The sequence below is a fragment of the Silene latifolia genome, chromosome 11 (assembly GCF_048544455.1).
Source record: "Silene latifolia isolate original U9 population chromosome 11, ASM4854445v1, whole genome shotgun sequence".
Classification (NCBI taxonomy): domain Eukaryota; kingdom Viridiplantae; phylum Streptophyta; class Magnoliopsida; order Caryophyllales; family Caryophyllaceae; genus Silene; species Silene latifolia.
The window spans coordinates 204,119,523-204,180,470 of NC_133536.1; the positions used below are offsets into that span (position 1 = coordinate 204,119,523).

General features: G+C 35.0%; 5 protein-coding genes and 1 long non-coding RNA gene across 8 annotated transcripts; 5 read left to right on the forward strand and 1 right to left on the reverse strand.

Moving 5' to 3' along the window:
- Nucleotides 1-5,417: 5,417 nt before the first annotated feature.
- On the forward strand, nucleotides 5,418-6,414 carry LOC141615360 (uncharacterized). 2 transcript variants are annotated; one of them, XM_074433747.1, is made up of 4 exons: nucleotides 5,418-5,528; nucleotides 5,629-5,745; nucleotides 6,016-6,087; nucleotides 6,196-6,414. In XM_074433747.1, the coding sequence occupies exons 1-4, from the start codon at nucleotides 5,450-5,452 to the stop codon at nucleotides 6,300-6,302; spliced, it is 375 nt and encodes a 124-aa protein (XP_074289848.1). In that variant the 5' UTR covers nucleotides 5,418-5,449; the 3' UTR covers nucleotides 6,303-6,414. The 2 variants fall into 2 exon arrangements, with proteins under 2 accessions (XP_074289848.1, XP_074289849.1); XM_074433748.1 differs by having other exon boundaries at nucleotides 6,191-6,408.
- A 20,433-nt stretch (nucleotides 6,415-26,847) lies between these two features.
- On the forward strand, nucleotides 26,848-28,637 carry LOC141615362 (uncharacterized). The gene is made up of 2 exons (XM_074433749.1): nucleotides 26,848-28,052; nucleotides 28,352-28,637. Exons 1-2 carry the CDS (start codon nucleotides 26,957-26,959, stop codon nucleotides 28,384-28,386), a joined length of 1,131 nt encoding a protein of 376 aa, XP_074289850.1. The 5' UTR covers nucleotides 26,848-26,956; the 3' UTR covers nucleotides 28,387-28,637.
- Nucleotides 28,638-39,114: 10,477 nt separating this feature from the next.
- On the forward strand, nucleotides 39,115-39,734 carry LOC141612392 (uncharacterized). The gene is made up of 3 exons (XR_012529079.1): nucleotides 39,115-39,216; nucleotides 39,335-39,410; nucleotides 39,529-39,734. It is a non-coding gene; the product is annotated as an uncharacterized LOC141612392 (long non-coding RNA).
- A 1,210-nt stretch (nucleotides 39,735-40,944) lies between these two features.
- On the forward strand, nucleotides 40,945-44,356 carry LOC141615363 (uncharacterized). Its single transcript, XM_074433750.1, has 5 exons — nucleotides 40,945-40,985; nucleotides 41,116-41,202; nucleotides 42,666-42,801; nucleotides 42,920-43,127; nucleotides 43,930-44,356. Exons 1-5 carry the CDS (start codon nucleotides 40,957-40,959, stop codon nucleotides 44,058-44,060), a joined length of 591 nt encoding a protein of 196 aa, XP_074289851.1. The 5' UTR covers nucleotides 40,945-40,956; the 3' UTR covers nucleotides 44,061-44,356.
- A 4,375-nt stretch (nucleotides 44,357-48,731) lies between these two features.
- Nucleotides 48,732-51,503, forward strand: LOC141612393 (uncharacterized). The gene is made up of 5 exons (XM_074431155.1): nucleotides 48,732-48,878; nucleotides 49,075-49,153; nucleotides 50,000-50,135; nucleotides 50,242-50,446; nucleotides 51,102-51,503. The coding sequence occupies exons 2-5, from the start codon at nucleotides 49,083-49,085 to the stop codon at nucleotides 51,227-51,229; spliced, it is 540 nt and encodes a 179-aa protein (XP_074287256.1). The 5' UTR covers nucleotides 48,732-48,878; nucleotides 49,075-49,082; the 3' UTR covers nucleotides 51,230-51,503.
- A 1,747-nt stretch (nucleotides 51,504-53,250) lies between these two features.
- On the reverse strand, nucleotides 53,251-59,074 carry LOC141615364 (uncharacterized). 2 transcript variants are annotated; one of them, XM_074433754.1, is made up of 4 exons: nucleotides 58,743-59,074; nucleotides 56,114-56,182; nucleotides 54,701-54,780; nucleotides 53,251-54,148 (listed from the first exon to the last, which is right to left on the reverse strand). In XM_074433754.1, exons 2-4 carry the CDS (start codon nucleotides 56,137-56,139, stop codon nucleotides 53,466-53,468), a joined length of 789 nt encoding a protein of 262 aa, XP_074289855.1. In that variant the 5' UTR covers nucleotides 56,140-56,182; nucleotides 58,743-59,074; the 3' UTR covers nucleotides 53,251-53,465. The 2 variants fall into 2 exon arrangements, with proteins under 2 accessions (XP_074289855.1, XP_074289854.1); XM_074433753.1 differs by having other exon boundaries at nucleotides 56,114-56,192; nucleotides 58,743-59,073.
- Nucleotides 59,075-60,948: the final 1,874 nt, after the last annotated feature.

Below are 60,948 nucleotides of genomic sequence, written 5' to 3' on the forward strand. Positions count from 1 at the left end.
GTAGCTGAACCGTTGTTGATGAACCAATTGACAACGGTTGTAGGTGAACCGTTGTTGATGAGTATTACGTAGCAGCAATGTGGATCTTGATTACTGACTGATCTATGGAGTTCAAAAAATGGAAGCAAATCAAACAAGCATAACTCAACACTTTCAAAATGATCATTTCATTTAATTTTAAACGAAATACGGCAATTATCAGAAATCAAAAGATGTATAATAAGCCGGAACAACCCCGGTTAAGCGTAAAAAGCGCATCTCAATCTGCCACCATTCACGCCACTCTGGTATACCACTAACTTCCGGGTCATTGGCTTCATATTTTGCAATAACAGATTGAATATATGTAAGGACACGACTTGTATGTGGATATAAGGTTGGAAGAGTACAACTCAACATATCTTTGACTGCAGCCAAGTTGCGAGTAACAGGCAAACGAGCGTATGAAGATGATGATGATGAGGCTTTGTTGACAAGCCGGACTGTTTCACGCCTCTTAATCCAATAATTCCGTTGATGTTCAAGGGATGCTTTGATTAATGGTGTTGATCGGCGGGAAGCCCGGCGAGAATCTTCCCATCATCTTCAATCGTTTGTGTAAACCATTCTTCGTTGTTGATAAAATTAGGGTTCATTGCCATGTTGTTTCAAATTTGTGTAATGGGGATGAAATATTGTGAATTGATTAATGAATGTTAGTAAAGGATGCTTTACCGTTTATAGTCACATTTATAAGTTTTTTCAAAATCTTCGTAATTAATTTAATGTAAAAGTTGACTTATTAACAAATATTTTAAACATACGTAACTTGCAATAAATAATTGAGAATAAAATACACTACCACGCATATATTATTCAAGAAAAACACATATATAACAAGAAATTAAAAGACGCGCGGTTTTAAAAATATTAATTAGAATAATAATAAAAATTAATTACATAATCATCTTGTAATTCCCCTGCGATTACGATAAATATTGGGAATTCAATATGTGGATTATTAAGAGGCACTTGTTCTGCCTCCCCTGAACGAGGCACAGTGTCAATATAGTGCCGATATGTTCTTAATAGACTAATGTCATAATCGGTTGCAATTCATAAATATTGCGCTTGTAACACATCACCCGTATAATAATTTTTCTTCCCAGCATCATGATCCTCGTATATTGCCTGGAGTTTTCTCGCTTGACGAAAAGATTTCAGCTTCTTCCCAAAACCTTCAAACTTGATCATTTCCTAACCAAGAAAACCATGAACTTTAGACCAAGCTGGGTGGACTTTTTAAACATTCGTATAACCACCTTGACGAAGCATATCTCTCATCCAAGTAAAACTTCTCGAAAAAGCCTTACCATTGTTATCATATTTGATTGGAAGGTTGTGTATAATACACGTAATATGATGGACATAGAGCGTATTTGATTGTGATTCGGCGGGTGTAGAAGACGACGACATGGTGATCGAAGTGTAATATTTTTAATTAAATTATAGGCTACGATTAATTGAACATTGAATTGGTGAATATGGTTAATTGATCACATTATAAGTGATATATTTATAGCAAAATATGTATGCATGTGTGGATATAATAATGGACGGATAGTAAATAATGGTCAAACAAAACAATGCATGCAACGGTTCATTATTTATCATACATGCATCGGTTGAATATTTTACATTAAAAAAAGTATATAACGGTTATTTTTCACCCGTAAATGATAAATGACAACGGGTACAGAGGAACCGTTATATCATAATAGCAAATGATAACGGTTACAAGAAACCCGTAGCTATAACATAACAACGGGTACCAAAAACCGTTGCTAGTGTTAATTTAGTAACAGTTTTCGAAACGCCGTTTTCTTAAACTGGTAACGGTTGTCTAACAACCGTTGATAAGGGTGATTATATAACGAGTTTATGGAAATCGTTAAAATGTTTTTGATAACGGTTTATGATACAACCGTTGTCACATGATAATAAGAACAATTTTCGACGGAAACCGTTATTCTTATTAGCGCGGTCTTGGTTTCTGCCAATATTTTGAAAACGGTAATCTAAGTGTCATTATTAAATGCATTAAACCGTTGTGATACGCTCCTTATTGATGGTCCAATTTGGCGTAGTGATAAGTTACTTTTTCAATTCTTACACAATTTTATTTTTTGTTATTGTCCATGATTTTAAGTCTTGATTGAGAGTTTGAGACACATTTTCTATTCTTGCAGTGTAGGGTAGAATGGTTCTATTTTGGGCGTGTTGGAGTGAAGGAAGCCAAAAGGAAAATGGTATAGTCCTAATTGTTCGGGAAAGCAGAAACGGCATAAAGGGAAATAGTTGTAGATTCTCTCAGGAGGGCGGAAAATAGATGCTATTGTATATGTTTTTGGCTCTGCTTTTTGGTAGTATTTAAACTTGATGTAGTTTCTAGATAACGTATCTTACAGCCTTTTGCTTACACTCTATCTTACCGTTTATTTTCCTTTGGCTTCCATTTTGTGGTGTTATACACTTGAAAGAGCAAATTTATATGGCACGGCACTCTGAGTTTTAGCCATTGAGGTTTTTTCATCACTATGATGATTCTTATTGTAACTCCTTGCGTTGTTTCTTAATTTTGGCACTTATTTCTTGTCGTATCCTGCTCGGTGGCTGATGCCACTTGCCAGTGGAACAATTTGTGTCTCAAGAAATAGACCCTCTCGCAAATTAATTAGGACAAGAACCAATTTACTTTAAGTTCAACCCACAGTAATTGAACAGGTAGCACGGAAATGGGACGGTCGCACAAAAATACTTGTGCGAGAGAGTCTGTTGTAAGTATTTGTGACAATGTACATTTTTGTATGCCCCTTTTAAGTTCAAAATTTTACTAGTTTGCGTCTTTTGCAGCCTCGATGTGGCGACTGCCTCTCTTAGCCAACCACCTTAGTTCCACCACCAAGTTTTTCCTTTGGTAAACGTGGAATCTGCAGGTGGGGTCTCTGACGGCTCGGTATGACAATGTTGGCTGTCCATTGTTGTAGTACGACACTTGCAACATAAGCCTCTTCGCAATAAGCTTTGAGTAGTAAGTTGTGTCTCACCTCGTTCAGGCCATTCAGTAAGAAGCTCTTATCTTTGTCACCATCAACATTTTGATAGATCCACAAGGTTTCAACGACTTCATTAGCATTGAACAAGGAATCATCCTTGTATTCTTTCACAATAACTATAACATTGTTTGAATAGTCACTAAGAATATCGAGACAACAAGAAGTGTGACAAAAATGACAAGAAGATTGTTGTAATAAAAGAGCGGTATTCTTAGAATCCTAGTTTTGAATTTTCATTATTTCAGCGCAACATTTATCTACTAGGAAACATATTTAAAGCAATAAATTTTTTTTTTGTTATATTAGAAACATAAAAAATGAGTAAAATGAAAACTTAACCTTCTTGCTTTCATTGTAGACAACATGATAAGTGTTTGAGTGAGAAATGATTGAATGTTAAATAAAAAAGTAGCTTAGAGAGTTACAGTGGTGTTATGAAATTGGTATACCAAGGGAGTATAAGATTTTGAACTTCATTTTTCCATTTTTAGTATTGCCCATTAATTCACATGCAAAATAATTCAGACGATAAAAAACCATGCACAGTACGCATTGGTCAAATTTCTGATTGTACTATGGTCTTCTGTATGACTATGAAATGGAGATTTGGATGACAAATGTCCATATTGTACATCTGTTGTCCTTTTCGATATGAAAAATGAAAAGGCGTTATTGGGTGACACTCAATTTGAGCGCTACCCTCTCACATGGATTGAGTGCGGACCCCTTTAATTAATTTTAGTGAGTTTTTGTCCTTTTTATTTTAAGAACTAGTTTTATTAACCGTGAAATTCACGGGAATAACTATGTTATCACGATGGTGATATTATAGCATAGATTTGCGACACTGGGTCCTAAAGACAAAAGGAACAAAATTATTAATCAATACGTATATTGTTATAATTTATCATCAAATATATTTATTGTTACGTATATGGTCACAATCTACTCAACTTTTGCCACGGTTTATTATTATTTTGTCACGAATATTGCTACATTTGTTAGTATTTTGCAAAGATTATTGTTATTATTGTTTTATTTTATTTTCCCCGTTTTTTTAATTATGCTACCTCCGTCTCGGTCATTTTATATCTTTTATTGTTATTTCAATAAAAACAATTGATCGATGTAATTAATTCATCATAAAAGAAATTTTTCAAAAAAAAAAATTATATATTTTTATTTGCGAGTTATAATTTAAGGTAGATTGAATGGTTTAACATTATTTTGAAAAAATATGGTGAGAACTATAAACGCTGAAAAAATAAATAATAATTTTGTTCGTAAAATTTATTTTAACAAAAAAATTCCAAATTTTATTTAGTATTGATTTTGATTTTTAATGATTGTTTAATTTACATTTAAAATGAAAAGCCAAATTTTGATGACTATGTTTAATGCTACAAAATAGCTTTCCCCAAAAAATGAAACAAAGCTAATATATCAAACTCAAATGGAATAGAAACACTTGAAATAAATGCTTTCAATAACCGTAACAATAAAAGACCAGAAAATAAGCGTTATACATGTGAAATTTTCATGTAGAATGAAAAGTGAGAGAACACGTGAGAGACGCAAAAGACATTATTGTAGGAATAGTGTCAAAGAGTGTTCTCACTTTTAATAGGTAAGAATTTAACATTATTTTTTTGTATTTTATGCGACTTGAACTATCTTTTTTCTATCTCACGTGTCCATCCAGAGGTTTTAGGAGGCCACTAAATGATCCATTGTATTCACGTGACTCCCCACCACCAAGAAAATAACTGTTTGTAACAGAGATTAAGAAAATCTCTCACGAAAGATCTATCAAGACCGCTCAAGAGGCTTTGAGATACTACAACAAAAAACATGTATGTTAACGTGTATATTAATTTTTCCCCCCTTGTTAGAGCCAATTTTCTCCGTAATGATTGACTATTTATTAATTAACAGCTTAAAAAGTATGCATTTGTCCGCCCTATTGAAAGTAATTGTTTTATGAATAATGGCTTTTGGTATCACTGCGTATTTTTGGCTAAACCTGTGGACGGTGATTCAAGTGAAATATGTTTCTTTGCTGAATTAAAGGCAAATGGGGTGAAATTCGGTACGACAAACTACTTGGTCACTGTCTGTCGTCCCATAGATGGTAAGAGCTTTTTTGTTAGCTTCATTTGTCATTCTAATTGTGCCTTTTTGACGAGTCTCACTTAACAAAACTCACTAATATGTACTTTCCCTTTCATCAAATCTTTTACTATTCTTTTTCCTTTTCTCATTAATCCCTCCTTAACCTGTGTTAAAACAACTAATTACAATCTATCTAATCCATAGTTAGTCTAGCAACTTTGGGCTGTGAAATATGTGAATGGATGTCATATCCTCTTAGCGATTTCCTTAAAGAAAATCCTCTTGTCAAGCCACGCGTTTTACGTTCTAGCAGAGTTCAAGGTAGCGTCAAACCTAACTCTTATTTTCTGGCTCTCAATTTATATCATTGGAATATTTTTTACGGAGTATTTTGTTTTGACTTAAAATGACCTCTTGACAGAAAAAAAGCGTGCTTCAGCTTCTGGCTCATCTGATGCAAAGGACGGAAGTAGAGCAAAATATGGGAAGGGAGGTGAAGGTAGTGGAGGCGTAAAATGCATACATTTTGCCTTGAGATGTATGGCTTCTGTTCTTCTCGCTTTGTGGACTGTAGAGTAGAGTAGTTGGGTTATGCAATTCTTTACATACACAATTTTCATCAATGCTCATCTCTTATTATGGGTCTTTGAGCCACTTGTGTAACGTTGTTCTATTGTGAATGCAGTTGTGATTATACTTCTATTCAATTTCTCAGTCTCTGTCCTTATTTTTCCTCTCTCTTTTCGCTGTTTAAAATTTGATTGACTTTGTTATAATCATTCTAAATCTTGGTTTCCTTGATCCCCAGTCAAGACCTGCATAAGTATATTCCCAACGTTGATGCCTCAGAGAGTGATTGGATGCAATATATGTAGTTCAGGTATGTAATATGTTACTTGTTCAATTCTTACATAATTTTTTTGTTCTTGTCCGTGATTTTAAGTCTTGGCTGAGAGTTTGAGACACATTTTCTACTCTTGCAGTGTAGGATTGAATGGTTCATCTTTGGTGTGTTTGAGTGAAAGAGAAGCCAAAAGGAAATGGTATAGTAGTACGAATTGTTCGGAAAAGCAGAAACGGCGTAAAGGCAAATAGTTGTAGATTATCTCAGGAGGGCGGAAAAAGAGATGCTAATGCATATGTTTTTGGCTCTGCTTTTTGTTATTTAAACTTGATGTAGTTTCTAGATAATGTGTATTAGAGCCTCTGTCTTACATTCTGGCTTACCCTTTATTTCCACTGGCTTCCATTTTGTGGTGTTATACACTTGAAAATTCAGACTCTGAGTTTTAGTCGTTCAGTCTCATCCCTCTGATGGTTCTTGTTCAAGTTGCTTGCTTTATTTCTTATTTTTAGCACTCTTTTCTTGTCGCATCCTGCTTGATGGTTGATGGTAGTGGTCCGATTTGTCTCTCAAGTCACTCTCGCAAATTGATAATGAAGCTCAAGCCGATTTTAGTCTCTGGTTGCCTGCAGGTTGTTGTTGCATCCTATCTTTCTTGGATGAAACCCATGTAATTGGTTTCCTGCAAACTTATTAATGCTTACTTCGTACCTGTATCCTAATGGGATCAGCTAAACTATCCTGATATGAGGTTCAGAAAATATTCGGTTTCATTCATCGAATTTCAGACCCTTTGTACATTCAAACTTTGTTACGGAGTATTATATTTTCCTATCGTAACTCTGGATTTTCTTGAGCAATACCTTTATCACCATCGTAGGCTTGGTGCCGAAGTCTTCTCTGTACATTTTTCACATTATGGCTTCCAGAATCAGGTCGAAGACCAGCGTGACTACTTGAAGGCAGAAACATGAAAGAACGCCAAAGTGCAGTACCCATCTCATCACTTCTTGAACTTAACTTGGGCAGTTGGGTGGTTGTTTGAGCTTACCTAATGCCTTCCACAGTTCGACGTCAATGGAAACAAATTATTAGGACAGAAGGAGTATATAATATATCAATATTATTAATATTATCACAATGCACAATTTGCCATTTCCACAAAGAAGAACCGGATGCCCACCACCTTAAGGCCAACTTCATGTTTATCATGCAAGTTCTTAAGAAGCTTAAAACGTTAGGAATTGATTTCCAATATTTCTTTGGGTTTCACTATAATTTCTTCATACTTGCACATAATAATTCAACAAAAATGACACATGTAAATTTTTGTACCCTTTCTTGTAAATTCATTTTCTAATCTTTCTACGGTGCCTCTTTTTGTCAACATTGATCGACAGTTGTTATTGTTATCGACTTTTGGAGGCACTCGCCAAAAATAAACTAATTTTTGGGGGTATAACATAAACAGGCAGTTGAGTTGAAAGAGTGAAAGGGTAGTTTTAAGAAATTAGTAATTATTCATAAGAATCACAACTAATTGTTTCTTTGGATTTTGCTCACAAGATATTGGAACATACAACATAGAGACAAGAATGTGACACAAGCGGAAGTGATGAGAGTGATCCATAAAATCATATCATATACTATATTAAAGCAGAAACCATCTGCCACATGTCATCGGCAGATGGCTTCTGCCACGTGTCATCGTCATATTTATTTTGATATAATCTAATAAGCTAATATTACTAATCTATACAATACTATTAAAAGGCTAATGTGACATGGCAAATTAAATGTGACATGGCAAATGTGACAAGGCAAAATTAAATGTGACATGGCAATATCATAATACACATATTATCAATCTATACAATATAGTTTAAAAGACTATATAAAACATTAAACTAGTTTTGAAACCCGTGAAAAATCACGGGTCCTATACAAATTTTCTTTTTTTTTTATTAATACTACTTGTATAAAACAGATTTTGATTTGGAAACATTGCAGACGATAAAATAGGATGGAAATTATGAGATTGAACATAATAACACGGTAATATAAACAATAATAATATGAGATTAGTGGGGAATAGAGGCATTGTATTTATCGTTAAAATGTGGGTCTTTGTAAAAGATACAAAAAAAAATCTAATCATGAGTAACTCTTCTTCTCCTCTATTAACAACCTAGTAAATTAATGGGATTTAGGCATTTAGTAAAGAGTTTTTTTGAATGTATATGTTGAACGAATTACGTTGCTCATTGCTCTGATGATTCATGATTTATGTGAACTCGTAAATTCAGTAATGATTTGCATTCTCAATTCATTATACTCAAATTAAATAGTCTAATTACATGTATATAGACATAAGTTGTTTATATAGAAATCAATGATTAATACTTATACATGAGTTATGTATTATGTAACTTCAAGATATTGGTGCTCCGGAGATTGAAGATTTTCTTAACCGCCAATTTACCAAAGGCGGTCAAGTTTTTCTCCTTCAATAGGTAAAAGAAAAATAGCCTAACAAAGTGAATGAAGTAAGACTAATATAGTAATTGAATACATTGAATACGTGTCTCTCCATTTCAAATTTAATTATCATTTGATGGTTTTTTTTTCTCTTGTAAGATTATTCGTCGATGTTGTGTCGATACTATCACTACAACTAAAAGGCCAAGAATAACTAATAGGCTAAAAACCTTAGCATAATTATTGGAACAAAAATAGATAGACTAATATCAATTAAAATGTCAACGGCATAGAAATACATCCTCAATATGGTGATTACTCCATTCAAGAGCTTCAGATTTGATCATCTATATGAACACATCCTCTAACATCAAATATCGTGTTAACTGATATTGAACTAATATCTAAAATAAAAATAAAATTGATAATTCTTAAATTGTGTTCTGTACTCACCGATTGTCATGTATTAATAATTAAAATAGGAAAATCTCCTAAAAAAACAGAAATTCCAAGAAAAAAATGAGAAACATCATGCTACCTCTTAAAAAATCCACATACTTGTCGATTGTCATTTGCACGTATTGATCTCCAAGTATGTCATGCTTCTGAAAATTCAATCAATTGTACAAATTAGTATTATGCCAAAATTATTTGTACACAAAATACAAAATTGCATAAGATATACCGAGTATATGTAAAATATTATCAAATGAGTTTTGTATTAATAATTAAAATAGAAAAATCTCCCAAAAAAAGAAATTCCAAGGAAAAAATGAGAAATACTATGCTACCTCTTAAAAAATCCACATACTTGTTGATTGTCATTTGCACGTATTGATCTCCAACTATGTCATGCTCCTGAAAATTCAATCAATTGTACAAATTAGTATTATGCCAAAATCAATTGTAAACGAAATACAAAATTGCATGAGATATACCGAGTATATTTAAAATATTATCAAATAAGTTTGACCAATATAGTAAAATCTTATAATGGAAAAGAGAACATGAGAAAAACGAATGAGCTGTAGGCTGATAAAAAAGTATAATAAAAATGCATGTCTATTGTTGTGCTCGTGGAATAAATATTATCATCTCAAGAAAAAAAAAGTAGTAATTAAGAAGTCATAATATCATCAAAAGATTTAAGGTAAACTAAAAATATGAATCATTATAAAGAAACTTGAGAAATGAGTTATGGAGAAAGAATATGAAAAGTATGGTTAAATGCTTGTGATGAACTGAATAAAGTATTGAAGTGGAAGAAGATAAAAAGTTTGTTATCTTCTTTAATTTTTTTTAATATTGTAATTGTAAGAATAAATATTAGGGGACATAAAAGACAATAATGATGATATGACGAGACTTGTAATATGGCTTCTTGAAATCATGTGGTTATATCAAATGCATTTAAAAGTGTACTTAATGTTAGCCTTTTTATACTATTTATTATATAAATTTTAAAGAAATAAATAAATATATACTTTAATTTTATGAGTTGTGTTAATATGAAAATATTTAACCGATTCACTAACATCTATGTTCTCTTCCAAAAATTTCAATTAAAATGTGAAATATAATTGTAAATTATGAAACTTTTATGTGAATTTTGGTAAATTACATCTTTTTTTGGTTTTTTTAGCTCATCAAATCTTTAATATATACATTTAGTTTAAGAATATTAATGATGTCTTTTGATTTTCTTTATTTGTATGTTACACAATATGTAATGACTTTTTTGTAAGGACTTTTAGTAATCATTCAATTTTTTTTTTAAGAATCATATCAAATAACCAATAATCTAATAATAATTAATAAATAATAATTAAACAGTCAATAAAAATTAATGGAAATTAATGAGGTATAAAATATTAAATGTTAATGCCATGTGAAATTAAATTAAATGCTTTAATCTAGCCTTTTAACTATATTGTATAGATTTACTTAAGTATTTACAAAATTTGTTTATAAATTACTTAAATTAAATAAATATTTTCTTTTCCATATATTTTATATTTTCCAAAACCTTATCCTTTACGTGAAATAATTTCATGAACTAAATACGGTATTTCTACCCTTTTAAAATTCTATTATTAGTGTTTAATTTAACTTAAGTATTTACAGAATTTGTTTGTAAATTACTTAAATTAAATAATGAATTAGTGACAATACAATTTTTTTGTTTTCAACTTCATTTATTCTTCTTCGTTCTTAATTTCTTATGTATTCATTTTTTTTTATTTCGAATACATATAATAGTACTCCATATGAAATATCTTGAAATTATTAACTTATAGTTAATGCGTATTTTTTTATTGTAGTTTTTTTTTGTTTAAGTTAATTAAATTTAAATCTAATGGAATATGGATGGATTTTTAAATTAAATAAGTGAATTAAATTAATGCAATATAATAATAAATTGGATAATCCACGTCATATTAGTTTGCCAAGTCACATGTTATTGTATACGTGGCTTTTTTTCATCCAATGTGGCATTGTCTATGTGGCATTTTTAGGCTAGCCTTTTAATAGTATTTATAGATTTTATTCCACGAGCCATGTTTACAATTAATTTATATTTTGTATTTGATTATATAATATATTTTTAGTGACAAAATACAATACAATATTGACGTCTTGACGGATAATTCTTACTAAAAAAACACACATTAAATGATAATTGAGTTAGTGCCCTACCAAAAAAAAGTAAAAGTCTATTTGGGGAGGTGTATATCAATTATAAATAATTTTCTATAATAAAAAAATACCACATGAACAGCGAAACTTTTACTATTTCTAATATAACACTGTTTATTTTGAGTGAGACCATTACAAGTAACTAAATTACCCTACAAATTAATATTTACAAATTTTTGCGATCAACTTAAAAATAGTTGAAGCATTTGTGACTTAAAAATTGAGAAAATATTGCGGTCATACAAAAGAACGGTCTCACAAAAAAGATTATCTTTATGTAGAATTTGGAACCTAATCAATACAAATATTTATTATAATATTTATGTCATAATAATGAAAAAAATGATGCTCAAAAGTCATGAACTTTGCTCCATATTTATGCCTATATTAAAGATGATAATAATGAAAAAGGATGTTCAAAAGTCATAAAAAATATCCTCAATTTTTTATATATTATTGATGGATGACAAAATTTGTGAAATAAAAAAAAATCTAAAATATTAAATGCAAATAGCATAACAAATATTAAAATTTGGCCTTTTTAATTTTTAGATAAATTAAACAACAATTAAAAATCAAATAATTCACACTAAATTTTAAATTTCTATTTTACCGTTAGAATATTCTAAGCAACAGATAAATATCACATAATTCGAATTTTACGCCGTTTATAAAATAATAAAGAATTTGTAAAGATTAAGGGCAAATAATAAAATACTTAACATTAAACATTGACCTTTTAATTTTTCAAATATGAAATTTTAAACTGTTTATATATGCAATTCTCTCTTAAATCTTATTGCAATAAACTTGCTCAATTTCATTAATTGGATACATATATAAATCTATAAATATAATTTTATAAATAAAAAACAAGGCAGAATATCTATCATCTTTTAGTTTTGTAAGATAACTCCCTAAATAATTCTCATGCAATTTGGATTAAAGCTAAGCTTTTACATTTCATTTCTCCTTACTCTATATTTACGTCTATATTAAATTTGGTAATAATGAAAAAGATACTCAAAAGTCATAAAACTTTGCTACACATTTATGTATATATTAAATTGATAATAATAAAAAAAACGCCAAAAGTCATAAAACACATTCTCATTTGGCTATAAATGTTTGATGGAAGAAAACATTTGTGAGCCATAATAAGCCAATATCTTTTTGCCCCCACCGCCAAAAGAATTGTAAATATGTGTCAATAATCTTTCTTATCATTTTATTAGCATTAAAGTAAGTGTATTAAGGTTTTAAATTAATAATTTATTTATTTATTTTTAAGTTTTATTGGTTAATTATGAAGTATTATTCACATTTTTAACCTTCTCATATATGTTGTTTTGTTCCATCTAGAGGTTATCAAGATTTGTGGAGTTGTGCTATTCAAAGGTAAATACACTTACATCTTTATGATTCAATGCACTTTTTTTTTTTCATTATTTATGTGAAAACTTAAATTAATAATGATAAGATTAATATTACATAAATCGAATTCCACCATTTTGTTTGTTATTAATCACTTAGTGGTTTTTTGTTTTATTTTTTGTAGGAATATTTCATTGGAGAAAAAGGACTGTATGAAGAAGAAAATACTAAAATTGCATAAATAAATACTCTCTCTCCATTCCACTCAATACTATATTATAAACTAACTACAAGATTGACAACACGAATTGAATATGAATGACTAATTGGTTTTAGGTTCATAAATTTTTTTAAGGATTTCAGAAACTTTCAAAAGTATGTTTTATTTGGGTATGTGTTGCATTTTTATTCATCAATTTTCCTTTGAATAATAGCTCTTATAGAATGAAAATTATTATGTTGAGTATGTGTTGCAAGGATCTCAATCTTATTAACAAGTTAGACAGAAAAAATCCTATTGACATGGATAATGGCTAAATATAAATTATTATCTAATATTTATGCGTACATGTCATATTATCTATCTAATGTATATACAAAATATATAATGAGATTGGAATGAAATTTGTTGTAGGCTACTATATATTTAATTCCTTTTATCATTTATGCAAAATATTTAAATTTAGGATTTTTGACAAATCGATATAGATGATATACTAAGACTAACATTTATTAAACTTCATAACTATGTTTTAAGCTCCTTACATTGTGGGATTTATCATTCTCAAAAAAAAGAAAAAAAAAAAGAGAAAGTAATTCAACATTATGCATTAATTTGCCCTTTCATCTTCAAGTACTAACTTTATTTATCCTAAATGACAAAGGACTTTCAAACTTTCACATAGAAATTTTAGTACAAAATCTATACAATCTAATTAAAAGGCAACCTTAACCATTTAATTTTGTTTTACATGGGTGCCATGAATTACTGAACTCATTGATGATTTGAAGGTATTTTTTGGTTTCTTTAAACCACATGTTATTAGTATATTAATCAAAACAACAACCAAAGTACAATATATATAGTTTAGTTGTCAAATAAATGAGGCGTTAACTGACTGAATTTTATATATTTCAAGACTATATTTTTTAAATGGATCAACTAATTGCTCGGACAAATATAAACAATACGATAAAAATAACAAAACTAAAGCAGATAAACCCGTGAATTTCACGGGTCACAAACCTAGTTAATAATTAAACCATCAATAAATGCATTACATAAATGTCGTCAATAAAATGCAATATAAATGGTAGGAGATATGTAGAATGAAACAAATTTGTGAATTTTAAAAAATATACCATAATCTCACTAGAATCACGGCAAGATATCACAATAGTAGTATCAATTATATATTTAATATTTGTAGCGATAATATTATGAAAGGAATATGAAGATACGTGCTTTGATTTTTGATTTAGTTACCTCAAATTTTGGTTCCTATATTACATGTGCTCATCCCAATTTACTACTCCGTATAACACTAATCATTTTTAAAGAAGGAGATGAACTTTCATGGTAACGATAAAAATTCCATGACAAACGAGATTGTTCTGAACTTATATTTTATTTTGACCATATTGCTTTAAGCGGTAAGTTAATAACTTTATTAATTTTAATTTACATCAATATAATTTAGTATTATCTGTTCTAAAATTTTTCTTTTGTTATGTTACCTGTTAATTTTACATAATTATTTATATAAGTACACCTCATATCTTTTGTTGTTATCTTCTATTATTTTAGTAGATTTTTACATTTAAACATTTAGTTTGTTTCTTCTAGATCCTATGTTCATTATATGATTTATACCAGACATAACAATATTAAAATGAATTGGAATATTATTTATGTTCTCACATTAAGTGCTACATCAAAAACTAATAGTATTGTATACGACTTTGTTATTCGTATAAAATTACCAAAAATTTCAAGTCTACTGCTTTTGAAGTATTGTATTATCGTCATCAAATTGTACAATGTGTGAGTTAATTCCTCTTATTGTAAGGTTCTTATTTGAAGGGTTGGATGAAATTGCGCACTTCAATGTCGACTCTGGAGTTAGAGGCTAGGGACATCATTTCAGATATGGATAACCAAAGATTGTCATTTTAATTTTAACAATATATGACTTAGAGATTATGACGGGTTACTTCGTAATAATTTCACAAAAAATTGTGTATTGTAAAGTCACATTATCTATAGGAAAATGTTTACTAATTTCCCTAATAGGTATTTATTTTGATGTAGTCAATAACTTAATATGCAATAGTAAGTTTGACTTAAATTATTGTTTTAAGATATTTGAGTTATTAAAGGTAATTTCCAATTGTATAAAGTGCAAATCGATCGTATTGGTTTATTTATTAAACAAGTAAACAAAAAAAGTTCATATTGACCGATTCGAGGCCGAATTGGGCCAACATGTCTTTTAAACCATTTTTTAGCATACACAATTTTGTTTCTTTTTGTCCATCCTTATTGAATAGGGCCACTACTAACTGGATTATTACAGTAAAAAAGTGTAAATTCTCACTTAAAAAGAAGGTTATTTATTAACTTGGATATAGTGTACTATTTCACCTTAACCACTAAATTGACGTAATACCTGTTAATACCCAGTTTTTGGTTGAATGCTCTTAAATGACACACTAAACATGCTGCCAATTTGACTTTGGAAGTCCGTCGTTGTCAAATGTTAAAATTATTTCATAAAAAAGTCATACATATTAAAGTTCAAAGAGTCATAGACATGTAAATGGTGTTCAAAACTACAATTAAAGAGTCACAGACATCTAAAATGACTTCATAAAAAAATAGGCTTTTGATGTTTTGGGTCTAAGTCTTGAATTGGGTGTGTTTAACTCATAGATGAAATTATGTTTTTGAGAAAAAAGTCAATCCGGTTTTAAAAGCGGTCTCCGGTTTGGTTTTATTTAGACCCGCACCCGCACCTCATTTATACTTAAAAATTCGGTTCGGGCCCCTCACCGGAAAAAACCCGAATTTTCCGGTCTCTATTATTCGGATTTCGGTCCGATTTCGGTTTAAAAATACAGTTCGACTTTTTTTGCTCAGCCCTAATATTTTCCATAATAATCACCTTAGATGGATTCAACCACGTGGAAAGTGGGAAGTGGGAAGTGGGAAGTGGGAGTGTGGGAGTGTGGGAGTGTATGTCAGCGGTCAGCCCGTCCATGATGGTACCATATAAAATCCTGGCTGCTAAAGGTCGTCGACAAATTACTAAATATCGTCGACAATTTTAATGAACTTCCAAATTTGCCCCTCCCTCACACTCCCCCTAATATTCTCCTTTTTATTCAAAAACTACCTATCACATTCCAAATTTTGAAAAAAAACAACCCGACTCAGATTTTGAAGAAAAAAAACCCGACACAAACGTATCGACCGCATCATTTCCGTCACGAATTCAAACATTCAACAAGGTATGTGATTCGGGATTAAATTTTTTTTGTAGTATTTTGCTTAGTTTGTAAATGTGTGACGGAATTAGGATAGATGCCAAATTAGTGACGGAATTAGGATAGATGCTTTGAATTCAATCGGATTTAGTCGTGTTACGCGAAAATCAAACGGAATAATCGAAACAATCAATTGAAAAAAAAAAAAAAAAAGAGAGAACACGAAATCTGGGCCTGGACGAGGATCTTCTTCGTCCAAGAGCAGGCCCAGACGGAAGAATGTTTCGTCTGTTGTGGGTTGTGGACGGAAGAAATTCTCGTCTGTGCTTGGTGTTGGACGAAGAAGATCTTCGTCCATGCCCATTTTCACGTGTTTTTTTTTTCTTTTTGTTTTAGAATTTCTCGTTACTTTTTTTTTTTTTTTTTTTTTTTTAAAAAAATAAATTTTTTTCCGTCTTGTTTTGTTATCGTTATAAAGTAATAAATTATTAATAATAATTGTCGTTCGTGGCGAAGTCGTTGTAAATATATATTTTTTCCGTCTCGTTTTGTCGATGTAAAATATAAATTAATTATTACTAATAAACTTCTTTTGTGGATATTTTGTTTTTTTATTTATTTTTTAATTTACATAAACTTATATTTATAAATTCTTTGTTTTATTAATTTAAGTAATCAAGTTGTTGTAAATATATTTTTGTTGCGTCTCGTTTAGTTTACGTAAAATATTAATTAATTATTATTACTAAACCCCGTTCCGGGTTATTTTGTTTTTTTTTTTAAAATTTTTAATTTACTTAAACTTATATTTATAAATTCTTTGTTTTATTTTTTGAATAGATGGCCGGTGGAGGAAATGACCGTCACGTTCGAGCTCGAAAGGGGCTCCAGTTTGAGTCTGAGGTTGGAGATGGTAGTACCGATTCGTGGACTGATGAGCGGGTGGAGGAGGAGCTGGTTCGGTCTGGTGATGTGATAGGTGAGGAGGAGGCGGGTATTGAGCGAGTGCGTAGGGTGCCACGTAGACGGAATGAGGAGGGGCGTTTCCAGCGGAGGTCGGATGGTAGTTCTAGTAGTGTGGTGGCTCCGAAGAAGAAGTCGGGTAAGGATGTCTCTTGGTTGATCGATCATCGTGTTCCTGGTGGTCCTGACTTTCCCCACGTGATTCCTAGCTTTGGGGGCCACATTGCCAACACCTTATGGTCGACTCCTAATGAGGTCGGTCGACCGGTTTTGACGGTTACCACCGGTTTGGTAAGACGAGGTTGTTGAGTTGTTGGCAACTCCCTCCTACCGTTAAGACTATTTATGACGGTGATCGGTCTTTCTCACCTATTAGATTCCATGGCCGAGAATTATAACATGCCCCTTATTTCTGCTTTTGTTGAGAGATGGCAACCCGACACCAACAGTTTTCACATGCCTTTTTGGGAGATGTCCATACTCCTTCACGATGTTGCGCAGATCTTAGGCGTTCGGGTTGATGGTAAATGTTGTAAGGTGGAGAGTAATGACGGGACGTTGGCGGATCCCCTTATGTATGTTTGTGGCTTTTTTGGGATTTCATCGGAGCGATTGAGGTTGTCGTTAAACTCTAAGAAGAAGGTCCCTATTTGCAAGAGTAGGGGTATATTGGTAGATGCAGTTTGTGAAACGGCGAGAGCTAATTGTGATGTTGTTTTTGCTCAGGGGGTTTTGGTTGTGGTGTTGGGGTCGACACTTTTTGTCGACAAATCGGGTGATAGGTTACGTCCTCGCTTCTTTCCTTTAGTGTATGATGCTGATGGTGTACACGACTACGCTTGGGGAGCCGGTGTACTTGCCTTCATGTACCGAAGCGGTTGGGGGTGGCTTCACGTCTTTGGTGTGAAGACTATTGGTGGTTGCTTGACCTTGTTGCAATCGTGGATCTATGAGTATTTTCCTATGTTCGGACCCGGTCCACCTTCGGCAATTGACCCTACTCGGCCTCGGTCCGTGTTCTTGGAGATCCGTTGTTCCCTTCGCTCAAAATGCGGAGAAATTGTTGGAGTATCGGAGGTTGTTAGATGGGCTTACTTGTGCTTCCATTAGGTGGGATTTGTACGGGCCGCGTCAGGAGGAGTATCATCCTCGTACTTTGTATACCGGTTGTATTCGTTTCATGGACATAGCGGAGCCGTACCGTACCGGCGATCGGTGTTTACGACGGTTTGGGTATGTGCAGATCATACCCAATCCCATTATGAGATTGACAGCGCATCGTCCTGCTTCGGGGATAGGGTACGAGGTTAGGGTTGGGGTTGCGGAGACAGATTATCTTTGGGATTGCTGGCAGGATCACGTGGTTCAGCTTTCTCGTAAATCAAGACCAGCTTAGTTTCCGGGTGAGACGGGCAGTTATGAGGCTTGGTATAATGGGAATTCTCACCCGTTCATCATTGATCCCGACCACCATGATGCCCCCGCGCCACATGATGATTTTGATATTCCTGCTGAGGTAATAATATTACTTACAGTTGTTGTAATAATTGTTTAACTTTCTTACTGTTCCTCGATAATGTTTATAATGTTTTAGTTGTTCTTGTCAATTTGCAGACTGCACGTGCTTTAATGTTTCAGTTTTTCGAGGCCAAAAAAAATTAAGGATGACAAGAAACAGCTTGCCTTCCTCCGCAAGATGATGAAGAACATCGACCCATTGATTGCGAGGGCTGGGGATATCATACGTCAGCGAGGACCTCGTCAAACACCCGGTGATGTTGTTCAGCGTAGATCAGATGGTGTGTACACTGATAGCGAGCAAGAGGATGATAAGTAGTCGGGAGACTAGTTTGTGTTTGTTTTCTTTTATGTTGTACGTCTTTGAGATTGGTCACCCCGAACAGCATGTGAGATAACTCGAAAACCACAATGACCGTCTCCGGAAGGATTAAACCATGCTTCTACATACTCATGAAAAAATGAAGGCAGGAAGTCACGATAAGGAAAATACCTCAAATCACCAATGGTGTAGTCGACCTCAAGAGGTGCGCAATACGTTGTGCCGAAACTCCCCGTACTCGTGGTAGCAGTGGTAGATGGTGTACCGGGGCCCGTTTGAGTGGATCGGGGGGTACTATACGGAGTAAAACGAACCGTCGGAGTAGAACGGGGAGTAGACGACGAGTAACAGAACCGTCGGAGTAGAACGGGGGGGTACTAGACGGAGTACGTTGGGAAGACGGAGTACCTACTCGAACCCGAACCCGTGCATGCTCAACGGCGGACGGATCTCTACGAGTTCCCCTACTCGGACGTCCTCTAGGGTTCTCGTTGACCCGAGGCTCGTTTACATCCTCCTGTTCCGGATGTATCTGAGAGTAAAGGGCATCGAACATGGATGATCTCATACTCGGATCTGCATTCCGAATTTCATCGAATAACTCTTCCAATCGATCATCGTCACAAGTCGGCATTGCCTCCGAACCATCGTACTCCAACTTCCTCCAAAATGCATGTAACACATCAACAGGGACCCGAGATCCGTTTCTAGAAATGCGATGAAGTGAACAAGCACATAACAAACCAAGTGTAGTAGCCTTTACACAACCGCAATCGATCGTCAAGGCATCTTCCGTCATCTTGGCACCTCTTTCGAATTCTTCACGCAATTCACTGATGGCATTCTTTGATATTTTTAAAGAAAGTCTGGAAAATAATCGCTGAATCCCCGTCAACCGCCTCGATCTAGATAACTCCAACGAGTGTCGGATCTCAACATGTTGCGTTTCCATCAAAGAATGAAACCTAATCCGGATGCTATCAATCGCGCCATTTCGCTATTCACCATCTCTTCAAATTCGCATGAGCCGACTCAACTCGGGATGTAGAAGTATTCCCAAAATGAGTTATCTTGTTCGTTCTATACTTGGCCCATTTTTCCAAGTGCGGGAACCATTGCCTCTCAATATAAGCCGCCACTCCCGCCCATTCCCTTGCCAATTTGCCCCACGCAACATTAAACTTATCTTCGGTCTCCGCCTCGACAACCGCAAAGAAACAAGTTAAAAGTTACGTGCTTAGCCCAATTATCCTGTTTCGTGATATCAAGTGCTTTCGTCTCCACGTTAGAATATATATGCCAAAGACATAGCAAGTGAGACGAATCTGGAAAAACAATGGGAATCGCGTTCAACAAACCACCCTCGCAATCGAGAACAATAGCATTAGGTTGAACGACATCATTGAGCGGGGCCTTCGATTTCCGTAGTACCCACAGATATTTCTCCTCGGACTCATGCGTCACAAGAGCATACGCGATGACAAAGCTCTTCCCGACGGGTGTGACTCCAACCATCTCAACAAGCGGAAGACGGTATTCATTTGTCTTGTACGTGGAATCGATCAGTACCACATAATAGTATGATCGAAACATCTTAACGGCTTCCAGATGAGACATGAACACGTGGGTTAGCTCGTCGGTCTCCGATCGGTGACCCAATAATGAACGTACTTATCTTTGAACCGCAAGTGCTAACATCTCATTGTCTGCCGGGTTTCTCCCATCTCTTTCCTCGGCCCTTACTTTATGAGAACGGTTGTAGATTTGTCGCCGATTAGGTCTTGACTTTTCCGGATTCCGCTGATGCAAACCCGCACTAATAATTGCCGGCCTAACGTGAGCTCTAACTTGGGCATCGATATAAGCCAACTCCTCGTCATCAAACTTTGCAAAGTATCTGTCGCCGTCACAATACAACGTTAAAGCATGATTATGAAACCCGGATCTCATCACAAGCTGCCACTTATTCTCTTCTAATTCAACAACTTTCATTGAAAATTTGCAATTGCACCACGCGGTAGCGGTGTTACCCCTCATTAAAGAATCGACATCCTTATTTACGGGACCTTTTCCACCCATCCGACAAACAAAATAACGTTGTCTCAAATTCTTGTTACGACCAACTTTCTTGTTGCTTGCTCTTTTTATACCAAACCCGAGTCGGAGCCCGATCTCATATGCCCAATTAAACGCTTCAATACTTGATGCAAAAAATCTGGTAGTCGTAAAATGATCTGAGTAATCAACACCGTCTCCATCGTTAATCACCTGCGCACGCATTTCAATAAATTAGTTATTAATTAATTATTTGCTACGGAACAAGTCGAAGTAAATAAAAAATAATATAAAAATAATACAAAGACGGTAATAAGTTATTTTATACAAAACGAGTCGGAAATGTTAAAGATAAAAATTTCATATAAAGACGGTAATTAATTAATTCAATTGTTTTATAATACAAAAATGGTATTTAATTATTTTATACACAACGAGTCGGAAATAACGGAAATTAATTATTTGAATTGTCGGAAACTATAAAAAATAAAAAATTTTAATACAAAGACGGAAATTAATTATTTTATACAAAACGAGTCGGAAACAAAAAAAAAATGAAAAAAAAAAAAAATTATACGCAGTTGGGCACAGACGAAGAATTCCTTCGTCCATAATGGGCCTTGACGAAGAAATTTTTCGTCAGCCCAGTCTCTTGACGAAAAATTCCTTCGTCAAGGCCCATTATGGACGAAGGAATTTTTCGTCAAGACTGGGCCGACGAAAAATTTCTTCGTCCAGGCCCAGTCCGTGTATTTTTTTTTTTTTTTCAATTGCTTTTTCATATAAATCCGTCACCAATTCTATCATAATTCCGTCTACATTCATGGCATCTATCCTAATTCGGGATTCAAACGATAATAAAACATAAATTTTTAACAAAACTAAATCGTAAACTAACCTCGTTACTAGCTTCATTGTTGAAATCGTTGTTAAAATCGTTCCCGTTCATGTTGTTAATTACAAAACCCGACTTCTTTTTTTGTTTGAAATATTTTAGTGAGACGGTGACTTGTGTTTTAGTGAGACGGTAATTGCATTTGTGTTTTGAGACGGAAATTGCATTTTGGTGAGACGGATATGGAGTTATGATATGGAGGGCAAACTTGGAAATTTACGTTAATTGTCGACGATATTTAGTAATTTGTCGACGACGTATAGCAGGACCCTATAAAATTCAAAAGCCGGTGTAAATAATCGGCCCAATAAAATCTTGTATAAGTATCAAGGTGAAAACACATTTTGGTCTTAAGAGTCTCTGAAAACTGCCCATATACAGTAGATGTAGGCTTGTTAAACGGGTCGGATTAAAATATGCGCCGGGTCGAGTTGAGTTACGGGTCTGGTTAAAGTTAGAATACGGATAATCATAATCAACTATCGATGATAAAACTTAAATAGAATACCAAGCCCGCCTCAAAATTTCTTGCTTAATCATAATCAACTATCGATGATAAAACTTAAATAGAATACCAAGCCCGCCTCAAAATTTCTTGCTTCTTCATCTAATATTCACGATAAACTCAGTTCAAGCACAGAGTCGTAATGGATGAAGAGATCAAACAATGACAACCAAACTTAGAATTTCTTGCTTCTTCATCTCTTATTATGCCGGTATTAGTACTTCAAAAACAAAAGTCAAAATTAACAAGAATAACTCCGAGAGATCATTTTATGTCGATAAAGGGTAAATGCCTAATAGACGTCATCCGAGAGATCATTCTGTCAAAATTAACAAGAATAACTTCACCAAAATACTTACCTGAGTTCATACCTAATGGACTTCGAGCCTATCACTTTCGGGTGACTTACCTGATATATGGGGTTTGCAGGCTATCTTGTATACCCGAGGGTTTACCTAGTGCGCACCGAAGGTAGCGGCTGACGGCTTCAGGTTCCCTCGTCAGTCGCCACAAAAAAAAATGTTATGAACATTCCCAGATAAAAATATACTTATGAAATCGGAGAAGTGGTGATTGACCCCATCACTTTGTGAAATTGTGAAATTAACTCCCACAACTTTCAATTGAGTAATTTGGCCTATATATAAAACAAGGTGCAATCAAACTCAATCCAAAATCTTACCAAAATATCATTATATACCAAAAGTTATACCAATACGTATACGTAAAACATACTTAAATAATAACTATTAGATACTAAAACCATTTTTTTAAATACGTATGTAATTTGGTTTGATTTGGCTGGAATAAAAAAAACAATTAACAATTTTATATGAATTTTTTTGAAATGTTGAAAAATAGAAAAATTTGAATATTGGTTTACCCTTTTATTTTCATAATTTTTGTCATAAAAATCTTTTATTTCGACTTCTGAGTTTAACACAACTACCTAACAAAATATTTTGTAATTGAATTTTTTTTACAAAAATTGTAAAAAAAAGTTGAAAAATTTCTACTTTACATAAAAATAATAAAATTGTTTGATTTTCGTAAAGTATTTTTAGTTTTTTTTTATCTAATTTATGCTATTTTTTTTATTAATTTTTTGTAAACTTTTATTTTGTATTTTTCATAATAAAACATAACCATTTTTACGTTTTTGATAATGATAATTTGAATTTCTCGTGAGATTTTGATAAAAGAAAGTAATTTCACTTATTATGTAAGTTACTCACTTCAATTAAAAGTTGTGGGGGTAATTGCACAAAGTTATAGGGTCAATCATCACTATCCCGCTTATTAAATGTATTTTTACTGTTATAACAGAAGTTAGAAAGACAAATAAATACAACTAAGAAAGTAATGCACAGATTTACATGGTTCATTAAAGGTGTGTTAGCTACGTCCACAGGGCAGAATGGAAAGAGTTTGATTGATATATGAGGAGTTTTCAGATTACAGATTTAGACGGTATGATAAGTATGACTGCTAGGTAGAGCTGGCAAAAGCTGACCCGACCCGAGAAACCCGATCCGTTTGAAATCCGACCCGATACAACCCGAAAATTGTGTGAACCGAAACTGAACTGACCCGACCCGATAACCGATAGCAGTCTTATTTTTTCCAACCTGAACCGATCGAATTTGAACCGTAAACCGATATTTTCTCTATCCGATAAATGACCCGAAAATGAACTAGGTTAGTAATGGTTTAAATAACACCAAAGTGACATTCATCTTAATTATTTTCACTTAAAACTACAATTAATACACCTACCCATTATTTAAACATAAAATTATCATCTAAAAGTAAATATGTAATATAAAATATAAGCAGATAACCTGACCCGACACTAACCCGCTAATGACCCGATCCGAAGACGACCCGACATGAACTGAACCGACCTAAACCCCTCAATGACCCGACATAACCCGACCCGCTTTGACCCGACCTGTAACCGACCCGAGTGACCCGATTGCCACCTCTACAGTGCTAGGGAGAGGCTTAGAGAGTTTATATAATACACTCTAAGACCTAATACAAAATAACTTAATAAGGCCCAAAATAGATCCTAGCCCAATAACAGATACAGGTACCGTTTAGGTTTATCTTAACATACTTTTTACTATACTCCGTATTTTATACTCCGTAGAATCAATGTTGCTATCATATCAAGTACTTTACCATACGTAAGGCTGTAAATGAGCTACGCCCGCTCGACAAGTTCTCGAAATCGGCTCGGTCAAAACTTGGCTCAAGATTAGTCAAACTGAGCTCGAACCAAGCTGAGCCGAAACCCAGCCGAGTCCTTAGTTCGAGCTCGACTCGTATACACCTCTAATTGAATATTGATACTTCTGTTCAAATTCGCAATTAAATCCTAGTTATGCGTTTTATGATGATCCTCTCTACTCTTCAAATTCTGAAGCGTGATGTTTGCTGACGGTGTTGTCAAGATTCCAGCTAAAACTGATCGTACAGATAATTAGTGGATTCTCGTTGATCTCCTCGTTGTCAAAAACCGTTTGAACTCAATTTCTTCAGAAAGTCGTGAAACACTGGATTATATTTACATCTCTCGTGAATTATGACTTGAAATTGTTGACCGATATGGTCAAACTAATCGACCTAGGAATTTAAAAGGCAAAGGTAATCACCAATATTAGATATTCATTTGTTTACCTATTTTTATTTTTTTTGGCCTAGGGTGTTCGTATTCACTGGGCTCGCTTTTTCTGATTTGTCTTTCAAGTTTCAACCTCTCTTACTCATTGTTCATGTGAGGTTGTCGATTTTTGAATTTATCGATTGTTTCTGAAATTGCTTTTGGCTATATACCCTGCTATCACAGACATCATGCCGTATTGGATTTTCATAATACTGTTAAAAATGTATGCATGACTTGTAGACCCTATTACTTCTTCTGCAGACTGTGTGGGCTTGACGGATACCCTCCAAAGCTTTACCATATGTTCACTGAAGGTTTCTCCATGGTCTATTCATTCTGAATCTCTTCTTAAATTGATGTGTTAACTCCGCGCTTAATGGCCATGTATGCGAGTTTAAATATGTCGATTAATTCGAGGGTATTCAGCTTAATTAGTTTTTTGTTGGTGACATTCGGGCTTGGGCAATTAGAAAACATCAGCTCTTATCTGTCCGTCCTCTGTGATAATTTTTTTGTGAATCTATAATGCTCTTATCTACCGAAGCCTACATTAACAGAAATTATGTATTCTTTTCCAACTAAAGTAGATGTTAAACATTAGCAGGGATCAATTACACAAAGAGTATTTTGTGATGCTTTAGCTGAAGAAAGTGCAAGAAAACATCCTGCTGATGGTATAACATAATTGATTGGGATATGAAATCTTCCATTTCATTTGCATCTCTGCCGCTCCTGCTACCGCGACCTGTGTGGCTGTGTCTTAGCCGGAATCAGCAATGGTTCAATGAGCCACTGTGGGAGTATCATTTATATTTGAATGGATGTTCCATCTTTAGTTGTTTTCTCAAGTTTTTTTGTTTGTTATAGTAATGGTCTATTTGGATTTAGTTTATTTTGTCTATTAATGCCTCGTTTGGGTAGTTTGGATGCATACATCTATTTTAATGTTTAGGGGTTTTGAGTTTTAATCTTTGTAGCAGTCTGGAAATAAATGGGAAGATACATTCTACTTTGATGATTAAAGATTCAATGATATAGTTTTGTTCAAGTCTTACAGGAAGCATTACCATCACCGCCCGTTGTAATTGGCTCAACCGACATACATGGTAGCTATATCAGTAGCAGCAATTGCAATTCCGTCAGCTGCGGCCTGTGGGAACACTAGCAGTAGTGTCTTTGCTAGCTTTTTTGCATCTTCAAATCCAAATCCCGGGTTTTCAGACTTCATCCAGACAATGGGTCTGCCAAAATGCCCACCCAGCGAATTCCCCTCATCTTCATCGTCTGAAATGAAATCACTTTGCCTTGCTGCAAATCACGGGTCATCCATTTTCGCCCATGCGGGTGTAGGTCAGGAATGAAGACAGTATGCCCCAGACCCACAGCCAACAATGTCAGTCACGGCCATCCTCGAGAAAGCTGCTCAGATTGGTACAGTCATGGCGGGTCTACTTGTTAGAAACTGCAGGGATCCATTTCCGACATATATGAAAAAGGTGCCATTACTGCATTAGTATAATCAGCCTCAATCGTATTTATAGTTTTATAGCCTTAATGCTTACAGATTGGTGCTGTTATTTTCTGCACATATAAGGAGTAGTAATTTGGAAAATGTTCGGGGACATCGGGCTCTTGCATTCTCGTTGCTTGTTAGAATATTCCAATATTCCCGTATCATATTGGCATCATATCTCGTGTAAATAGGAGTATGTATTTATCCATATAATTAGTTGCCTTTCTTATAGGATCATAATTAGGAGAAGATTTGGTTGTTGTAGTATATAAGCTAAGTAGCTAACCCTTTGTACGATATTCTATCATTGAGAAATATACAATTTCATTAGTGACACATTATACAGTTTATCATGGTATCAGCCTAATTCGATCCTGATAAAAAAAAAAAAAAAAAAAAAAAAAAATTCCGCAATCGACAAATTTTAATCAATGACTAACGGAACTGGTAATGGAGGTAATGGCAAAGGAGGGGGCGACAAGAAGATCGAAGCAATTCCGCCCTCTTCCCCATTATATCTTCATCCTTCCGATACCCCAAGCCTAAAATTAACACAAACCACGTTTGATGGTGAAAATTATGCCATCTGGGCCGATGCCATACGCAACGGTCTCGATGCGAAAAATAAATTAGGTTTGATTGACGGGTCAGTGACAAAACCCGCCACTGGTTCGAGTGCAGAAAACGAGTTGGAGGCAGTTGCATGGCGTCAATGCAACGCCATGGTTAAAGCCTGGATTCGTGCCGCTATCGACCCAAAGCTCCACTCGAGTATTTCTTTCAATACATCCACCGTCAAAGAAATTTGGGATGAATTGGAAGAACGCTATTCGGTTGGTAACGCTCCTAGGGTGCATCAACTGAAGAGCGATTTAAATGAATGTCGCCTTGGCAAGCAATCTGTGGTTGAATATTACACTCGTCTCAAGGCTATATGGGACGAGTTGGCCAGCCATAGCAAAGTCCCTCAGTGTACTTGTGGTGCAGCCACAGCCTTGGCAAAGGAGAAGGAAGAAGAGCGAGTTCATCAATTTCTAATGGGTTTGGATTCGCCTATTTATCAAAATATTCGAACTAATCTGTTGATGGAAGATAATATTACCTCGTTGAGTCGAGCATACGCAATTGTTTTGCGCGAGGAAAGACATGTGGCTCTCACCCGAGGAAAAGAAGAGCAAACCAAGGCGGCTATGGCGGTCAAGGTTGCTAACGGAGGCAAGGGAAGCAGCAGTGCACCGGTAAGTGACCCAGCAGGAGACGGACCTGTTCGCTGCACTCACTGCAATAAATGGTATCATACGGAAGACAATTGCTGGGAGAAACACGGCTATCCATCAAGAGGCCGTGGGCGTGGGCGTCGAGGAGGCAGAGGCTCGGGCAGAGGAGGCCGAGGATACAATTCCCAGGTTGCCAATGCTGCTCATGTTGGTGAAGATGAGCCATCCTTCGAAAACTTGACGTCACAGGAAGTTCAACAAATACGTGCTTTCTTGAGTACAAAATCAGAAGGTAGCTCAAAGTTGTCAGGTATGTCAAATAAAATTGATATTGGCAATTGGTTACTTGATAGCGGTGCCTCGCACCATATGACTGGACGACGCGAGCTACTTCACGATATATGGACAGGAGATCCGTCACGGGTTGGATTGCCTAACGGTTCACATATTGTTGCGTATGAACATGGATGTGTGACATTGAATGATAATTTTATTTTGAAAGACGTATTATATGTTCCCAAGTTAACTTGCGATTTGATTTCGATTCAACAATTAATAGAAGAAAATAACTGTGTTTTGACCTTTTATCGTGACTATTGCGTTATCCAGGACCAGTCTACGAGGACGCAGATTGGACGGGGTGAGCATAAGGAAGGGGTTTATTTTCTAAGGAGTACGCATGTGGCAGCTAGGACGACCGTGGATGTTGATGCGAGGCTTTGGCATCAACGACTTGGACATCCCTCCAATAGTATTTTACCTTGTTTTTCTTCTTTAATTGGACAAGATTTGCATTTAAATTCTGATTCTCATTGTGATTCGTGTTGTCGCGCGAAGCAAACTCGTTCTATTTTTCAGCTTAATAATAAAAGAAGTACCATTTTGTTTGCTTTAATACATTGCGACATATGGGGACCTTACCGAACGGGTAGTTTGTCGGGAGCACATTATTTTTTAAGCATTGTAGATGACCATAGCCGAGCTGTTTGGGTGTTTCTCATGAAAGACAGACGTGAGGTAGGGAGTCTCTTGAGGAATTTTTGTACCATGACTCACAACCAATTTGGGAAAAGAGTCAAAGTAATCCAAACGGACAATGGGACAGAATTTTTCTCGGATGATATGAAGGAGTATTATGGGGAACATGGTATTATATGTCGTTCTAGCAATGTAGATACCCCTCAACAAAATGGCCGGGTAGAGCGGAAGCATAGACATATTCTTGAAAAGGCACGAGCTCTTCGTTTTCAATCCGGGTTACCATTACATTTTTGGGGGGAGTGGATCTATAATGTGTGCGGATGGTATTGCTCATACTCTTGCTAGTGTTCATAAGTGTTTAATATTAGTAATTTTATTCTTGTGTTTACTCTCTTTAATTTCTAATATGATCTTATCTCATTGCTCACTAATACTAATGACTAGTTGATTTTGATTATCTTGTTAAGGGGGAACCAAAAGGGGAAAGACACATTATATTTGGCTTGTCATCATCAAAGGGGGAATTTGTTGAGCTTATTGTGTTGATGATGACAAACCAAATGTTACTAATGTTTTTTTCTTAAGTTTACTTAATAGGAATTGTCGATTTGTTGATTCAAGACGATTGAAGCGTTGGATGAAGACCGCCTTGTATTTAATTTGGGTCATTAGAATTGAGATAATGTGAATAAATAAAGTGATTACATGTTATTAATCAAGCCAACCTCTAACCTAAGTTTTTCAAATTGTGCTCTTGCAAGTGGTTTAGTGAAAATATCCGCAATTTGATCCTCGGTTTTACAAAATTTAAGACTTATATTACCTTTTTCTACATGATCACGAAGAAAATGATGTCGGATTTCAATATGCTTAGTTCGTGAGTGTTGGATGGGATTTTTTGAAATGTTTATAGCACTTGTATTATCACACATAATGGGAACGGAATCGTAAAACATACCAAAGTCGGAAAGTTGTTGTCTCACCCATAAGAGTTGAGAGCAACAAAGGTCTGGCTGACCGACATATTCGCTTTCGGCCGTAGAAAGAGCGACCGTATTTTGCTTCTTCGAAGCCCAAGAAACAAGACATGGGCCCAAGAAAGTAGCAACACCGGATGTACTTTTACGATCCACCGTACACCCCGCATAGTCCGCATCGGAATAACCTATAAGATCAAAGGGACAATATAAGGGATACCATAGGTAAAGATTTTGTGTTCCAATCAAATACCGAAGAATTCGTTTGACCGCTTTGAAATGGGATTCTTTCGGATTTGCTTGGAATCTAGCACATAAGCAAACACTAAAGAGAATATCGGGACGACTAGCGGTTAGGTAAAGTAGTGATCCAATCATACCTCTATACACCTTTTCACTAACATTCTTACCATGTTCATCTTTGTCCAATTTGGATCCGGGTACCATAGGTGTATCGTGAGAGTTACCTTGAGTCATCCCAAATTTCTTTAGCATTTCTTTAATGTACTTTTGTTGATGGATCATGATTCCATCCTTAGATTGCTTGATTTGGAGCCCAAGAAAGAATCCTAACTCACCCATCATGCTCATTTCAAATTCCGATTTCATTAGTTCCGAAAAATAGACACAAAGAAGTTCATTAGTTGCACCAAATATAATATCATCAACATATACTTGGACAATCAACAGTTCAGCAGACTGTGTCTTTAAAAACAATGTTTTATCAACGGAACCTCTTCTAAAACCGTTTTCAATGAGAAATTTAGACAACCTATCATACCAACACCTAGGTGCTTGTTTTAAACCATAAAGAGCTTTGTCTAATTTGAAAACATGTTTAGGAAAATCATTGTCTAAGAAACCCGGAGGTTGCTCCACAAAGACATCTTCTTCCAAATATCCATTTAAGAAAGCGGTTTTGACATCCATTTGGAAGAGTTTAATGCCTTTGTGAGCCGCAAAAGCAATGAGTAATCGTATGGCTTCAAGCCGGGCTACCGGTGCATAGGTTTCATCATAATCGATTCCTTCTTGTTGATTATAACCTTGCACCACTAGCCTAGCTTTATTCCTTACAATTTCACCCGAATCATCAAGCTTATTGCGAAAGACCCACCTAGTACCAATGACGATATGGTTGGGTGGTCTAGGGACTAAGTGCCATACCTCGTTCCTTTTGAATTGATTTAGTTCCTCTTGCATAGCAACTAGCCAATCATCATCGGCTAAGGCGATAGTCACATTTGAAGGCTCGATTTGGGATAAGAAGGCATTATGAGCACAAAAGTTTTGTAAGGATGCCCTTGTTCTTATTCCGGAATTTAGATCACTTGTCAAGTTGGAAAGAGGGTGAGAGCTTTGATGCTTCCATTTTCTTAGGACGAAAGGGGTTTCTTCCCCCTCAGAGGCAACAGTCTCTGAGACTGTTGTCTGTTGATTAGAGGAAGGATCTGGAATAGTGTCTGAGGATTCTCCTGAGGCAACAGTGTCCGAGATCGTTGTCTTTGTTTCTCGAAGTGGAGGCAACGATCGTGGGAACTGTTCTTTGAATGAGATGTTGAAACAGAGGCAACAAAGTGTCTCTGTTTGTTCCCCCGAACTGGTGCTTGCATCGAAGGAAACAGATGTCTGTGGATCGTTGCCCAACGTCATTGTTTGGAGCTTCTTCATCCTCAAACACAAAGTCTTTTCTTACAAGACCTATCTCAAATTCATCATCTTCATCATCTTCATCGTCTTCTCCATCATTTTGTACCTGTCCAAGAATGCTAGATTCATCAAATATGACATGGACACTTTCTTCAATTAGCATGGTTCGTTTGTTATAAACTTTATAGGCCTTGCTATGGTCGGAATAACCAATAAAAACCGCTTCGTCACTATGAGGATCGAATTTTCCCAAGTTGTCTTTACCATTGTTGTGAACAAAACACTTGCTCCCAAAGCATCTAAAGTATGAGATATTGGGTTTTCTACCACGTAAAATTTCATAGGGTGTTTTATTGATTATGCTTCTTATCATGACTCGATTATGAATATAGCAAGCGGTGTTTACCGCTTCGGCCCAAAAGTCTTTAGGCAATTTACTACACAACAACATGGTTCTAGCCATACTTTCAAGGGTCCTATTCATTCGTTCGACCACTCCATTTTGTTGTGGTGTTCTAGGAGCCGAAAAATTATGGTCTACACCATTGTCATTACAATAAGCGCTAAATGATGAATTTTCGAATTCGGTTCCATGATCGGTTCTTATGGAAACAAGTTTGAAATCAAGTTTGTTTTGAATCTTTTTCAACCAAATTAAAAATTCATCAAATGCCTCACTCTTGGAACTCAAGAAAAGTGCCCAAACAAACCTAGAATAATCATCAACAATGACACACACATAACGACTACCTCCTCTACTTCTAGTTCTCATTGGTCCACATAAGTCGATATGCAAAAGTTGTAATGGGCGAAGAGTACTCACAATTCTTTTAGACCTAAAGGAACTTCTAACATGTTTACATCTAGCACATTCATCACATACTTTATCAAAGTCAAATTTCATGTTAGGAAATCCTTCTACCAAGTCAAGTCTTTTAAGAGTATTAAGAGTTTTAGCACTAACATGTCCAAACCTTTTGTGCCACAACCAAGGATCATTTTTCATTACACTCATGCATGACATGGTATGACCGGATAACGTGTTTAAGTCGGTTAGGTAAACATCTTTGACACGTCTCCCTTTCGAGAATAATTTCATGAGTTGTGGCATCAATTATTCGACACAAATTAGCACTAAATTCCACAATATTACCTTTGTCACAAAGTTGAGAAATGCTAAGGAGATTATGTTTCAAACCTTTGACAAGCCGCACATTGTCGACACAAAGTAACGATGACTTACCGACCTTTCCCATGCCTATTATTTCACCTTTCTTGTCGTCGCCAAAAGTTACCTTGCCACCATCATAAGCTTCTAGTGAGAGGAATTGGCTTCTATCTCCCGTCATGTGACGAGAACATCCACTATCCAAGTACCAATTGCGGCCGCCTCTCACCAAGCCCTACACAAAATTAGACTTTGAGTTTAGGAACCCAAATAAATTTGGGTCCCTTTTTATCCTTCACATTTTGCAACAAATCTTTTCGAATCCAAACTTGTTTTACAACCTTAATATTTTTGTTAATGTCACTATGTCTTTTCTTGCAAGCATTAAAGACATGACCGGTTTTACCACAATAGTTGCAAATGATGTACTCGGGAAGACCAACATATTTCCTTCTTCTAAAGTCGGTTTGAGTTGGATCCGGTTTTTTGAGGCAACAGTCGGACTGACTGTTCCATTTGAAACCAAGACCGGCAGTTTTGTCACATCTCTTGGACTGATTAGTGAGGAAATTTAAGACATTTTGACTTCCTTCCCAATTTTTAGACACATTCTTAGCCTCAACAAGTTCCTTGGTTAAATCATTGACTCTAGTGGTGAGATGTACAATCTTCTCCTTTTCTCTTTTAAGATCATTATTGTTTTCACTTTCAATGGACATTCTTTTCTCAACTATGATGTCACGGGTTTGGTCATTGAGTTTAGACACAAGGTAACCCATTTTCTCCTTTGACTCTTCGTACTTGGATCTCATTTTGACAAATCTTTCATTCAATTCCATGAGATTTTTCATCTTATCTTGAACATTAAGCTTAAGACTAGAAATACAATTTTCTAAATGAACAATTTTGGATCTAGATGAGCTACATTCGGGAGATTCATTTTGAAATTTGACAAGTTTTTCATGAAGCAATCTAATCTCCCTTTTGTAGGCATCTAAGTTGACTTTGAGACACTCATTCTCTTTAGATAAATTAGTGACTAGTTCATTTGACACTTCCTTGACATTGTCAGAGGCAACAGTCTGAGACACTGTTGTTTTAAGTTCTTCTATCTCATCAACTAAGTCATTAATTACACCTTTAGATATGGAATGTTCATTTAGAAGTTCATCACGTTCCTTAGTTATCATGGACATTTGTAAAATCAGAGTGGTGTTGACATTTTCAAGATCAGAAACATCATTGGGGTTCGACCTAAGACACTCTAGTTCGTTAGACAACTCTTTGTTCAATTTGTTTACTCTTTTCACCTCATCAGAGGCAACAAATGACGCACTGTCATTTGCCTTAAGTTCACTTTTAAGATGATAGTTTTCTTGAGCAATTTCCTCTATTTCATTTTGCATGAGATCCAACTTTTCAGTTTGTGAACGACACTTATCAAAGAGTTTGTCAAGAAGCTTACATACTTTTTCTTTGGAGTAAGTCCTAGCTTTGGCCTTTAGAAGTTTTACCTCATTGTCGGAATCGGAGTCGGAATCATCGGGGTGAGCCATAAGACATCTAAGATGTTCGGTTTTAGAGGGTTTTGAGACTTTGTCCTTGAGACGACTTGTAATACACATTTTAGCCTCTAATTCCTCCTCGATGATTTCATCGTCCTCGGAGTCGGACATTCCCCATATGGCGGACATGACTCGGTTTTTGTAGTCCTTTTTAGCCTTATCTCGCTTATCTTTAGACTTAATATCATCCCACTTAGGACATTCTTTAATTTGATGTGATTTGTCACCACATTTAAAGCATCCAATAGTGGTGGAGGGTCTTTTCTTTGGAAAGCGTTTTTTCGTGTAGTTATTATTGAACCTTTTATGACCATGGCCATTCACCATTCCAACTAAGTTCTTAGAGAACAAAGCAAACTCATCCTCTTCTTCATCCTCATCATCAATTGAAGAGGATGCTAAAGCAAGACTCTTTCCCCTTGAGGATTCACTAGAATGCTTATCGAGATTGAACTCGTGAGCCATTAGTGATCCCATTAGTTCATGAAGAGATAGAGTGGATAGATCTTTGGCTTCCTCTATGGCGGTAACCTTAGGTTGCCATTTAGTGGTAAGACTACGAAGAATTTTTCGAATGATGTCCTCGGACTCGAAATTTCTTCCTAGGCTTTTTAGTTCATTTATAATACACGAAAAGCGAGATGAAAAGCTATTTATGGACTCGTCCTTTGACATGTGAAACATCTCATATTGTTGCATGAGAAGGTCAATACGGTGTTTTCTAACTTGAGACGTCCCTTCATAGGCAAGCACAAGGGAATCCCAAATTAATTTAGCCGTAGGACATCCAGAAATCCGACTCACTTCGGCCTCACCGACACACCGTTGAAGAATCGACATCGCTTTTGAGTTTTTCTCGGCCAATTTAAAATCGTTTTCATTGTAATCTCTCTCATTTTTGACCTTAGTAAAACCCGTAAGGATGTCGGTTTCCTCAATAGTAAGAGGTCCGTTTTCGATTATTTTCCAACATTGATAATCAATACTTTTAATGTAATGCTCCATTTTGAGCTTCCACCATCCAAAATTCTCACCGGTAAAGACCGGGATCTTGGAGTGTTTTGAGGGATCCATTTCCCAAGATTCAAACTCTAAGGTGATAAACCTCGATCAAGAGCACGAGGCTCTGATACCAATTGAAGAGTTTAGGATCCCGAAGTACCTAAGAGGGGGAGGGGGTGAATTAGGTACCTTTTAAAATTTTAACTTAACTTAATTGATTTAAGTTAGTTAAATGAAATGATATCTCAAATACCTAACACAACCTCTTTTAAATGGAGATTAAAAGAAGTGTCGTTGGTTATGATGAAGGCAACAAAGTGTAACGGATCGTAACTTGTTGTCTTTGTATAAACTAAAACAACGAGACCAACGTGACAAAGATAGTAGACTTCTTGTGAAGATAATAAAAACGACAAACTAAGAATTGCAGCGAAATAAATAAACGAAATAAAATATGTTCAACACAATCGGTTTTGAATTGGTTCGGCCTACACTCTATAGGCCTACGTCCAATCTACTTCTCATTAATAATTTGATAATGTAATTAACTCTAACTACAATTATTCTATTACAATGAGATCCCCACAATCTACTCCGATTGTGCTATTCAAGAAACTACTCCGTTTCTAAAGCTCATCTAATTCTCAAGTAGTTACAAGATCAAATGTCTCTAATTTGTTCACTTAAGAACGGGAGAGACTCAATGTCGATCTAACTAAGAGAAAGAAGATATTGAGCTATGTCATACTAGATGAATAAACCATTTTGAGACTTGTAAGAAATAAGAAAAATTTGCAACCAAAAGATTTTAGACACTTGAAAATATTAAGAGCTTTTGCAAATGTTTTCTATCTCTTTCTCAGATTTTAGCAATGTGTGGTGTCTTTCTCAAGGAGTGAAGCACTCCTTTTATAGAGAAAAATGAGGAGTCTTTTAATATAAAAAAATCAAGTTTGAAAGTCAATCCAAAGACAAGTAATATGTGACAAAAGATTTCAGTTTTTCTTACTTGCACCAAAGTGGTTAATCTGAAAAATAAGCTTTTGAAAAGTAAAATTTCCTTTCCTTGTCAAGAGTCACACATGTGACTTGCACAAGAAAGGAAGGCTTTGAAAGTGCTTTCAAAAAATCAATCCTAAAACATTTAACCAATTTGGGCAAAGTTTACAAGTTACCAACTAAACCAATTACTCAGAATAGTTGGTTAGGATTCCTCACAAACTTGTTCAATAATTTAAAAGACGTCTTTGAAAAGCATGGTTTATCCGTCTAGAACAAAGAATAACATGGGCGACACTGTTGCCTTGACATAGCAAACTCAATATTTTTTATCTCAATTCTAATGACCCAAATTAAATACAAGGCGGTCTTCATCCAACGCTTCAATCGTCTTGAATCAACAAATCGACAATTCCTATTAAGTAAACTTAAGAAAAAAACATTAGTAACATTTGGTTTGTCATCATCAACACAATAAGCTCAACAGACTATCATGAGACATATGCTCCCGTAGCAAAAATGACTAGTGTTCGGTGCTTGCTAGCAGTTGCGGTCACAAAGCAATGGGTCATTGAGCAACTTGACGTAAATAACGCTTTCCTTCATGGGGATTTGAGCGAGGAAGTTTATATGAAGTTACCACAAGGATTTCAAGTTAAAGAAGAAAATAAAGTTTGTAAATTGATGAAATCTATTTACGGACTCAAACAAGCATCACGAAACTGGTTTTCAAAGTTAACTGATTCCTTAACTTCTTATGGTTTTGAGCAATCCTTGGCAGATTATTCCCTCTTCACTTACAAGAAAGATGATTTGTTCATTGGTGTGCTTATATAGTCGACGACATGATCATTGTGAGTAGTCAGGTTGAAGCTTGCACTCGATTGAAGGCCTTTTTGCACAAGAAATTCGGTATAAAAGACCTAGGACGATTGAAATATTTCCTCGGTATTGAAGTAGCAACAGGGCCGAAAGGTTTATTCCTTAGCCAAAGGAAGTACGCCATGGAAATCGTCAAGGAGGCAGGAATGGAGGGAGCGAAACCCATTGATACACCGATCCAGCAGAATCATCAATTAGCATTGGCTACGGGATACATTCTCAAAGATCTTATGCGGTATCGAAGGATAGTGGGACGGTTGGTTTATTTAACCATCACAAGACCGGACCTAGTCTATGCAGTCCATGTTTTATCACAATTTGTACACGAGCCACGAAAGGAACACCTCGAAGCAGCCTTACGAGTTGTTCGTTACATCAAAGGGACTCCAGGCAAGGGTATTATAATGAGCAAAGGCTCGGACCTACGCTTGTATGGCTATTGCGATTCAGATTGGGGTAGATGTCCGACAAGCAGGAGGTCTTTGTCCGGGTATTTCGTGTCTTTGGGAACAATTCCTATTTCATGGAAAGCAAAGAAACAAAACACAGTGTCAAAGTCGTCTGCAGAAGCGGAGTATCGAGCGATGGCCGCATTAACAAGTGAATTAATTTGGTTAAAATCATTCCTTGGGTCACTCGGTATTGATCACAAGTGTCCTATGAAGATGTTTTGTGATAATAAAGCGGCTATTCATATTGCAAAGAATCCCGTCTTCCATGACCGAACGAAGCATATCGAAATTGATTGTCATTTCATACGAAGTCACATAGTCAACCAAAATATTTCGCCGTCACATGTTCGGAGTAAAGAGCAAATTGCAGACCTATTTACTAAAGCACTCGGAAGTGAAGCTTTTACATACTTACAGTTCAAGTTGGGCATCGGACTTCCGAGCGGTCCAACTTGAGGGGGGAGTGTTAGAATATTCCAATATTCCCGTATCATATTGGCATCATATCTCGTGTAAATAGGAGTATGTATTTATCCATATAATTAGTTGCCTTTCTTATAGGATCATAATTAGGAGAAGATTTGGTTGTTGTAGTATATAAGCTAAGTAGCTAACCCTTTGTACGATATTCTATCATTGAGAAATATACAATTTCATTAGTTTATCATTGCTTTTATAACAATATTATTATGATCCCTCGGTAAACTTTAGTCACCTCAATTTTAATGAGCTTGTGCTATAGACCAAAACTGCAATCCATGCAACTATTTACTTTTTGAGGAAACCTTTAGCCTAATCAACACGTTAATCAAAATCAGTTTGTTTTCTCTTTGCTGTTTTGTTAATTTGGTCCATGGGTGTGATACAAATCAAGACATTTTGGCAGTGTGAGGATAACATTGAATGTGAAAAATCAAATCGGAAACGCAACCAACTCAGATCCATAGAGAAAGTAAGGTAAATCAATTTTTCTAATCCAATGGTTTAAGCTTAAATTGAAACTTAGACCCAAGCCTGTTAAAACATACCCAAACCTAGTGATGGCGATAGGGGGTTAGCATGAGGGCTCATCCGAGTCGCTCCACTCATCGAATTTAAAGTTTTTAATTAAAATTTTCGATTTTTTTCCAGGTTACCTATTTGCTCCCCGTGAGTTTCAAATCTTGGCTCTACCATTACTGAACCAAATCAATTCATCCAAAATCACGATTCTCAGCCTTGACTTTTTAGAATTCATTTCCATGACATAGAAAAAAACCGTGTTTAGACAGTATAGTTTCTATTGATCATGTTAATTTTTGTACGAAATTACTCTTTTACATACGTATTTTACTTTCCACATACATTTTGTCATAAATTTTCCATAAACTACTCTTCCTTTAAAAGAGGAAAATTTAATCTTTCTCCATTTCTTCTCAAACTCCAATCAATTTTTTCCCCAAAAACTTCATTTAATGTTTTAGATTCATAATTAATTTGAATATCAAATAAGCAATATTCGATTTTCTTGATTAAATTACACAATCTTTTGTTTTAAATTGAATTGATATGTAAACTCGATAGTCTCGCATGTGACAGCACTTTATAAATTGGGCTCGTATTCTCGTAACATGTCTCCCATATAAAACCCAATGCAACAACATTAAAACCGAAAGTATACCGATCGCACTCCCAATTATTTCCTCCTTACAATTACCAAAAACATCCTCCTCGTCTGCAGTAACTCTTGCGGCGCATTTACTCTTCAAACAAATTAGGAGAAGTTTCGATTTCTTCCCTTTTTTCATCAACAATCTTCGTATGCAATTCTTCCTACTTTTTAACAATTTTATAAATTATACTGCTATTTTTCGATTTCTACCTTTGAATTTTACTTTCAGATGATTTGTTAATCTTTTTTACCTCTGTGATTGAAGGAACGACGATGGCAGCTGAAGTAATTGCCGACAACAGCAATCCGAGCGGCTGGTTATTTGACAAGAACAATCGCCGGTGTGTAGCGTTTATTACTTAATTATTTGTATTTGTGTTTGTGTTTGTGTTTGTGTTTGTGTTTGTGTTTGTTTGTGTTTGTGGAATTTTGTTAATGTAATTACAATACAATTGACAGGACTTTGGATATTTTCTACACCGACTACGACACCAAGCTGTTTGTGGAAGACGGGACTTTGGTAGAAGAAAAGTGTTGAGCTTATTGTGTTGATGATGACAAACCAAATGTTACTAATGTTTCTCTTAAGTTTTCTTAATAGGATTTACAGAGATTGATGATGATCAAAGTAGAATGAAGCCAAGGATGAAGATCGTCTTGTATTGTTTAAGGGTCCATAGGTTCGAGTTAGAAAAATATTAACTTTGCTATATCGAGGAAACAATTGATGTCGCCATCACATTTCCTTCCGGACGGATGAACCATTATTTTCAAAAGGAATACATTTCTCTTTTATTTAATTGTGGCATCTCATCTAACTAATTTAAGTAATTAGATTAGTTAGTAAGATGTAAGTTTTGCCTAAACAAGTTAAGATTCCAAGTTTGTGTTTTTGAAAGCTTTTTAAAGACTTCCCATATTTGCCCAAGTCACATGTGTGACTCTTGGCAAAGAAGGAAAGAAAACTTTTCTTGCTTGATTTTTTGACTACCCATTTTGGTGCAAGGAAAATGCTTTTGACTGAAAACTTGTGGCTTGCTAAACTTGATTTACTTTATATTAATTTAATATAAAGTAAACTCCACCCGTCTTCCTCTATATAAAGAGATGCTCCTTCTTTGCATAAAACACACTTTCATAGCTTATAAAATCTGAGAAAGAAATTGAAAACCTTTGCAAAAACCTTAATGCTTTCAAGTATTTAAAATCTTTTAAATTGCAAGTTTTTCATATTTCTTACAAGTCTCAAAAATGGTTCATTTGTTTAAGTATGGCTTAGCTTAATATCTTTCTTCTCTTAGTTGATCGAAAATTGATCTCTCCCGTTCTTAAGTGAACAACTTAGAGATATTTGATCCTATAACTATTTGAGAACTAGATAGAGCTTAAAGAAACGGAGTAGTTTCTTGAGTAGCACAATCGGAGTAGATTGTGGGGATCTCATTGTAATAGAATAATTGTAGTTAGAGTTAATTACATTATCAAATTATTAATGAGAAGTAGATTGGACGTAGGCCTATAGAGTGTAGGCCGAACCAATTCAAAACTGATTGTGTTGAACTTATTTCGTTTATTTATTTCCGCTGCAATTCTTAGTTTGTCGTTTTTATTATCTTCAAGAAACGAGTCTACTATCTTTGTCACGTTGGTCTCATTGTTTACATTTATACAAAGACAACAAGTTACAGTCCGTTACACTGTTGCCTTCATCACAACCAACGACACTTCTTTTAATCTCCATTTAAAAGAGGTTGTGTTAGGTATTTGAGATATCATTTCATTTAACTAACTTAAATCAATTAAGTTAAGTTAAAAATTTTAAAAGGTACCTAATTCACCCCCTCCCCCTCTTAGGTACTTCGGGATCCTAAACTCTTCAAAAAGATTATGCGCTCTGATGATTCATCTCATGAAAAGTAATGTGTTTTCTGCCTTTCACTTGCAATTGACATGGTTTCCTAAGCTTTTTATTTGGTAATGTAATGAAATAAAAATACGATAAAGGAAAAATTTGAGTATTACAATAGTTAGAATTCTTGATTGTAGGACAATCAAAGGATTTGTTGAAGATGAGACTCTGATTGAGGGAAAGATTAAGCGCTCTAGCATTGAAGTTCATTCATCTGATAAGGAGTAATGTTTCTTATAATCTTGTTTTCTGCCTTTTTTTGCAATTGACATGACTTTTCTTAGCTTTTTACTAGTGATGTAACGAAGTAAAAACACGATAAAGGAAAAGGAAACGTAAAGATTTAGCGGGACAGAAGAATATTACAATAGTTAGTACTCTTGATTATAGGACAATGAACATATTTTGTATACATGTAGTATTCGTGTTATAATCTTATGATGACCAGAATGATTTTATGATGATTGATGACCATGGGAAGGAAAATACTTGTGTTAGAATTCAATGTCCCATAGTTTTCCACACATAGCTCGATATATAGGTAGAAACTGCATTTTAGTGTGTTGATTAACTAAACTTGAGTATCTTTCACTTTTTCTGTTTCGGGAAGAAGTATCTAATACAAAAATTTATGGCACAATAGGAAATAGAATGCAGAAATTATAATCTTTTAAAGGAAGAAACTTTTACTTGATATTTGGTATAGTAAGCTGTAACGAAAGTCTGAGTATTATTGATCGTTTCCCTTGTGTTCATCAGAACATATGTTCTGCCAAGATTACTTTTTTATTTCATTGGTTCAGTTTGTTTCTTCTAGTGTATATTTGCTAGAGATAAAATATGAGCATAGTGTGTTTATTGGTGTGTAAAGCTAAATGGTACAAAGAATTACAATAGTTAGTACAATAGTTAGTACAATGACCGTATTTTGAATACATTAGGTAGTATTTGTGTTATAATCTTATGATGACCAAAATGATTGTATGATGACTAGCATGGAAGGATAATACTTGGGTTAGAACGCAATATTCCATAATTTCCCGCACAGAGCTTGATATATAGGTAGAAACTGCATTTTAGTGTTTTGATTAACTAAACCCGAGTATCCTGTTCCACTTTTTCTGTTTCGGGGAGAAATGTGTCTATTGGGTAATAGCATATTAGTATCTACTGCAGAAATTTATGGCACAATAAGAAATAGAATACATAGTAAGTTGTAACGAAAGTCTGAGTATTATTGATCTTTCCCTTCTGTTCATTAGAACATGATCTGCTAAGATTACTTTTTTATTTCATTGGTTCAGTTTGTTATCTTCTAGTATATATTTGCTGGAGATAGATCTGAAGATATTGACATTGTGTGTTTATTAATGTGCAAAGCTAAATGGTATAGAGAATTTGATTAAAAAAAAACGTCACTTATCACCTATGTATATTTCCTGTGAGAGGAGTATTTATTCAACATAATAATAATGACCATTATGTAAGCTAGCTTTCTAGTAAATCTTTTGTGATTTGGTGTATTTTATTTAACTTTATTTATATTGCAATAACAGATAAAATTTAGGTTGCACCAGTTTGGCGACATAATGTTAGTGTTTTAGTCTTAAATCTTTTTCACATTATGTGGCTTAGTTTTCGCTTTGCCTTAAATCTTTTATCTTTGATACATTGGCCATCTATCTAGGTACTCTAGACTATCAGAGTATTATTTATGTAGCTCTCCACCAGAATCGCCATGCCGAACTGACGAAGAGGTGATAGATCACTCACAAACTATCGAAACTGCGAAAGTAGCACTAGAGTACTATAACAAGAAACATGTATGTTAACCTACACTATTTCATTGCTTTCCCCCTTACAAGAAACAAGTCTAAACTTTGTGTGCTATGGTAATTGGCCTAGACATGTTTGCTTCTTTAACATCTTTTTATTTGTCAGCATACTCATTATGAGTTGGCAGAGCCTGTCGTGAGCAATGGCTCTTTGTGGAGTGGTGGACTTTGGATTCACGCCAATTTTAAAGCATTCGACTTGTCCAAGAAAAGTCATGGGGATTCTTCTACAAAGCTCTTCTTTGCAGAACTGAAGGTTTGCCGAAAATCTGGTGTTCCAAAGGATGTGGTCACTGCTTGTCGTCCATTAAATGGTAAGAATTACTCGATGAAATTCTATCCATTTATCCCCTTTTCAATCTAATATCAACTATATTTCATGTTTCTGCTAAAATTTATAGTTCTATAGTAAATAGAATTAAACAATTATTTGTGGTACCTTAAATAACCAAGACATAATTTGAGATATTCTGCGGATATAATATCCCCTAAGTGAAGGAAAGTCGTATGTATATATCTGTGTTCTTGACTTGATAAAGTCAGAAATACTTATGTGTCACACTTATACCTAAGCGAAATGCTTGCACTTACATATGGATATCATTGGAGCGGGCTTGTCGATGTAGCTTCCCCGACACCCGAACCTACCAAACAAAATCTCTTCATATAGTCTCTTGACTAGTCGTCTTTGATCTAACATTTTATCTTTTTAGAAAACTTCATTTAGTTACAATTATTGTTTGTAACCACTTTCATTGTATTTGACCCGTCTATAGCAATAGACGGATATACCCGTCTATAGCAAGACTAATTGATTGAATAATGTTTTGATTTTAATTGATTATGCAAAAAAGAAAATAGGTAAACTACTTAAGTAGGCATAAATGCTCAATGACTTTATTAGTAAAGCATTGGCCTATTTGACTCCTTATGCTTCAAACTATATTTCTAGTCTATTGGTGGTTTGCTGCCATATTTTTTAATTTTTATTTTGTTTTTTCTTTTTCTGCTATTTGCGGAAACTTTGTATATAATTGATGACTCGATGGCACACGTGATAAACTTGACATAAAAACACAAAACCGTTTGTTACAAATTTTGTTGAATTTTTCATAGGTGCTAAAAGGACTACTTGTTGTGAGATGTGTGGCGGAAGTATTTTTCATCCAACCGGGAGATTCCGTCAAGGACTTTACGCGGCCAAGCCAGGTGACTTGCGTCCTCGTCAGAATAGGAGAGTCACATGAAGTAAGTTGCAGGGAAAATGGGTGAGTTAAGGACTAGATTAACCTACTTGAATTATAGCATTCATCTCTTTAGATATTGATGGTAGTTACATTAGTAAGTAGTAGTAGTATTCGGTTGTACAAATGGTACATTTAGTAACCATTTTTAAAGACGTGTTCAAGTCCGAGTTCCATTTTGAGATATATAGAAGCATGTACGTACATTGGTGTAATTTGATACATATAACATTTGCAATGCTTCTTTTTGATAATGACTACGACATTTGTGAACAATTTTTCTAACATATTTGATGACATTTTTCAGTTGTTGTACCTCTCTAGCTTTGAAGTTACAAATTTTATTTATTTTGTTTGACACATTTTTATTGACAAATATGTACTCTCAAATTATTTGTTGGTAGAAGATATGGAGTCGTATGCACTTTTTTTCTTTCTTTGATGATTTTAATTTGTTTTAAGTCGGAATTGAATGATGATCTATTTTACCCCGTACTAAAGAGTGGAAATTGGGCCACTAAGTAAAGCTTCAAATAGAAATAATGTTGATGGGGCATATTCTGCACCCGCTGACCAAGTCAACACATTGAGCAAGGTCAAAGATATCCACAGCAAGTCAACGGCTTAGACAGCCTAACCGACGAGGCCTGTCGGCCTGTCAGATGGGTCCCGACCGGGGCAACCAGCCAGCCGGGGCACACATCCGCGAACTCATATCCAAGACCCCTCGGCGGTGAGTCAACAGGGCCCGCCGGCCTGCCATAGGTCCCTCGGCCGAGGGGTAGATCAGTCTTTCCACCTGCTAGCCACTTGGCCACTACGTGACAAAAGGTGAAAGTCTATAAATACTCCTCAACTATCATTGAGTAGAGGATCCACAATTTAACCTAAGAATCACTATTCATCTGGTAATATCTTCCTTATCTCTCTACAATACATACTTTGCCAAGTAACAACCACTTACCTCTCTAAGTTACTGACTTGAGCGTCGGAGTGAGTTCGCTCGGTCCAAAGCCGAGCCCTTTCAGCATCATCACCAAAATCGTCTCCGTCGTCATCAACATCATCATCATCCTCCCATTCCTCCAAAATTTGAGGATCAACTTCAGGAGAAGGAGACCTCGGACCCCCGGACCTTAGTGGGACGGCGGCGGTGCCTCCCCTTCATCCGGACGCGACAGGAACCCCCGGCGCGGGTTACTAGGTCCGGCCTCAATAGAAGACATGGTAGCAACAGTTATTCAACAAAATAAGAGATCGAGAAAAGTTTGTTTGTTTACCTTGAAGAAAAACACTAGCCAAAGTAACGACACTGAAGATTAGAAAAGAGAAAAACCCTTGGAAATTTAGAGGAAAGAAAATTTTAAGAGAACGAAATTGGTGCCCAATTTCAAAGACTAACTGCCCTATTTATAGGAAAAAGCCCATGAAGAAGGACCAATCGGGGCACAGCCCATGAAACGTCGCCAATCAATCGCAATCGGACGCGTGTCGGACATGCGACCACGGAATGTCAATCGTTGCAAACAGTTGAATGTCAATCAATGCAACGGTGACCAAGCGTCTTCAAAGACGCCCTTCATATCTCTCTGCCTGTTCATCTTCCTCAACAAAATCCTAAGTATCCGTTTCTCCGCCGGCCACATGATCAACCAAGCCGAAAAGCACCGGCCGGGGGAAATCGAAACAACCGCACTCTCCACCCTGGTCTCAGCAAGCGTCATTGCCTTTTCCACATCGGATGTCCATTGCACAACCATGTGGAGGGGGATATGGTACGGCCTAAGCGAGCCACGCCGGGGTAGAAGAAGCGGGCGAAAATTTTCACTTGCGCGAATATACGCTCGGATACATCGGAGCCCATACCACGGCATAGACTACGGCTGGGGCAAATTGATGGGGCATATTCGCACACCCGACCAAGTCAACACATTGAGCAAGGTCAAAGATATCCACAAGAAGTCAACGGCTTAGACAAACCTAACCGACGAGGCCTGTCGGCTGTCGGATGGGTCCGGCCGGGGCAACCACAAATGGGGCACACATCCGCGTACTCATATCCAAGACCCCTCGGCGGTGAGTCAACAGGGCCCGCCGGCCTGCCATAGGTCCCTCGGCCGAGGGGTAGATCAGTCTTTCCACCTGCTAGCCACTTGGCCACTTGGCCACTACGTGACAAAAGGTGAAAGTCTATAAATACTCCTCAACTATCATTGAGTAGAGGATCCACAATTTAACCTAAGAATCACTATTCATCTGGTAATATCTTCCTTATCTCTCTACAATACATACTTTGCCAAGTAACAACCACTTACCTCTCTAAGTTACTGACTTGAGCGTCGGAGTGAGTTCGCTCGGTCCAAAGCCGAGCCCTCAGTTTGTTCATCGTTTCAGGAGACCGCAAGGAGGATTCAACTAAAGACGTCATTCTACAAGCACGGGTGGTAACATATAACTGCTCTGGAATTACACCCGGAACAAATGTATTCAGGTTAGATTGATTGCGCCACTGAGGAGCCTTGATGCTAAGTTGCAGCATTCTTATCTTGGCAAAGATGAACTCTTATAAAACTTGGTAGAAACGTTATACTTCCCGATGACATTCCTTATTATGTGTTGCAATCTTGCAAGATTATTGTTTGTCATATGCGATTTATTTAGTTGATTGGATATCCTTGTGTGCACAATTTCCCTTTGGTTTACCTAGGAAGACGTAACAATATGCATAAGAGGAAGATGTGCATAGGTAAAAGTACAAGAAGAACTTATCTACTTTTTTATAGGGAAAACTTTTTGAAAATTAGCCACGAGTGAAACCGCAATAAACACCACATTAAGCTGCCTTTTAGAAAAAATAATCGATCAACCTTCTCCAGTTCTCCTCCTCTCCTTTTCTGTCCAAATTCCTTCATCTAATTATTCGACTCTAGTTACGTGCATACTTTTATCATTTCTACCATTTTGATAATTTGATTGCAACTCTTTTATTTACACAAGTCACACATGGCAGAGTGACTGCAACTCTTTTATTCACATACTTTTATCACTTATACCATTTTGATAAACTGAACTCAAACACGGAAAAAATCGCCAATCACAATCCCCCAAACATATTAGTGTAAAGTTAGTCTTGCACAAAACAATTTTTTTTTGTAAATATAAATCATTCTCATTGTTAGCTAGTAGCTACTCCCTCCTATTCAGAATAACTGTCTCATTTGTCATTTCCGTCTATTCACATAACTGTCCCATTTGCCATATTTGGACATGTTTTTTGACTTTCCTACCCTTGACTCTTTTCTTTATTTACCACTCCAACCACCCCTAAACCATCATATTCAATACTTTTAATTATTTAACTCTTATATTTTTACCCCTATACAATACTTTTCATTATTTTAACTCCATTCCTTAATTTTCGTGCCATTGTCCAAATGGGACAGTTATTTCGAATAGGAGGGAGTATATAGAAATGTCATAGCTCGCCATAACAAATACTCCATATAAGGTACAAAATGCTAAAAACAAAAGAAAATCCTCAATATTACTAAGCCATAAATAGAACCCAGAGCAACTAGCTATTAGACCACCATAGCTACTAAACCACTCATACACAAATACATGTTCAATAACAATAATTACATCTCTAAGGTGTTTTTCGTGCATTTGCTAATATATCTCTGGAACCACGCGCTCCGTCTTGTGAAACGGCTTCACTTTCCCGGTTATTAAGGCTGAGCAAAACCGGATATCCGATCCAAATTTCAAAACCGGATCGAATATCCGAATTTAAAATTATCATTTTTCTTGATCCACATCCCATCCGAATAATTCGGATATCTGAAAATCTGGAATCCGAAAATTCGGATATCTAGATTTCGGAAACCAGATTCGATCCGAATTTAAATGTACATTAAAAATTACACCGAGGCTGTGAATTGGGCTCGTATTGCCATAATACAAAATTTAATTTTTATGACTTTAGAACTTTTATAAAATATATAGTTGTAATGGCGAGTATTTTTTTATAATTATACAATTGTTTGAAAACTTATTATAAATGTAAGAATAGTTCATGAAATTTTATCATTTTTTTATTTTGTTTATTATAGATGAATGCAAAACTATTCTTTAAATGAATAATTTTATATAAATTAATAAATTTAAAATTAGTATTTTTTATGTATATTATATAAGTTGTATAAAGTAAATATAAAATGAAATTTTGTTGAGAATTAAGTGAAAAATAAAAATCGGGGTTGAATTTCACTTTTTGATAGAGTTAAGGGGTTTGATTGCTACGATAGAAACTTAAGGGGCCTAATTTCACTATTGAACAAAGTTAAGGGGGCAAATTGCCACTTTCGCGATTGCATAAATTACAAGTTTTTATTACAAATTTCAAAACTAGTTTAAAAACCGTATAAACTAAACATAAAATTTTCTTTTTTTTATATATATAAATTTTTAAAATTCGAATCGGATTCGGATATCCGGTTTTAAGAAAATCACAATCCATATCCGATCCAGTTTATTCAGAAAAAATCAGATCGGATATCCATTTTAAATGGTATCCATACATTCGGATTTTTTTCTTCAGATTTTGGATATTCAGAAAAAAAATCGGATCGGATATCCATTTTAAAGGTAGCCAATCACACGGTTTTATGAATTGGGCTCGTATTGCCATAATATTATCTCCCACTCAAACCCAAATATCCGGATCTGCACTCCCAATTAACTTCCTCCTTATAATTACCAAAAACATCCTCCTCGTCTGCGGCAACTCTTGGGGCGCATTTACTCTTCAAACAAATTAGGGTAAGTTCCGATTTCTTCCCCTTTTACATCATCTTGGTATGCAATTCTTCCTAATTTTTATCAATTTTATAAATTATTAGTGCTTTTCTTACCTCTGTAATATCAATTTTATAAATTATTTTTCGATTTCTACCTTTGAATTTTACTTTCCGACGATTTATTAGTGCTTTTGTTACCTTACCTCTGTAATATGAAGGAACAACGATGGGAGCTGAAGTAATTGCCGACAATAGCAATAAGCGCTCTAGGGCTGATGATTCATCTGATGAAAAAAAGTAATGTGTTTTCTACCTTTCATTTGCAATTGACATGGGTTTTCTAAGCTTTTTATTTGGTAAATGTTGCGAAATAAAAATACCATAAAGGAAAAGATTTGAGGATAACAATAGTTAGTATTCTTGATTATAGGACAATGACCGTATTTTGTATACATGTAGTATTCGTGTTATAATCTTATGGCACAATAAGAAATCACAAAATCTCATTTGTGACGGCGATTTGTGACGGATACCGTTTTCTCTCACAAAATACCCATTGAAAGGTGAGTGGGAAGCACATGGGAGATGCCCCACCTTGTCCCCTCTCCCTTTTTGTGAGAGGTCACAAGCTTGTGACGGGATTAGCCCGTCACAAGCAAGACTAGCTGGATAAGAAATAGAATGCAGAAATTATAATCTCTTTTAAAGGAAGAAACTTTTACTTGATATTAGGTATAGTAAGCTGTAACGAAAGTCTGAGTATTATTGATGTTTGATTCGTTTCCCTTGTGTTCATCAGAACATGATCTGCCAAGTTTTTTTTTTATTTCATTGGTTTAGTTTGTTTCTTCTAGTGTATATTTGCTAGAGATAAATATGAGCATAGTGTGTTTATTGATGTGTAAAGCTAAATGGTTTTTGATTAATAAAACCCAATGTCACCTACGTATATTTCCTGGGAGAGCATTATTTATTTGACATAATAATAACAATAATGATAATCATCAGTATTATGTAAGCTAGCTTTCTAGGTAAAAGTCTCTGATTTGGTGTCTCTCATTTATGTGTGAGATAAAATTTGGTTTTCGCTTTGACTTAAAATCTTATCTTCTTGTATGTGTGATGCATTGGGTGTCTATCTAGGTGTGCTAGACTATCAGAATATTATTTATGTAGTTCTCCACCAGAATCGCCAGGCCTGACTGAAGCAGAGGCGAAGGATCAGTCACAAACTATCAGAAGCGCTAAACTAGCACTCCAGTACTACAACAGTAAGCATGTATGCTAACCTGAACTGTTTCATAATTAGTCTCTACACTTTGTGCACACATGTTAAGATGATTGGCGTACATGTTTCCTTAGTTACCATACATCTTATTTGACAGAACACTCATTATGAGTTGAAGGAGCCTCTCCTGAGCAATGGCTCTCTTTGGCGCGGTGGACTTTGGATTCATGCTAACTTTAGAGCATCTGAATCATCCAAGAAAAGTCACAAGTCTACAACGCTCTTCTTTGCAGAACTAACGGTTGCTGGATTTAAATCTGGTGTTGCAAAATATTCAGTCACTGCGTGTCGTCCATTAAATGGTAAGAGACTTGATGGAGTTTTATGCATTAGCTCTTTTTCAGTCAAGTATAATCTTTATTCCATGTTTTGGCTAAAATTTGTAGCTCAATTTAGTAAAAAGAATTCAGCAACTTTTTTGTGGTACCTTTGAAAAGCAAGACATACTCTGATAAACTTCAATACATTAAGCTCTTGTTCAAATTAGTAGCATTTATTTCATGTTTGCGATATTTTACGAATGTAATGTTTGCTACATGAGAGAAGGCGTATGTATTTGTGTTCTTGAGGTTTACGGCATGCAATTACAACACTTAAGAGTTAAAGACGGTCTTTAATGTTCAGTTTAGCCAACACGCTTATAACTAGCCTTATGCTTGCACATACATATGGACACCCGTACCTACCAAACAAAACCTCTTCCTCTACTCTCTTCAATAGCATAAATGCACAATGATGACATTAGTAAACTGCAGGACATTAACATCCTTATTCTTAAACTATATTTTTAGTCTACTGGTGATTCGCCAACATTTTTTCCTCAGCGTGCTATTTCCTTTTCTGTGGAACTGTGTATGATTGATGACTCAAATGGCAATATCACAATATGGCACGCATGATAAACTTGACATAAAAACCAAAAATTATTGGTTACAAATTTTGTTTGATTCTTCACAGGTTCTGAAAAAACACCTTGTGAGATGTGTGATGGAGAAATTGTGCATCCAACCGGCCGATTCCGTCAAGGGCTTTATGAGACCAAGCCACGTGACTTGCGTCCTCGTCGGAATGGGAGAGCCATCTAAAGTAATGTGCAGTGAAAGTGTCAAAGTGGAGAGTTGAGGACTATTAAACATACTTTAATTGTAGCACTGTTTAATCTTTTTGGATATTTATGTGGTTGCAGTAGAGTAGTACTGGTTGGTACATTTTGCAATCATTTGGAAACGTTATTCAAAGTCCCAGCTCCTTTTGAGATATGTATGTATTAACAATTAAGCATGTACATTGCTGTAATTTAAAATGACATGCATTCTACTTTGAGAATGGCTTAATGGCATCAATGAATAGTTTTTGTAACATGTCGGCGACATTCCTTTGTTTTTGTAACATGTGTTGTTTTCTTTTGTTGGTGGTTTGTATTTTGTTCAAGTCCGAAACTTTAATGGTCTATGATTTATAAACGAACAATGGAAATTGGGCCATTGAGCGTCATCCCCTTTCCTCTATCTAAGCATTGGACCCTCGGTAACCACATTTTCACAGAGCTCGCGGAGAGCAGACCACTATTTACAATCCAACAGTATAGTTCCTGTACAGAATCCTTTTTTTGCCACAGATTGTGAAGCAATAAGACCTATACGCACAGCGGGCGTCTAATCAGCAAGCACGAGGTATATACTCATAAGCTTGCTTTGTTGCTTCTGAACCAGCCGTTAGTCGTCAGATACTTGAAATATTATACACCTCATGTCTCAAACTTTCTTTTACAGCGGCTTCAAAAACGCCAGATCTGGCGAGAACTCTTGCATGAAGGTCGTCAAATAGGGGACCCATTCCCATTTTTGGCGGAGGAACAGATCTAATTCTTTCAAAGAATAGGGCTTTTTTTGAATAAGCCAATTCATTTGGGAAGAACTGGTACGACCGCTCTCCCAAACAATGCTGCATAGGTGAGACATCACTAAATACCTTCCCATAAACTGACTGAACTCAGAATAAAACATTTGTCCTAATTGAAAAGGGTCGCTGCACAACCTGAACCACAACTAACCAGGGGAGGCTCGATGAAAACCCCGGGTATTTTTTTTTTCCACAACTAATAATTAAGAAGTGATTGTTGCTTTTAAAAATAGACTAGCTAGTGCTTTAGATTCGTGACGAAGCAATTCCAATTTAACACAGGCATACCAGTTGCAGACAGGAGGCACAAACTACCTGGGCCAACCTTTAAAATTGTTAAGCCCCTCCCCGGTTGATGTTTGAAATGCAACGCTGTTAAATTCGCCTATGAATCATTGCATTTCTGCTGTGGAGATGGCGCTGTACACCTTCCTGCTAATGAAAGCTCACTGCAGCTTCAAAGGCTATTCACTTCTCAGGACGATGCCAAGACTCATAAAGGCATTTACAAGTTCAAATCACACGGTCAAATCTATCATTACATTCCTAATCTCATGCCTACGAGCAACAGCCCTAAATACTTGCAGCTGCACTTCTACGATGGCCAACATGAGGCCGCTAATAGAATGGGCTACTTCCTTAGTTACGACATGATGTAAGTGATGTCCTCATGGAAGTTACACAGATGAACCTTACGCCAAGTTTTTTAGGTCTTTGAAAGAGGTTTGTGTTACTGAGGAGACACAAATACTTATAAAGAAAGCGCCAGTACATGACCAGCGTACCCATAATGCACCAACGTCCGATGAAGTGGCTGCTATTTGGTCTGCAAGCAACGTCCGATGAAGTGGCTGCTATTCTTGTATCTGGCAGAAACAACAAATCACATAGGATCATGCATTCCTACCGCTAATGATGCAGCTCAGCTGAGCTTTTGGCAGATGAAGCAACCCGTAAATACTACTTCCCCAACATTATACCTTAGTTTTTTAAAAGTTGACATTCCTGCCTTGGACAATGTAGACTCTGATACTAATTGTGGGTGTTCTTTGACTTGCACAGGCGCAGCTCAGCCGAGTTCTAAGGAGAAGAAGCATATATCTTGTCGGGAATACTACTGTTACAAGCTTCAGAAAAGGCCGGTAATTTACTTCTGAGAGCTAGTCTACAACAAAATTCTTAATATAAAGTTAGTCTTGCGCAAACCACATTCTTATTGTTAATAGAAATCATTCTCAGCTACTGCCATAATAGAAATGTCAAAGTTTCCCATAACAAATAGTCAAATACTCCATAGAATATTACAAGTACACCATACTAAAAAAAACAGTAGAAATCTCCTCAATATTTCTAAGCCAAATAGAACCACCACAACACCATAGCTACTAAATCACTCATACACAATACATATTCGCATTTCTAAGGTGCTTTTCGTGCCTTTGCCAAGATCTCGGGATTCACGCGCTTCGTCTGGCGAAACGACTTCACCTTCCCGGCTTCTATCTTGTCGAGTAGCACATTAGTTGCATAACTCTCTCCACAATATGCTCCTATTAACAAACTATGTCGAATGACATTAAGCCCGTTACGAAGAAAGCTTTTATCTTTGTCACCATCGGAATTCTGATAAACCCACAAAGGCTCTATTGTCTCATTGGGAGTAAACAACGAGTCATCCTCGTACTCCCCAACAACGACAACGGCATGGGTATGAGGTTTGTTATCGCGTTTCTTCAACACGATTCCCCTTCCCATGTAAGGAGTCTCCCCATTATGAGAGTAATCATCACGTACTACAAATTCTACAACTAAAGTGTAAGATCGGATGACATTCTTCATGGACACTGGATCACAATTTTTGAAATGATAATTCTCGTCAGTGTTGAAGGTTAGCTCGTTGAAGAGTGGGACACCATTAGCCTTGGCATCTTTGAGAAGAAGCCAAGGATCACGAACCGGATTTCCGACAATTGTCGTAAGGTTCGTTTCCCACTTCTTGTCATCAACCAACCTTTCGGATGGCAATGAGATCCCTTGATTTGCATATGCAATTCTCACATTGTACTCAATGTGAGAACCAATAGCTGCATATGCACAACAATCTGCAAAACAAATATACATGTTTTATAGTCTATAATTAAGCCTATCATAATCTAAAACAGATATTTAACTTCTGATTTTATGAAAGACCGTAAAATGTTACGGAGTACTTCTTTTTTATTCCAGTATATGGTCTTTATTTTGACAATTACAATACATGTTTTATTGTGTGTGTCCTCAATGTGTATATTCTAATTTTGAGGCCATTTTTTTTACTTATGTAATATTCAGGAATTTTATGAATATTGTGTTTTAGGGTTAAAATTAACAAACTTTGATCTTTGATATATAAAAATAAATAATTAGTAAATAAAATCAAAATATTTACCTTAATCATAAAAAAAACCATTTTATGAAATACTCCATACTCCGTATTATTTTTTAACAAAAAAAACTACATATACATGGTGAAATTTACTCTTAAAATATTTTTGAAGACCGCACGCATTCAAGAATGTTTATTGTTACTACTTACTAGTTGTATACCGCTTGTAAGACCATTAAGCAAATTAATAAAATATTATATAATCAAATTAGAAAAGAAAAGTGATTACCTTTCCTTTGTTGAATAGCCTCCTGAATGATTGGAATTTTTTGGGGTCCTGCAAAGTCCCAAATAAAGAGTATCTTGTCCCTGTAAAATAATTATTGAATTATTATTAGTAAAATGTAGTTGTTAAATTATTAGTAAAAAATAGTTATCGAATTGTTGGTAAAACCAAGCAATTTGTATACACTTAATTGAGATTAATGCACAATTTAATGAAAAAACTGCTCCAAACGAATTAATTGTGTAAAAGCAATTCTTGAACTAGCTTAGCAATTGTTCATGTCTCTCATCTCCTCCATGGCTCAATTTTACGCCTACTCGATCAATCATATTTTTAGACTAGCAATTGTTCATGTTGAAAATATGGAAAATCGACACTGAACTTCTAAACCCTTTTTTTACATTCGAAAATCGAATCATCATAATTTATACGTGGAAAACAAAACATGGATTATGAGATAAAATATATGAGTGTGACTAATTAATTGGAGATAAAGAACCATATATAAATATATAATCCCTCGTTTCAATTATTTGTTTGCTTTTTTATCATGTTGATTGTGATAATAATGTGGTTTACAAGAGTCTTTTAACTCAGCTTTTCTGTTATTGTTTCTATTATAACCAAGAAAAAAAAAACTCTTTTTTTATACATGAATATAGTTAATAATTTGTTAATTTTACTTAAACACGCTAGATACCTATCTAAAAAATAAAAAATATTACTCCGTGTACTATTTTTAAATATTCAAATTAATTAAATGAAATGCAGGAATGGAACGAACTATGTCCCGATGGTGTGTTCGACTCATGTATCTCTATCACCGTGCATTTATTTTCTATAGAAATATTTAACGACAAAATATATAGGTGATAAAGAAGGGGTAGATCTACTTTAATTAATAAACTTTCATTTTGGATAAAGAAAGGGTAGATCTAATTTAACAGCCAATTAATTTATAGGTGACATTACATATTGTGTATAACTACATATGGAGTATTGAATTTTTTTCTTGCGTCCATTTTAATCGAGTGAAAAGATATTAATCAGGTGTAGGTAATAATATTCTCTGTTTCAGTAAATAGTTTATACTTGCCTTATTTTGTGAGGAAGAAATTAAGTAAGGGTAAACTATTGACTGAGACGGAAGAAATATTTTGTCTAACATATTTTAGCTAAACAATAACACACCACCCATATTTTATCATACTAGGAGTATATGATATACAACTTAATGTCAATAATGTATACTCCTACATTTTAATACTCCACATTATTTTATATTTCATTTTTATAATTTGTACATGTTTAACACTAGCATAATTATAATTAATTTAAGTAAAAACCAAACAATCAAGCTCATAAATCTAACTCGACACAAAACATGCATGAAATAATATAAGATAAATACTTTACCAATTTGGAGGATTGATTGACGACATTGCATGCAAATGTGGGTGGCTAGCTGGGGTGTGGCTGGATGCACTGTGCTTAGCTTCAAAAAAGAGTTCTTGTTTGAGTATAGTAAACAGACAATATAAGAAGTCAAAGACCAAGTACATATAAAGACAATCACAAATTCTTATTATAGACGGACACTATCCGTCTATAGCTATAGACGGATAGTGTCCCTCTCACAAATTAAAGTGGGTAGTGCAAGTGGGTGGAAAATGGATACCCCCACTTGCACTACCCACTTTAATTTGTGAGAGGGACACTATCCGTCTATAGCTATAGACGGATAGTGTCCGTCTATAATAAGACGGACTGAAAGACAATTTATTACATTCAATGACTAAATATTTGAACATATACTCTAGAGTATATATTTACTCTGTTGTGGGATTACGGAACGACCTAATTTTAATAAAATCGTGATATATAATTACGCAATAAGTCTCCCTTGTGACGGGCATATCCGTCACAAGTTTGCGACGGGTCAAATACTACCACATGGGTAAATAAGACAAAACAGAATGTTATTTCCTAGGCACTTTGCTTTTGTCTTATCTTTCAATGTGAGTATTATTTGACCCATCGCAAGCTTGCGACGGATATATCCGTTAGAGAATTTATGATAATTACTGCCATTTAAGTTATGACGATCTCTGAATTTGTGACCATAGTTATTTTGATCGAAAGTAACTTTCAACAAACTTAAATCACAAGTAAGATCAAAATGACCATAGTTAACCCAACAAAATACCCGCTGACTTGAATAAATTTGTTATTTAATTAATTTTGTTGGGTTAGTACGTGTTTAAAGACCTCAACCTTAACCGGTCTCGATTCCTATAAGTTTATGAAGTGGCGGTATTTTTAACTCAATTATGTAAAGTTATGGATTAGAGTAAATTAATCATAACCCGTTAATTTCGTGTTTGTAATATCTATCATGTCGGGTCAACGATTTCAAGCTCTAATTTGTTTACATTTGTTAGCTAGTTATTGCCCTTTTATTTGTGATAAGAGAGTAAAAGTGTAAAACTTTATGAAGCCAACCTCTAAAATGAGATCAAGTACGTAAGAGTTTATGAATTCAATACCCTTTTCATTTATTTTCCAGTTTTTCCATTTATTAAATACCAATAAAAAATGTTACTCTTTATGGAGGGGGAAAGTAAATGAATAGTAAGTGTAGTTGGCTACTTTGAAGTAAATTTTTACACTCATGTAAAAATGTGTCGTCTATTTTTAAACATAAATTCTCATTATAGACGTACACTATTCGTTTATAGTTATAGACATATAATGTCTCTCTCACAAATAAAAGTGAAAAGTGAAAGTAGTTGGAAAATGAAAACCCCTATTTCACTATTTGTCCTCCCACTTTAATTTTGTGAGAGGGTCACTATCCGTCTACAGTTTTAAACGGATAGTTTAGTCTACAATGAGACGTTTTTTTTTGTAATTAGTCTTGATATAGACGGGTATATCCGTCTATAGATATGGACGGGTTAAATACAATAAAAGTGGTGATATTTTTTTCCCCACCACCCCACTTGTTTGCCCTATTAGAAAAGTGGTATTGTATTTGACCCGTCTTTTATTATAGACGGATAGTGTCCGTCTATAATGAGAATTTGTGTTTGTCTAATTACTTCATGTTTGTGTCCAAATAAGTGGTAAAACATGAAAATGCAAAAGGAGTGCTTTAGTATGTAGAAAAAAAGTAAAATATTATGTGAGACGGTATGAGACAATCCTATGCATAAGAATACTCATTTATTGAGACCTGAGAGTAACAAATGAGTGGTTTTTTTCATACAAAAAATCGTTCACAGTGTGAGACGATCGTAGAAATAGCTTAAAAATCCAGAGGAAAATTAGTGGAAATCTACGCAACAAATTGCAGTTTATTCATAATTAAAATAGTTTACAATAATCTAATTATCATCTCGATCTAAAACGATTTGGACCAAATCGTTTGCTTTCCACTAATTTTAAATATGATACAACCTTTAAATATGATAAAAATACAAGCTCTATTAAGGAATATTACATACGAGTATATTCTTACAATGCAAAAGAAGAAAACATGAAAATCCTTCTACTGCTAAAATACAAGCTTTATTAAGGAGTATTTTTATCATGTTTAAAGGTTGGTTGTATTCATCAAGGTTTTCTTTTGCTTTTGATGGATAAATATAACATACAATACTTCTGTTTTGCCAAGCTTTAACCGAACCGATTTTGAGCTTCTCGAGAGTTGTATCGTCTCATTATCACCTCTAATTTGATCTAATCTTATGAGGACTAACTTATAGTAACAAAACTTCACTTAAAATTGTTTTTACTTATTTTGCTTGTTTTCTATTTTTCCCCCCTTTTTTTAAAGATGTGTTGGAAAAAAGGTACTTTTTGCAAATTTTCATCAAGCTCAATACTAAATATAAACAAATCATTTATCTTTAACTAAAATAAGTCTAGAAGAAAGATGTTTTAACAAGAGTATACATTATTTGTAAAATTTGCTTATATGAAATACGTATATGAAAATCCGAGTAACGATACGATAAACGAAGAAATAATACGAAAATAATACCTGGTGAAGGAAATATTATTGTTGAGTTGTACGTAAACGACGTAGAAATCTGAGTGAACAATACCCAAGTGATTATAAAGCTAGTGAAGGATGAATCCAAAGGGATAATACATTACATTACTTAGCAGTTAGCATTACTCCGTATAATTTAAGGGAGACTATGGTTAGGGAAAGTAACTTATTTTTTTTTGGGTGTTATAGGAAAAGTAACTTGTGACATCTCACAACCACTCCCCCTTTATAACATTATTTTAATCAGTTGTAAGTGGTTAGAAGCTTGTGACTCGAGAATTTATGACAACACAAACACTTCCAACAAAAAAAATCACAATATTAATTTGTGACATATTCTATCTGTTGTAAAAAAAAAAGTATCACCCAAATCAATAATGAATATGGTCAATAATAATGTAAAATAGTCGGACCATTTGATCAAAAACTACTCCCTGTGTCCTGATAATAGTCTACTCCTCCTTCCTATTCTAAATAACTGTCTCATTTGCCATTTTCGTCTATTCACATAACTGTCTCATTTGTCATATTTGAACATGGTTTTTTTACTTTCCTACCCTTTGCTCTTTTCTTTATTTACTACCCAAATCACCCATAACTCATCATATTCAATATTTTTTATTATTTAACTCATATATTCTTACCCTATACAATAATTTTCATTATTTTAACTATATTCCTTAATTTTTGTGCCATTGTCCAAATGAGACACTTAATCGGAAAATGAGAGAGTATGTTGTGAGGGGTAATAAAGGAATTGTAAACATATAAGAGTAAGAGTGAGGGAAGAAGTAATTGCTAGGCAATAGCTGATTTGCCGCTTCTCATTTCATTGGTCATTAATATGCGCCGTATGGATGTTCTATCTTGTATAGAAACATTCTGTCCCTTCTCAAACATACCTACCCACATCCTGTTCTTTTAATATGTACTCCGTACTTATGTGCCTTTTGTCAATCGTATTTCACACATTTTTTATTTGCATTATGATGTAAAAGTATAATTGTTCTTATATTGTGATAAATTATAAGTATAAATTACTCCTTCCATATCGTTTTTATTGTACCTTTGTTCTTTCTCCTTAAGTTTCAATTGTAGCAATAAAATCCTTTAACTTTAACAAAAAGTGAAACTCAACCCTGATTTTTAATTTCACTTAAATCTCACAAAAAATCATTTTACATTTATATTATACAACTAATATCACATAAAAATGACTAATTTTAAATTTATATAAAACTAATTATCCACCTAAATAATGATTTGACATCCATCCATCTATAATAAAAAAAAATATGATAAAATTTTATGAACTATTGTTTATAAGTTGTAAGTTTATAAAATTTAGATGTAATTGATTAATTAGATTATAAAATAAATTTTGGTGGAATTTCACGAGAATTCAAACAATGGAATTTAATTTCACTTTTAACAAAAGTTAAAGAGTTTGATTGCTATAATTGAAATTTATGGAGTCTGATTTCAAAGTTAAGGGAGGCAAGTTGTCACTTTCGCAATTTTTTTTGTTATTTTGCTTTTTTCAAAATTGATTCCAAATTAATTATTCTCTTTTTAAATTTCGTATTTTAGTATATACATACTAAACGAGTTAACTATCAATATTACCCCTCCCTCTACCAAAATAACATTGTACCCATTCTTTTTAATTGACGGACTAAAGTTTTCATTTTACCCATGTTCTTAAATACTCCCTCTGTTGAGGTCGCTTGTTTACCTATTCTATTTTAGGGTGTCTCATTCATTTATTTAACTTTTTTATATTTGAAAGGTTTTAATGGGTAATTGTGTAACACCCCCATACTCCAAATGCCTTACCAGGACCACTCAGGTATAAGGATGTCACCATCTCGGTTACCCGAGGCAATGATATTCATAAGACAATAAAGAAACATATTTAAAAGTAAATAGTTTAAGTGATTACATGATCAAAACCAAAACTAATAAACTGAAATACAACATTCTCAGACGGTCTAATGCTAAAACTATCAAAGCTATAAGACACCGTCGACACAAATGAAGACTTCTAATCGCCACGTGATGACTCATCCCGGCTATCTCATACGCGTCATATCATACCGCTCAATAATCGCTCACCACCCCGAATGGATCACCACGTTTTTAAAACATTTAAACGGGGTCGATTAATCACACAATTCAATATATCAACGATAAG

What these genes read in the sequence shown, in the direction of transcription:
- LOC141615360 (XM_074433747.1), top strand. Translation starts at nt 5,450, where the DNA reads ATGTCATATCCTCTTAGCGATTTCCTTAAAGAAAATCCTCTTGTCAAG. An exon ending in CATACATTTTGCCTTGAGAT is followed by an intron (nt 5,746 to 6,015) that starts GTATGGCTTCTG and finishes CTTGATCCCCAG; the next exon opens with TCAAGACCTGCATAAGTATA. An exon ending in ATGCAATATATGTAGTTCAG is followed by an intron (nt 6,088 to 6,195) that starts GTATGTAATATG and finishes CTTGCAGTGTAG; the next exon opens with GATTGAATGGTTCATCTTTG.
- LOC141615362 (XM_074433749.1), top strand. Translation starts at nt 26,957, where the DNA reads ATGACTAACGGAACTGGTAATGGAGGTAATGGCAAAGGAGGGGGCGAC. An exon ending in AGGTAGCTCAAAGTTGTCAG is followed by an intron (nt 28,053 to 28,351) that starts GTATGTCAAATA and finishes TGCGTTATCCAG; the next exon opens with GACCAGTCTACGAGGACGCA.
- LOC141615363 (XM_074433750.1), top strand. Translation starts at nt 40,957, where the DNA reads ATGCGCTCTGATGATTCATCTCATGAAAA. An exon ending in GTTCATTCATCTGATAAGGA is followed by an intron (nt 41,203 to 42,665) that starts GTAATGTTTCTT and finishes CCATCTATCTAG; the next exon opens with GTACTCTAGACTATCAGAGT. An exon ending in TGCTTGTCGTCCATTAAATG is followed by an intron (nt 43,128 to 43,929) that starts GTAAGAATTACT and finishes AATTTTTCATAG; the next exon opens with GTGCTAAAAGGACTACTTGT.
- LOC141612393 (XM_074431155.1), top strand. Translation starts at nt 49,083, where the DNA reads ATGGGAGCTGAAGTAATTGCCGACAATAGCAATAAGCGCTCTAGGGCT. An exon ending in GATTCATCTGATGAAAAAAA is followed by an intron (nt 49,154 to 49,999) that starts GTAATGTGTTTT and finishes GTGTCTATCTAG; the next exon opens with GTGTGCTAGACTATCAGAAT. An exon ending in TGCGTGTCGTCCATTAAATG is followed by an intron (nt 50,447 to 51,101) that starts GTAAGAGACTTG and finishes GATTCTTCACAG; the next exon opens with GTTCTGAAAAAACACCTTGT.
- LOC141615364 (XM_074433754.1), bottom strand. Translation starts at nt 56,139, where the DNA reads ATGTCGTCAATCAATCCTCCAAATTG. An exon ending in TCAATCAATCCTCCAAATTG is followed by an intron (nt 54,781 to 56,113) that starts GTAAAGTATTTA and finishes ATTATTTTACAG; the next exon opens with GGACAAGATACTCTTTATTT. An exon ending in GGCTATTCAACAAAGGAAAG is followed by an intron (nt 54,149 to 54,700) that starts GTAATCACTTTT and finishes TTTGTTTTGCAG; the next exon opens with ATTGTTGTGCATATGCAGCT.